General features: G+C 45.0%; 1 long non-coding RNA gene and 9 other non-coding genes across 10 annotated transcripts; all 10 read left to right on the plus strand.

The window, feature by feature from the left end:
• Window positions 1-2231: 2231 nt before the first annotated feature.
• TRNAL-AAG (transfer RNA leucine (anticodon AAG)) lies at window positions 2232-2312 on the plus strand. The gene has a single exon. It is a non-coding gene; the product is annotated as a tRNA-Leu (tRNA).
• A 610-nt stretch (window positions 2313-2922) lies between these two features.
• Window positions 2923-3003, plus strand: TRNAL-CAG (transfer RNA leucine (anticodon CAG)). Its single transcript has one exon. It is a non-coding gene; the product is annotated as a tRNA-Leu (tRNA).
• A 12559-nt stretch (window positions 3004-15562) lies between these two features.
• TRNAL-AAG (transfer RNA leucine (anticodon AAG)) lies at window positions 15563-15643 on the plus strand. The gene has a single exon. It is a non-coding gene; the product is annotated as a tRNA-Leu (tRNA).
• Window positions 15644-23778: 8135 nt separating this feature from the next.
• TRNAL-AAG (transfer RNA leucine (anticodon AAG)) lies at window positions 23779-23859 on the plus strand. Its single transcript has one exon. It is a non-coding gene; the product is annotated as a tRNA-Leu (tRNA).
• Window positions 23860-25848: 1989 nt separating this feature from the next.
• On the plus strand, window positions 25849-25929 carry TRNAL-AAG (transfer RNA leucine (anticodon AAG)). The gene has a single exon. It is a non-coding gene; the product is annotated as a tRNA-Leu (tRNA).
• Window positions 25930-30575: 4646 nt separating this feature from the next.
• On the plus strand, window positions 30576-32565 carry LOC147849818 (uncharacterized). Its single transcript, XR_015531736.1, has 3 exons — window positions 30576-31006; window positions 31240-31397; window positions 32230-32565. It is a non-coding gene; the product is annotated as an uncharacterized LOC147849818 (long non-coding RNA).
• Window positions 32566-43061: 10496 nt separating this feature from the next.
• TRNAL-AAG (transfer RNA leucine (anticodon AAG)) lies at window positions 43062-43142 on the plus strand. The gene has a single exon. It is a non-coding gene; the product is annotated as a tRNA-Leu (tRNA).
• A 16069-nt stretch (window positions 43143-59211) lies between these two features.
• Window positions 59212-59292, plus strand: TRNAL-AAG (transfer RNA leucine (anticodon AAG)). The gene has a single exon. It is a non-coding gene; the product is annotated as a tRNA-Leu (tRNA).
• Window positions 59293-61541: 2249 nt separating this feature from the next.
• TRNAL-AAG (transfer RNA leucine (anticodon AAG)) lies at window positions 61542-61622 on the plus strand. The gene has a single exon. It is a non-coding gene; the product is annotated as a tRNA-Leu (tRNA).
• Window positions 61623-70355: 8733 nt separating this feature from the next.
• Window positions 70356-70436, plus strand: TRNAL-AAG (transfer RNA leucine (anticodon AAG)). Its single transcript has one exon. It is a non-coding gene; the product is annotated as a tRNA-Leu (tRNA).
• The last annotated feature ends 1653 nt before the right edge of the window (window positions 70437-72089 follow it).

Consider the following 72089-nt stretch of genomic DNA (forward strand, 5'->3'; position numbering starts at 1 on the left):
GAATTATTTGCAGTTATACATGCGCTCAAAACATGACGCCATTATCTTTATGGAAATTGCTTTGTGGTAACTACGGACCACGAGTCCTTGAAATATTTTTGTGACCAACAAGATCTGAAAGGTCGTAAGGCACGATGGGCTGATCTCATCCATGACTTTGATTTTTCCATACGATATCGTAAAGGTTCCATGAATGTTGTCGTTGATCCACTAAGTTGCATCCGTGAAGTTAACATGCTTAGCTTCACTGAAATAACATCAGATCTTTATGATCACCTTCGAGGAAAGTATCCTGATGATAGTTATTTTGCAAAATACTGGGCAAGAGTTGAGTCTAGAACAGACACCACCACATCCTTGAAGGAATACTTCCACATTGGTAACGGTCTACTCTACCATAATGGGAAGGTTTGTGTTCCAGATTTACCTGAGGTCAAAAAGAGGATTCTTTTTTAATGCCATGATGCACCTTCAGCAGGGCACCCTAGAATACATCGTACACTTGTTCTCATATCCACTCAATTTTATTGGCCTAAGATGCGTCCTGACATACATAGCTATGTGACTAAATGTCGCCAATGTTAGGTTAACAAAGCCGAGAGACTTAAAGCCGCAGGACTTTTACATCCCTTGGACATTCCCAACAATAAGTGGGAAAGTATATCCATGGATTTTATTGTTAGCCTTCCTCGCACCCAAAAAGGCCATGATGCCATCTGGGTTGTGGTTGATAGACTAACTAAAATGGCCACATTTATTGCTACTAAAACCACGGTAACAGCTCTTGAATTGGCTTACCAATTCGTTGACGAGTTATTTCGTTTTTATGGGTTACCGATGGATATCGTGAGTGATCGAGATCCAAAACTTACTAGTGACTTTTGGATGCAAGTCTTTAAGAAGTTAGAAACTACGTTGAGCATGAGCTCCAAGGATCATCCTCAATCCGATGGACAAACAAAACGAGTAAATCAAATTATTGAGGACATGCTTCGAGCATATGTTGGTGCAAAACCAACAAAATGGGAACGTTATCTCCGAATTTTGGAGTTTGCTTATAACAGCTCCAAGCATACGTCGACGGGATATAGTCCTTTTATGTTGATGTATGGTTTTCAGCCACAAGCCCCGATTGATGTTAATATACATCATGATGAGTTGCAAATTACGCAAAACTTTCTTCGGGATATGCAAGATATGTTGCATATTGCACGAGATAATATAAAAATAGCTCAAGATAGAGCGCGTTTTTATGCTGATTATCATAGGTAACGTTGTGTATTCAACCCTGGACAGAAAGTATTTTTACGTGTACCTCAGAATTCTAAGACATTGTCTACGGGTAAGCGCGCTAAGTTAGCCCCTCGGTTTTGTGGACCATTTACAGTCCTCAAACGCATTGGGTCATCAGCCTATCGTCTCGCTCTTCCCGATGGTGTTGGAATTCATCCAATCTTTCATGTGAGTCGTCTAAAAGAACTTCTAGGTTCTGGCGACAATACAATTACAATTGAAACTCTAGTTACTTCTTTTGAAGAATGATCTTTCAAACCACATGTACCAGAAAGAATTCTCGATGTTAAAACAAAAAAATTACGTACTAAAGAAATTTGAGAATTTAAAATAAAATGGATGGATAAATCAATAAAACATGCCACATAGGAATGCGAAAATACTCTCAGAACTGACTTCCCTAAATTTCCATTGCAAGAGTGCAATGTTTTAAAGAGGGGGCGTATGTTACGGGCATGACCACATAATATCCCATGGTGAGAATTTACCGTAGCTAGAATGAGCATGTTTCATTTTGGTGACGAGTTGATTACGCAACACTATAAGTGGATGAGGTGGTCGAGTTGTTCTAAGGTGGTAGATTCAGGTTCTACTCCGGAAGGACGTGGGTTCAAAACCCACAATCATCATCGATGTAAAACGAGCATGTTTTGTTTTGGCGACATGTAGATTAGGCCACACGATAAATGGATGCGGTGGCCGAGTTGGTTTAAGGCGCTAGATTAAAGTTCTAGTTCGAAAGGGCGTGGGTTCAAATGATAAGTGGATGAGGTGGTCGAGCAACATGAATTGGATAAGTGGTTGAGGTGGCCGAGGTGGTCTAAGGCGCTAGATTAAGGGTCTAGTCTGAAAGGGCATGGGTTCAAATGCCACTATTATTATCGATGTAAAACGAAGATTCGTTTTGGTGATGAGTTGATTAGGGAACACGATAAGTGGATGCGGTGGCCGAGTTGGTCTAAGGCGCTAGACTAAGGTTCTAGTCTGAAAGGGCGTGGGTTCAAATCCCACTCTCATCATCGATGTAAAACTAGCATCTTTCGTTTTGGTGACGAGTTGATTAGGCAACACCATACGTGGATGAGGTGGCTAGGTTGTCCTAAGGCGCTAGAATCATGTTCTAGTCTGGAAGGGCATTTTGAACCCATAGTCATCATCGATGTAAAATAAGCATGTTTTGCTTTCATGACGAGTTCATTAGGCAACACGATAAGTGGATGAGCTAGCCGAGTTGGTCGAAGGTGCTATATTACGGTTCTATTTTGAAAAGGCGGGGGTTCAAATCCAACTCTCATTATCATTGTAAAATGAAGAAGCTTTGTTTTGGCGACGAGTTGATTAGGCAACAAGATAAGTGGATTAGGTCGCTGAGTTGGTCTAAGGCGATAGATTAAGGTTCTAGTCCAAAAGGGAGTGGGTTCAAATCCACTGTCATTATCGATGTAAAACAAACATGTTTCGTTTTGGCAAGGAGTTTATTAGACAACGGGATAAGTGGTTGAGGTGGTCTAATGTGCTAGATTAGAGTTCTAGTCCGAAAGGGCGTGGGTTCAAATCCCACTATTATCAACGATGTAAAATGAACATGTATTATTTTTGTAACGCGTTGATTAGGCAACACGATAAGTGGATGAGGTGGCCGAGTTGGTCTAAGGCGCTAGATTCAGGTTCTAGTCCGAAAGGGCGTGGGTTCAAATCCCACTCTCATCATCGATGTAAAATGGAGATGCTTCGTTTTCGAGACGCTTTGGTTAGGCAACAAGATAAGTAGATGAGGTAGCCGAGGTGGTCCAAGGCAGTAGATTTAGGTTACATACTCCGAAAGGGCATGGGTTCAAATCCACACTCATCATCAATGTAAAATGTACATGTTTTGTTTTTGCGACGAGTTGATTAGGCAACATCATAAGTGGATGAGGTTGCCAAGGTGGCCTAAGACACTATATTAAGGTTGTAGTCCGAAAGGGCTTGGGTACATATCCCACTCTCATCATCGATGTAAAAGAAATATATGGATTAGGCAACATGATAAGTGCATGAGGTGGCCGAGTTGGTCTAAGGTGCTAGATTAAGGTTCTAGTCCGAAAGGGCGTTGGTTCAAATCCCATTCTCATTACCGATGTAAGATGGACATGTTTTGTTTTGCTGACGAGTTGATTAGGCAATAGGATAAATGGTTGAGGCGGCCGAGGTGGTCTAAGGTGCTAGATTAAGGTTCTAGTCCGAAAGAGCGTCGGTTCAAATCCCACTGTCATGATAGATGTGAAATGAACACGATAAGTGGATGCCGTTGTCTACGGTGCTAGATTAAGGTTCTAGTCCAAAATGGCGTGGGTTCAAATCCCACTCTCATCATGGATGTAAAATGAGCATGCCTCCATTTTGGCGAGGAGTTGATTAGGAATCATGAGAAGTGGATGACGTCTAATGTGCTAGATTAAGGTTCTAGTCCGAAAGGGAGTGGGTTCAAATTCTACTCTCATCATCGATCTAAAATGAACACTGTCCGTTTTGCGGACAACTTGATTAGGTAACACGATAAGTGGATAAGGTGGTTGCGTTGGTCTAAAGCGCTACATTAAGGTTCTAGTCCGAAAGGGCATGGGTTCAAATCCCACACTTATCATTGATGTAAAACGAACATGCTTTGTTTTGGTGAGGAGTTGATTAGGGAACATGACAAGTGGATGAGGTGCCCGAGTTGGTCTAAGGCGCTAGATTAAGGTTCTATTTCGAAAGAGCGTGGGTTCAAATCCCACTCTCATCATCAATGTAAAATGAACATGGTTCGTTTTGTCGACGAGCTGATTAGGCAGCACGATAAGTGGATGAGGTGGCCGAGTTGGTCTAAGGTGGTAGAATAAGGTTCTAGTTTGGAAGGGCGTGGGTTCAAATCCCACTCTCATCATCGATGTAATAATAAACTTGTTTCGTTTTGGTGATGCGTTGATTAGGTGACACGATAAGTAGATATGTTTTGGCGACGACTTGTAAACTGAACTAGTGGCGTTTTGGCGACGAGTTGATTAGGCACCACGATAAGTGGATGAGGTGGCCGAGTTGGTCTAAGGCACTAGGTTAAGGTTCTAGTCCGAAAGGGCGTGGGTTCAAATACCACACTCAAAATCGATGTATAATAAGCATGTATCGTTTAGGCGACGAGTTAATTAGGCAACACGATATATGGGTGAGGTGGCCGAGTTGGTCTAAGGTGCTAGATTAAGGTTCTAGTCCGAAAGGGCAAGTGGTCAAATCCCACTCTCATCAGCGATGTAAAGTGAACATGCTTCCTTATGGAAACGAGTTGATTAGGCAACACGATAAGTGGATGAGGTGGTCTTCTTTGTCTAGATGGATGAATGTGGCCAAGTTCCCAAAAACCGACTGGCAATAAAATGGAACCAGTTGGTAATGGAATTGCAACCGACCGGTAAGCAACCCAGAACCGGCCGGTAATCAAATCAGAACAGGCCGGTAATGAAACAGGAAGTTGCCGATAATCAAAATGGAACTGTCTGGTAATCAAAATGGAACCGGCTGGAAATCAATTCGGAACCGGCCTGTAAGGCGGAAACCAAACCGGAATTAGCCGGCAACCAAGACGGATTGGATGGGTGGCGATCGAGACGGACAAATGATAGGATCATGTGGCTAATTAAAGTAAAGGAAAGGAAACTAAAGTAAAGGCCATGTGGACGGTCACATGCAACTAAAAGAAAAAGCCATGCAACTAAAAGTGGTGTTGAGCGGCAATCTCAACCGGAGTCCGAGCCGGTTAGCTAGATCAAGCAATAACCGGAAGCCAAGTAGCAGCTAGTCTACTAGGGAGTTAATATCTCGTAGTTACTGTTAGACGCTCGTGTGAGCATTGAAGTACACCGTACTTCTGTAAATCCATATGGACTCGTAAAAGTGTTCACTGGACACATATATGATGTATAGACTGAGTAATATTTTTGAATTGAGTTTCTGTGTGCTCTCTCCCTCTCTGTCTCTCTCTCTCTCTCTGTCTCTCCCGCGTACTGTAAAGCTCTCCATTAAACTTGTTTTTTGTTTTCTATTGCTTCTGCATGCTATTTGTTTCTACATGGTATCAAAGCGCGAGGGTTGAGAACCTCTGCAGCCGACATTCGCTTTCGCAAGAAGAAAACTTAACCTTTGTAAAGAACAGAAAAAAAAAACAAATGTATAGAGGAATGGCTAGCTCGCTCCCGGTGGAGAAGCTCGATAGATCCAACTACGCATCTTGGTCATACAAGATGCACCAGTACCTGCTTGGGCGTGGTTACTAGATCTATGTCGACGGAGCTAACGAGACAACACCTGATGCGGCACACAAGGACTTCCCGGTGTGGGAATAATTGGCAAGCAGAGTGATGTATTGCTTTGCATCCAGTGTCGGAGACCAGCTGCTGAGCCACGTCCGAGATGCCAAGACGCCAAAAGAGGCTTGGGGAAACCTCAAGAAGGTGTTCGCCGCAAGCACTATAGGCCGGAAGCTGCAACTCCGATAGGAGTTGAGCAATGTCCGACAGAAGGACATGTCGGTGGCTGATTACACAGTCTGAATCAAAGAGATCAGTGACTCGCTTGCCTCTATCAACGTTGGCGTGGCGTGGCTTGCCTAGAAGCGTAGCGTTGTGTAGATTGAAGATAACGTGAAAGTGAGGAAGCAATCACTGAGATTTTGGATGGAAGAGACGAAAGAGTAGAAATAGATAAATAGTGATCAACAAGATATGACAAGATAAGATATAGAATGATAATTGAAGCAATAAAAGAGATTTATAATTATTTGATGAAAGAGTTACAAAAGTGGTTGTAAGCATCGTTGATCATTCGAACTTGGTCTCACAAGATAATCTCTCTTCTCTTTCTTGATAGTAGACCACAACAATCTTCACTTCAATGTTTTGATGAAGATAAAGCTCGAACCACCTCCCTCTAGTTGAGAGTTGACCACCACGATCGCCAAGCTAGAGCTCCACCTTTATGTTGAGCTTCTTCCTTTCTTTCTCTATTTTATGGTATCTCTCATGTAATATATATTTGATTGATATCTCATATCTCTCTCCCTTTGATCTTCTCTTTCACTATTTAAATAGGTGTCCCCATGCATATGATGCATTGGAGGGTACAAGTCATGCATGTGATGCATGATCGCCATTTGGCGTTCATGCATTACATATGATGCATGATAGGCATCTCGCTCATTTGAGCTTTCATGTATGAAAAAATATATAGCATAAGAATAAACATGAAAATATAGTTTAAAAAATAAAGGACCTAGCCTAATGGTAGGTGTGTTGACTTTGGTATATGAGGTTGTGGGTTTGAGTCTCTCAAATATTATTGAATACAACATGTAACATCATTTTTATATCATGAAGCAAATCCTTTATTTTATATATATTATTACTATAGAGTAAATGGTAAGATTTGAAAGTCATAGGGTGGGGTTATTGGTTCAACTCCTCTCTTGTTCGCGTAATATAATATATTTATATATATATTATTTTTCTTTACATATATATAACATTATCATATCTGTTGTTAATATTATCTTTATATATAAAACATTATCAAATGTTATTTTAGTTACGTATTTATCTTATTGTAGACTTTTAATGTGAAACTTTCGTACTTCACGACAACGTCATAGTAGAGGAAGACGAGATGGTACATGTCTGTCTTGGGCGCCTAGCGTCTAAGTTCCGAGCTTTCCGGACAGCAGTATGTACGAGGGCGAATATGTTGTCATTTTTCGACTTACAGTTGATGCTCCTTGAAGAGGAGAAGCACGCCGGTGCGTCAACAAGTGCACCCACCGACAACCGGATGTTGTACACGGAGGCGGATCGGCCCTATGGGCGTGGTGGACGAGGCAGGTCCGCACGCAATGGAGGCGGCCGGCAAGGGCAAGCCCGACGACACAAAGATCGTGGCGACAGCAGTTCCAGGACCTCCACAACCAGGGGGAGTCAAGGTGGCGTCGGAGGCCGGCAAGACAAATCCACCACAGAATGCTGGTACTGTGGTAAAAAGGGCCACAGAGTGGTTCTCCTTCTTGGAGAAACCGGAACAACCAGGAGTCGTCGAAACCAGAGAAGACACTCCACACCCAATTGTGCATATCGGAGAAGTCCCTTTGAGCCATGTCGGACAGAGGGGGAAGCTAATGAATGTATTACACATTCCGACTATCACGAAGAACCTGGTGCCGGTCAGACAGATCGTCGACCATGGAATGCAGGTGCGGTTTACACACCTCGGGCCAATTCAACAGTTATCTGCAGCAAAAAGGAATTCGGAGAGAATTCAGTTGCAGATACACACCGGAGCAAAACAGTGTGGCCGAGAGAAAGAACCGGTCGATCATCGACGCAGTAAGGGCAATGCTGGAAGAGAAGAGCATGCCCCATTTCTATTGGGCGGAGGCGGTTCGGACGGACGTCTACATCAGTGACAAGGTGTCCGCGCAGGAGTTGTATTTCGGATGCAAGCCGAATTTGAGACACCTTGGGATATTCGGTAGCATTGCATATGTTCATGTACCGGATGAGAATCGAAGGAAGCTGGATGCTAAGTCGGAGAAATGCATCCTAGTCGGCTACTCGCATGAGCAAAAGGGGTACAAGTGTTATAACCCCCGGACGAAGCAGGTCCGAGTTAGCCGGGATGTAGAGTTTGATGAAACGGCATTATGGTATGCCTTACCGACTTCTGACCCCCACCCGATACCGGAGGATGAGGCTAGTGAGCTTGAACCGGTCCAATTAGAAGACGAAGGGTCTGAGACTCAAGAAGAGAGTCCGGAATTGTTTCGGTTGAGTGGGCCGAACGAGCAACTGGGTCTGCCAGACCAGTCGGATGATGAACCGGCGAGTAGTGGAGACTCTGTTGTGCTCTCCCCGCGCAAGGAACCGAGGAGACAGTTCATGCGCAAAGAGAAGGGGAAGAAGAAGATGCTGGGATACGAAACCAGCAATGACGAGTTGGATCGGAGCGGATCCAACTCCGAAAAGGAAGTTGGCGGATCTTCAGGAACGAAGACCGAACCGGCCAAGAAGGGCCTAAAACCGGGTAGTTGTGAGTTATGCCGGTCTTCCCGCCAAAAGGAACCCGTGAAGCGGTACAGATACAATGAGTACATGGCGCATCACTATGCCTACATGACCAAGGTGGTGGAGGTGCATGAGCCGGAAAGCTACGCAGAAGCAGCAAAGGACACACATTGGCGTGCCGCTATGGAAAAAGAAATACGAGCACTTGATGCAAATGACACATGGGACCTAGTTGACCATCCCCGACACTGTAAACCAATCGGATGTAAGTGGGTGTACAAAGTAAAGTACAATGTCGACGGATCGGTTAACTGGTACAAGGCCCGGTTAGTGGCAAAGGGATACGCGTAGACCCATGGAATCGACTACGATGAGACCTTCGCTCCAGTAGCAAAGATGACGATGGTTCGTGTGGTGCTGGCGGTTGCTGCGGCAAGGGAGTGGCATCTTCACCAGATGGACGTGAAGAATGCATTTCTTCAAGGAGATCTTGAAGAAGAGGTCTTTATGACCCAACCTCCCGGTTTCCAGACGGAGATGAACAAGTCAGCGGTATGCCGGCTGAAGAAGTCACTTTATGGCCTAAAGCAAGCCCCCCGAGCTTGGAGTGCGAAGATCACGCACCGGTTACGTAAGATGGGGTTTGCGGCCTCCAAGTCTGACTCTTCGTTCTTCATCCGGCAAGGTCCGGACGGTCCGGTTTGCATCCTGTTGTATGTTGATGATCTAGTCATCACCGAACCCAGACTTGATGAAATCAGCCAAGTCAAGTCCCAATTGTCGGAAGCATTTGAGATGAAGGACCTGGGGGACCTTCACTATTTCCTCGGGATCGAGGTGATCCGAACCCCCGATGGCATATTGCTCTCACAAAGACACTATGTGTTGAATATGTTGTACAAGTTCAGCATGACGGCATGCCGACCAATCTCCACACCCCTAGACCGGAACAAGAAGCATCGTCCCGACTTCGGACCGACATGCAATGAGAAGCGCTTCCGGCAAATCGTCGGAAGCCTCATATATTTGACAATCACCCTACCCGAGATCAGTTATCTGGTCGGCGTTATCAACGAATATATGCAAAAGCCGACCGTGGAGCACCTTCTGTGCGCGCATCAAATTTTGCGATATGTGAGCGGCACGAGGGACCGGGGACTGTTATACCGGCATGGTATAACCGAAGAGCTAGTCGGCTACACCGATGCCGATTGGGCCGGCGATGCATCGGATCGCCGATCCACCTTCGGCTATATGTTTTCCCTTGGTAGTGCAGCTGTTGCGGGGAGCAGCAAAAAGTACCCAACAATGGCCCTCTCGAGCACTGAGGCTGAATACTGGGGCGCTACCGTTGCCACCTGTGAAGCCATTGGGCTTCGGCGACTGTTGCAAGACCTGCGGATCGAAGTGTAGACCCCGATCCTGATCTACTGCGACAACATAAGCAGCATGCAGCTCACCAAGAACCTTGTATTCCATGCTCGCACAAAGCACATAGAAGTGCACTACCACTTCGTGCGTGAGTGTGTCTTGAGCGGTGAAGTCGAACTTCAGTATGTTCATACGGATCGGCAAGTTGCTGACATCTTCACCAGACCGCTTGGATTGGACAAGTTGCAGCACTTCACCGAAATGCTTGGTGTTCAGCATCTCGACATGCCACACTTGAGGGGGAGAATGGGCAAAGGCAAAGAAATTGTCGATTGCGCCAGTGAGGGAAGAACCGACAAAGGAGGAGACAAGAAGAAGAAAGGAGCCGAGTCGACAAAGGAAGTTGACACATCCGAACAAGTTGGAACAAGCGGCAGCGGCGGCATAGTCAAGAAGGACAGAGCCAACCGGAAGAAGAAGGTCAAGACCCAGACATGGTCCGATGTGGTGAAGGGCCTGGAAACAGAAGACGAATTGGGAGCAATCGATTCAGAAGAACCGGATCAATTCAAGACCAAGAGGACAAGATGGCAACACAAGTCGACGCCAACACGAAGGAATCGGCGGGTCGACAAGCGCCGAAGTCACAGTAGCGAGGGAGCTGATTTGGGCCTGTTGAGCAGACAAGCTGACCGAGGAGGTCGAGATGCACAGAAACAGAGGGGTCGTGGCAAACGGAACCGGACGAACGAGGAGCGCGAGCAAGGCAGAGTGATGCCAGAAGGAGCCCGGTGGATGGACCGGCTGCCATGGATACTGACACTACGATTCGACCTCAAGTTGAGCTTGAGGGGGAGTGTTGAGCGGCAAGCTCAATTGGATTTAGAAGGATGAGCCCGATAGGTGAGCCGGTGAGCTGGGGAGCCGGTTAGCTGGATCAAGCAGTAACCGAAAGCCAAGTAGCAGCTAGTCTACTAGGGAGTTAATATCTTGTAGTTACTGTTAGACGCTCGTGTGAGCATTGAGGTACACCGTACTTCTATCAGTCCATATGGACTTGTATAAAAGTGTTCACTGAACACATACGATGTACAGATTGAGTAATATTTTTCAATTGAGTTTCTATGTGCTCTCTCTCTCTCTCTCTCTCTCTCTCTCTCTCTCGCGTAATGTAAAGCTCTCCATTAAACCTGTTTTCTATTTTCTGTTTTCTATTGCTTCCGCACGCTATTTGTTTCTACAAGTGGGCATGCAAAGTAACATTGAAGGCTATGATTAATGGAGAACTGCATATAAATTCCATTTTTTATCCTACACATCCTCTCTCCATTTTTTATTTTATTTTCCTTCTTAGATTCCCTTATCTCACTGGGCCATAACACTCATAAACTCTAATTTTCCATATAGAAGCCATATCTCTCATAAAGCCTAATTTCCTTACGGAATCCAAAAACCCTAATTTTCCCTACGGAAGCCATATCTCTCAAAACCCCTAATTTTTCTTTTCTATTAATCTTAGTAAACCTAAAACTTATGAATCCCAAGATCGGGACATATTGTAATTTCTTTTCCTTTGTTAATGAAAATTATTAAATTTTCTCGTTTTCGTTAATTGTTAAAAGTATAAACACACGAATCTGATATCCTCTGGTCGGAGGCCCCGGGGTCCTGCCTCAAGTTCACGTATCCTCGTCATATTTTCGCGACATCTTTGGTGAACCCGACGTGAAACAAGGCGGCAAGAGGATATCTCATGGAGGCATATAGATACAAAGAGTCGAAGAGATGCAGCTTATACGAGTTCAACCAATGGGTATCATCATTAAAGACCCACCAAAGTGCCATGCATGCTTTCGTTGAGTTTGAGTGTCGCTTCACAGAACTCTCAGAGCGGGATCAAAGATTGGTGGGGGTGGATAAAGTCCTAATGTTCATGAAATCAATAGATTTGAAGGAAAGGAAAACCATTGGAATCCGACTTGAGGATGATGATGGTGCAAATGGCCTCACCGAGGATTGGACGAAAGTGGAAAGAGTATGTCAACTACACTATAAAAGGAAGAAAAGATTCTCATCGACAACAACACAACCCACGATGGATGGTGAAAGGAGGACAGGAAGTAACAACAAATTACCACCTAAAGAAGAGAGCTTGAAGAGGGAAGGTTCGATGTTACTCGACATAGAGGCCTTCATAAACGAGGCATATGAGAAATTAAAGGTGCAAGTGGAGGCCAAAGAGAATCTTATACTGGAACCAAAACCGATTAAAATGGTTATCAAGGAAGAAGAGACCTCCCAACAAAGATGGAGTAATGATACAGCCAATATGAAGGCCGAAGTTCGGTACAACAACACCACGAGAGAAGGTGTGGAATAAGACGCCTTCTCGTCTTGGAAAGAAACAATGATGAAGAATGAAACCAATGAATCGCGGGTGGTGAATGCCACTTCAAGAGAGGACAAATGTTTCGAAACACGCATTGTGTCTGAAACATCAAGTGATGAAGGTGAAAGCATGAGCAAAGCTTGCATGATCAAGGGAGATAAAAAGTGTGAGGTCAACATGATTGAGGAGGTAGCCACGAGAAATGACATCGAGTCAAAGGTGGCTAAGGACCAGTCAATGGCGGATTGCCGTGTTGAGACTTTCTCCACACTTGTTCTAGAGACTTGGGCAGATGCGTCAGAAAGCAAATGTGAGACCCAAGAGACGGAAGGTGGCGGCGAGGAAGTGAAGACGAAGCTAACACATGCGAAGAAGAGGGAGACGTCAAGATGAAGATGGTAGACGATGATCATGAAGAGACTTTCCCCACAAAAGTTCTTGAGACTTGGGCATTAACCGATGTAAGACCCAAGAGATGGAAGGTGGCGGCGACGAAACAAAGGCCAAAACCAATGCGGACAACCATAAGGTGGAAGTGGCTAAGGGTAGCTCGACAAAGACAAACTATGAAAACGTATGGATCCCTCCACACTCGTTCGAGAGACTTGGGCATTAACCGATGTAAGACCCAAGAGAAGGAAGGTGGCGGCGAGGAATTGAAGGCCAAAGCTAACACATGCAAAGAAGAGGGAGACGTCAAGATGAAGAGGGTGGACGATGATCATGAACAGACTTTCCCAACAAAAGTTCTTGAGACTTGGGCATTAACCGATGTAAGACCCAAGAGATGGAAGGTGACGGCGAAGAAACAAAGGCCAAAGCCAATGCGGACAACCATAAGGTGGAAGTGGCTAAGGGTAGCTCGACAAAGACAAACTATGAAAATGTATGGATCCCTCCACACTCGTTCGAGAGACTTGGGCATTAACTGATGTAAGACCCAAGAGAAGGACGATGGCAGCGAGGAAGCAAGGGTTGAAGCTAATGCGTGCAATAAGGAAGTCATGGTCAACTCCAAAGTATACCACAAAAGTAGAAAAAGTGAGAAGCATGAAAAGTGTTCACTTAAGGACCTTGACATGTGCATGCAGTTGCAGAATGAACCACTAACAGTACTCAACAATAGTACTTCGATAAGGCCTTTGAAAGGCATGCATGGAACAAGAAAGGATGATAAAAGAAAGTTAGATGACCAAGGAGATGGCCGAGATGAAGGTGGCACGTGCACTAGGCGTGCAACATTATGCTCCAGAGGAGCAAAGAGAGCCATGACAACCAGTCATGGAAATGCAAAGACTGAACGAAGAATATGGTGGATCAGATGGCAACGACGGTTCGGGTATAAAGAAGAAACATCGATGAAGTAGAACAATCAAAAGAGGAACCTCACTACAATTGGCACATACCGGTGGATGTGTAGGTTTGGTGGGGGTGAATGTCGTGTGGTTTTTCACACACGATATGAAAACTATGTAAAAATAATAATAAAATAAAATGGACAACTACATATCAAGATAGGTGGACATGAAGTTTGAGAAGATAGGGAAAATAGAACTATGATTTATCCCACATAGATAGGAAACTTAAGGCCCTGACTATATAAGCACATTGAGATCCCTTAGTTTTCATTTGTGTTAAAAGCACTTTGGCCACTTTGTCTAGATGGATAAATGTGGCCAAGTTCCCAAAAACCGACTAGCAATAAAATGGAACCGGTTGGTAATGGAACTGAAATTGGCCGATAAGCAAACCGGAACCGGCCGGTAAGCAAACTGGAATCGGTCGGTAATCAAATCGGAACCGGCCGGTAAGCAAACTGGAACCGGTCAGTAAGCAAACCGGAACCTGTCGGTAATCAAAATGGAACCGACCGGTAAGCAAACTGGAACTGGCCGGTAATCAAAATGGTACCGGTCGGTAAGCGAATTGAAATCGGATGGAAATCAATTCAAAACCGGCCGGTAAGCCGGAAACCAAACTGAAATCGGCTGGGGAGCAAATTGGAATCCGCTTGTAAGCGAAACCGGAACCGGCCGGCAATCAAATCAGAACCGGACTAGACAGACGCAGACCGAACAGATTGGCTGGGCGGCCATCGAGACAAATAGATGATAGGATAATGTGGCTAAGTAAAGGCCATGTGGACGGTCGCATGCAACTAAAAGAAAAAGCCATGGAACTAAAAATGGATGCAAAGTAGAGGCCATGTAACTAAAAGTGGGCATGCAAAGTAACATTGAAGGCTATGATTAATTTTAGTAGAGGCCACTTTTAGTTCCATGGCCTCTACTAAAAGTAGAGGCAATGGAACTAAAAGTGGGCATGCAAAGTAACATTGAAGGCTATGATTAACAGAGAACTGCATATAAATTCCATTTTTTTTCCTACACATCCTCTCTATATTTTTTATTTTCTTTTCCTTCTTAGCTCCCTTATCTTATGGAAGCCATAACACTCAAAAACCCTAATTTTCCCTACGAAAGCCATATCTCTCAAAACCCCTAATTTTTCTTTTCTATTAATCTCAATAAACCTAAAACTTCTGAATCCCAATCTTGGGACATATTGTAATTTCTTTTCCTTTATTAATGAAAATTATTAAATTTTCTCCTTTCTCTTAATTATTAAAAGTATAAACGCACGAATCTGATATCCTCTGGTAAGAGGCCCCGAGGTCCTGCCTCAAGTTCACGTCTCCTCGTTGTATTTTCGCGATAACGGGTTGATTAGGGAACACGATAGGTGGATGAGGTGGTCGAGTTGGTCTAAGCCGCTAATTTAAGGTTCTAGTTCGAAAGGGCATGTGGTCAAATCCCACTCTCATCATCGATGTAAAGTGAACATGCTTCGTTTTGGCGACGAGTAGATTAGGCAACACGATAAATGGATGAGGTGGCCAAGTTGGTCTAAGTTTAGAACCTCGATTAAGGTTCTAGTCCGAAATTGTGTGGGTTCAAATCGCACTGTCATCATCAGTGTAAAATGAAAATGCTTCGTTTTGGCGACGGGTTGATTATGTAACACGATAAGTGGATGAAGTGGATGAGGTTGTCAAAGCCGATAGATTAAGCTTCTAGTCCCAAAGGGCATGGGTTCAAATCATTATCGATGTAAAATGAACATGCGTTGTTCTAGTAACAGTTGATTAGGCAACACGATAAGTGCATAAGGTGGTCGTGTTCGTCTAAGGCGCTAGATTAAGCTTCTATGCCGAAAGGGCGTGGGTTCAAATTCCACTCTCATCATTGGTGTAAAATGAACATCCTTCCTTTTGGCGACGGGTTGAGTAAGCAACACAATAAATGGATGACGTAGCTGAGGTTGTCAAAGTCGATAGATTAAGCTTCAAGTCCAAAAGGACATGGGTTCAAATCCCACTCTTATTATCGATGTAAAATGAACATGCATTATTCTAGTAATGGTTGATTACGCAACACGATAAGCGGATGAGGTGACCGAGTTGGTTTAAGGCGCTAGATTAAGGTTCTAGTCCGAAAGGGCGTGGGTTCAAATCCCACTCTCATCATCGGTGTAGAATGAACACGCTTCGTTTTGGCGACGGATTGATTAGGCATCACGCTAAGTGGATGAGGTGGCCAAGGTTATCAAAGGCAATAGATTACGCTTCTAGTCTGAAAGGGCATGGGTTCAAATCCCAATCTTATCATCAATGTAAAATGAACATACCTCGTTTTGGTGATAGGGGTATTACGCAACACGGTAAGAAGTTGAGGTGGCTCAGTTGGTGTAAGCCGCTAGTAAAAAAGGGTGTGGGTTGAAATCCCATTGTTATACCTAATGTAAAGTGAACATCCGTCGTTATAGGGACGATTGATTAGAAAACACAATTAGTGGATGAGGCGCTAGATTAAGGTTCTAGTCTGAAGGTGCGTGGGTTCAAATCCCCCTCTCATCATCGATGTATAATAAGGATACATTGTTTTGGTGACGGGTTAATTAGGCAACACGATATATGGATGACGTGGCCGAGTTGGTCTAAGGTGCTAGATTAAGGTTCTAGTCCGAAAGGACATGTGTTCAAATCCCACTCTCATCATCGATGTAAAGTGAACATGCTTCGTTTTGGCGATGAGTTGATTAGGTAAGTGGATGAGGTGGTTGATTGGGTCTAAGGTTAGAACCTAGATTAAGGTTCTAGTCCGAAAGGGCGTGGGTTCAAATTCCACTCTCATCATCGATGTATAATAAGGATACATCGTTTTGGCGATGAGTTAATTTGGCAACACAATATATGGATGAGGTGGCCGAGTTGGTCTAAGGTGCTTGATTAAGGTTCTAGACGGAAAGGACATGTGATCAAATCCCACTCTCATCATCGATGTAAAGTGAATATGCTTCGTTTTGGCGACGAGTTGATTAGGTACCATGATAAGTGGATGCAGTGGCCGAGTTGGTCTAAGGTTAGAACCTAGATTAAGGTTCTAGTTCAAAAGGGCGTGGGTTTAAATCCCACTATCATGATTGGTGTAAAATGAACATGCTTCGTTTTCGTGACGGGTTGATTAGGCAACACGATAAGTGGATGAGGTGGCCGAGTTGTTTTAAGGTCCTAGATTAAGGTGCTAGTCCGAAAGGGCGTGTGTTCAAATCACACTCTCATCATTGATGTAAAATGAACATGTGTCGTTCTAGTGACAGTTGATTAGGCAACATGATAAGTGGATTAGGTGGCCGAGTTGGTCTAACGCGCTAGATTAAGGTTCTAGTCCGAAAGGGGGTGGGTTCAAATCCCACTCTCCTCATCGGTGTAAAATGAACATGCTTCGTTTTGGCGATGGGTTGATTAGGCAAGACACTAAGTGGATGAGGTGGCCGAGGTTGTCAAAGGGAATAGTTTAAGCTTATAGTCCGAAAGGGCATGGGTTCAAATGCCACTCTTATCATTGAAGTAAAATGAACATGCGTCGTTTTGGTGATGGGGGTATTAGGTAACAGGGTAAGAGCCTAAAGTGGCTCAGTTGGTGTAAGGGGCTAGATTAAGTATGTACTAAAAAAGGTCATGGGTTGAAATCCCACTGTCATAATTGATGTAAAATGAACTATTGTTTTAGGGACGGTTGATTAGGCAACACGATAAGTGGATGATGTGGCCGAGTGGGTCTAAGGTGCTAGCTAGATTAAGGTTCTAGTCGTAAAGGGCGTCGGTTCAAATCCCACTCTCATCATCGATGTATAATAAGGATACATTGTTTTGGTGATGAGTTAATTAGGCCACACAATATATGGATGAGGTGGCCGAGTTGGTCTAAGGCGCTAGATTAAGGTTCTAGTCCGAAAGGACAGGTGGTCAAATCCCCCTCTCATCATCGATGTAAAGTGAACATGCTTTGTTTTGGCGCTGAATTGATTAGGCAACATGATAAGTGGATGAGGTGGCCGAGTTGGTCTATGGCTAGAACCTAGATTAAGGTTTTAGTCCGAAAATGCATGGGTTCAAATTCCACTCTTATCATTAGTGTAAAATGAACATGCTTCGTTTTCACGATGGTTTGATTTTGTTGATGAGGTGGGCGAGTTGTTTTAAGGTGCTAAATTAAGGTTTTAGTCCGAAAGGGCTCGGTTCAAATCCCACACTCATCATCCAATGAAGACGAACATGCTTCGTTTTGGCGTCGAGTTGATTAGGCAACACGAGAAGTGAATGAGGTTGTCTACCTTGCTAGATTAAGGTTCTGCTCCAGGAGGGCATGGATTCAAATCCCACTCTCATCATCCATATAAAACGAAGATGTTTCATTTTGGCGATGAGTTGATGAGGCAACACAATAAGTGGATGAGGTGGCCGAATTGTTCTAAGGCGCTAGATTAATATTCTAGTACGAAATGGCGTGGGTTCAAATCCCACTGTCATCATCGATGTAAAATGACCATGTTTCATTTTGACGACGAGTTGATTAGGCAACACAATAAGTGGATTAGGTGGCCGATTTTTTCTAAGGCGCTAAATTCAGGTTCGAGCCCGGAAGGGAGTGGGTTCAAAACCCACAGTCATCATCGATGTAAAACGAGCATTTTTTGTTTTAGCGATGAGTTGATTAGGAAACGTGATAAGTGGATGGGGTGGCTGAGTTGGTCAAAGGTGCTACATTAACCTTCTAGTCCGAAAGGGCATCTGTTCAAATCCCACTCTCATTATCGATATAAAATGAACAAGCTTTGTTTTGGCGACGAGTTGATTAGGTAACACGATAAGTGCATGAGGCCTAGTTGGTTGAAGGTGGTAGATTAAGCTTTGGGGCTGGGTTTAAATCCCATTCTCATCATCGATGTAAAAGGAACATGCTTTGTTTTGGCAACGAGTTGATTTGGCAACATGAGAAGTGAATCATGTTGTCTCAGGCCCTTGATTAAGGTTCTAGTACGAAAGGGCGTGGATTAAAATCCCACTCTCATCATCGATGTAAAAATGAACATGCTTTGTTTTGGGGATGACTTGATTAGGGAACACGATAATTTGATGAGGTGGTTGAGTTGGTCTAAGGCTCTAGATTAAGGTTCTAGTCTGAAAGGGTGTGGGTTCAAATTGCAGTCTCATCATCTATATAAAATGAATATGCTTGTTTTTGAGGACGAGTTGATTAGGTAACATGATAAGTGGTTGAGGTGGCCGAGGTGGTCTCAGTCACTAGATTAAAGTCCTAGTTGAAATGGGTTTGGGTTCAAATCCCACTGTCATCATTGATGTGGAATACGCGGATTAATCTCTGGCCACAACCGAAGCGTAGATCACTTGATGACAATCAAAACACAGACGAAATGGTAATGGAGGTAAGTACACAAAACAGAAAGAGAATACACAGGATATTAGCGTGGAAAACTTTGAGAGGGAAAAACCACGGGAGTCCACAGACTCCAAACTATCACTCTGTAAAGTAATACAACAGGGAGCACAAAGGCAACGACCTCTTGCTCACAATCTTCGCCTAGCGGCGGTTACAACAGAGACTAAATCTCTATATTTCGCTCTCTCTCTCTCTCTCTTACGCACTGTACAGAAGTTACACCAATAACTCTATCATAATAACTATTAAGTTTGCCCTAGGTCATATTTACAAATATAGCCCTAGTGGGCTCTCTGGAACATATTTACATATATGTCCCTTCCATCCGATAAGAGGTTCTCACTGGGCCTGCAACATCTGGTTCTCACTGGGTCTTCCTTGTCAGGTACTCGTCATCCGGTTCTCAATGGGTCTTCCGTTGCCGGGTACTGCACATCCGGTTCTCACCGAGTCTTCTGTTGCCGGGTACTCTACATACGGATTGCTCATCAACACTATTCTTCTCACTTCCCATCCAGAGGAACTTGTTTCCTAACAATTATTGATGTAAAACGAGCATGTTTCATTTTGGTGAAGAGATGATTAGGCAACACGATAAGCAGATCAGGTGGCCGAGTTGGTGTAATCCCACTCTCATCATCGATGTAAAATGAAAAAGCTTCATTTTGGGGATGACTTGATTATGCAACACGATACTTGGATGAGATGGTCTAGTTAGTCTAAGGCGCTCGATTAAGGTTCTAGTCCGAAAGGGTGTGGGTTCAAATCGCACTGTCATCATCGATATAAAATGAATATGCTTGTTTTGGCAACTAGTTGAATAAGCGGATGTGGTGGCCGAGTTGTTCTAAAGTGCTAGATTAGGGCTCGTGTTCATTTCCCACTCTGCTCGTTTTGGCGAGGAGTTGATTAGACAACGGGATAGGTGGTCGAGATTTGGCGACGAGTTGTAAAATGAAGAAACTTCGTTTTGGCGATGAGTTGATTAGGCAACACGATATGTGGATGAGGAGGTGGAGGTGGTCTTAGGCGCTAGATTAAGGTTCTAGTCCAAAAGGGTACGGTTCAAATCCCACTGTAATCATCGATGTAAGATGAACATGCTTTGTTTTGGAGACGAGTTGATTAGGTAACACGAGAAGTGGATGAGTTTGTCTAAGGTGCTCGATTAAGGTTCTTCTCCAAGAGGGCATGTGTTCAAATCTCAGTCTCATCATCGATGTAAACCAAAGATGTTTCATTTTTGCGATGAGTTGATGAGGCAACACGATAAGTGGATGAGGTGGCCGAGTTGTTCTAAGGTGCTAGAAGGTTCTAGTCTGAATGGGCGGGGATTCAAATCTCATTATCGATGAAAAATGAACAAGCTTTGTTTTGGCGACGAGTTGATTAGGGAACATGATAAGTGGATGAGGTTGTCGGGTTTCTCTAAGGCGGTAGATTAAGGTTCTAGTTCAAAAGGGCGTAGGTTCACATCCCACTCTCATCATCAATGTAAAAATAATTTTTTTTCGTTTTGTCAATGAGTTGTAAAATGAACAAGTTTCGTTTTGGTGACAAATTGATTAGGCACCACGATAAGTTGATGAGTTGGCGGAGTTGGTCTAAGGCGCTACATTAAGGTTCTAGTCCAAAATGGTTGTGTTCAAATACCACTCTCATCATCGATGTAAGATGACAATGCTTCGTTTTGGCAACGAGTTGACTAGGCAACATGACATGTGGATGAGGTTATCTAAGGTGCTATATTAAGGCTCTACTGTAGGAGGGCATGGGTTCAAATCCAACTCTCATCATCCATGTAAAACGAAGATGTTTCGTTTTGGCGATGAGTTGATGACGCAACACAATAAGTGGATGAGGTGGCCCAGTCGTTCTAAAGCGCTAGATTAACATTCTAGTACGAAATGGCGTGGGTTCAAATCCCACTGTCATAATCGATGTAAAATGACCATGTTTTATTTTGGCGACGAGTTGATAAGAAAACACCATAAGTGGATGAGGTGGTCGATTTGTTCTAAGGCGCTAGATTCAGGTTCTAGTCCGGAAGGGCAGGGTTTCAAAACCCATAGTCATCATCGATGTAAAACGAGCATGTTTTGTTTTGGTGATGAGTTGATTAGGCAACACGATAAGTAGATGAGGTGGGTGAGTTGGTTGAAGACACTAAATTAACGTTCTAGTTCGAAAGGGCGTGGGTTCAAATCACAATGTAATTATCGAAAGGGCGTGGGTTTATTAGGCAACACGATAAGTGCATGACATGGCCGAGTTGGTGTAAGGTGGTAGAATAAGGTTCGGGGTTGGGTTCAAATCCCACTCTCATCATCAATGTAAAATGAAGATGCTTCATTTTGGGGACGATTTGATTAGGAAACATGAGAAGTGGATGAGGTTGTCTAAAGCGCTAGTAAGAAAGGGCGTGGATTCAACTCCCACTCTCATCATCGATGTAAAATGAACATGCTTCATTTTGGGGAAAACTTGATTAGGCAACACGATACTTGGATGAGATGGCCTAGTTAGTCTAAGGCGCTCGATTAAGGTTCTAGTCCGAAAGGGTGTGGGTTCAAGTCGCACTGTCATCATCGATATAAAATGAATATGCTTGTTTTTGGGGACGAGTTGATTAGGCAACATGATAAGTGGTTGAGGTGGTCTAAGGCGCTAGATTAAGGTTCTAGTCCAAATGGGCATGGGTTTAAATTCCACTCTCATCATTGATGTAAAATGAGCATGTTTCGTTTTGCCAACGAGTTGATTAGGCAACACAATAAACGGATGAGGTGGCTGAGTTGGTCTAATCCCACTCTCATCATTGATGTAAAATGAACATGTTTCCTTCCAGAGACGATTTGATTACGCAACAAGATAATTTGATGAGGTGGTCGAGTTGGTCTAAGTTGCTAGATTAAGGTTCTAGTCCGATAGGGCGTGGTTTCAAATCCCACTCTCATCATTGATATAAAATAAATATGCTTGTTTTGGCAACTAGTTGATTACGCAACAAGATAAGTGGTTGAGGTGGTCTAAGGTGCTAGATTTAGGTTCTAGTCCGGAAGGGCGTGGGTTCAATTCCCACTGTTTTGTTTAGCCAATGAATTGATTAGGCAACACAATAAGCGGATGAGGTGCCCGAGTTGTTATAAGGCACTAGATTAAGATTCTAGTCCGGAAGGGCTCATGTGCATTTCCCACTCTGCACATCGATATTAAATGAACATGCTTCATGTTAATGACAAGTTGATTACACAACAGACTAAGTGGATGAGGTGGCCAAGTTGGTCTAAGGTGGTAGATTAAGGTTCTAGTCTAAAAGGGCATGGGTTCAAATCCCACTCTCATCATCGATGTAACATGAACATGTTTTGTTTTGCCGATGAGTTGATTAGGAAATAGGGAAGTGGTTGAGGTGACCGAGGTGGTCTAATGCAGTAGGTTAAGGTTCTACTCCGAAAGAGCGTCGGTCCAAATCCCATTGTCATGATAGATGTGAAATGAACATGCTTCGTTTTGCGACGCGTTGATTAGGCAACATGATAAGTGGATGTCGTTCTCTACGACGCTAGATTAAGGTTCTAGTCCGAAATGGCGTGGGTTCAAATCCCACTCTCATCATCCATGTAAAATGAACATGCCTCATTTTGGCGAGGAGTTGATTAGGAATCACGAGAAGTGGATGACTTGTCTAAGCGCTAGATTAAGGATCTAGTCCGAAAGGGAGTGGGTTCAAATTACACTCTAATCATCGATCTAAAATGAGCATGGTTCGTTTTGCGGACGACTTGATTAGGAAACACGATATGTGGATGAGGCGCTAGATTAAGGTTCTAGTCTGAAAGAGTGTGGGTCCAAATCCCGCTCTCATCATCGATGTAAAACGAACAAGCTTCGTTTTGGTTACGAGTGCTCATGATAAGGGACCATCAGAAGTGGATGATGTGGCTGAGTTGGTCTAAGCCCCTAGATTAAGGTTCTAGTTTGAAAGGGCATGGGTTCAAATCCCACTATCAACATCGATGTAAAATGAACATGCTTCGTTTTGGCTATGGGTTGAATTGGGAACAAGATAAGTGGATGAGGTGGCCTGAATTGGGAACAAGATGAGTTGGTCTAAGCCGCTTTTGTGATGTGGGTAAAATGAACATGTGTTTTGTTTCGTCGGCGATTTGATTAGGCAAGATAAGTGGATGAGGTGTCCGAGTTGGTGTAAGGCAGTAGATTAAGGTTCTAGTTCGAAAGGTCGGGGGTTCAAATCCGCCTCTTATCATCGATGTAAAATGAACATGCTTCATTTCGAGGATGAGTTGATTAGGAAATAGGAGAAGTGAATGAGGTTGTCTAAGGCGCTAAATTGAGGTTCTCGTACGAAAGGGCGTGGATTAAAATCCCAGTATCATCATCGATGTAAAATGAATATGCTTCATTTTGGGGACAACTTGTGAGGTTGTCGAGTTGGTCTAAGGTGCTCGATTAAGGTTCTAGTCTAAAAGGGCGTGGGTTTAAATCGCAGTCTCATCATCGATATAAAATGAATATGCTTGTTTTGGTAACTTGTTGATTAGCCGGCTAAGTGGTTGAGGTGGCCGAAGTGGTCAAAGGCGCTAGATTAAGGTTCTAGTCCGAAAGGGTGTGGGTTCAATTCCCACAGTCATTATTGATGTAAAATGAGCATGTTTCGTTTTGGCAACGAATTGATTAGGCAACCGAATAAGCGGATGAGATGCCTGCGTTGTTCTAAGGCACTAGATTAAGGTTCTAGTTCGAAAGGGCTCGTGTGCATTTCCCACTCTCGTCATCGATATTAAGTAAACATGCTTCGTTTTAGGGACGTGTTGATTAGGAAACACAATAAGTGGATGAGATGCCCGAGTTGGTCCAAGGTGTTAGATTAAGGTTCTAGTCCGAAAGAGTGTGGGTTCAAATCCCACTCTCATCATCGATGTAACATGAACATGTTTTGTTTTGTTGACGAGTTGATTAGGCAATAGGATAAGTGGTTGAGGTGGCCGAGGTGATCTAAGGCACTAGATTAAGGATTAAGGTTCTAGTTCGAAAGAGCGTTGGTTCAAATCCCATTGTCATGATAGATGTGAAATGAACATGCTTCGTTTTGGCTACGGTTGATTAGGCAACACGATAAGTGGATGACGTTGTCTACGGCACTACCTTAAGGTTCTAGTCCGAAACGGTGTGGGTTCAAATCCCACTCTCAACATAAATGTAAAATGAACATGGTTTGTTTTGTTGACAAGTTGATTAGGCAACACGATAAGAGGTTCTAGTTCGAAAGGGCATGGGTTCAAATCCCACTCTCATCATCGATGTAATAATAAACATGTTTCGTTTTGGTGAGGGGTTTATTAGGCGACACGATAAGTGGATGAGTTTTGGCGGCGACTTGTAAAATGAACTAGTGGCGTTTTAGCGACGGGTTGATTAGGCACCACGATAAGGCGCTAGATTAAGGTTCTAGTCCGAAAGGGCGTGGTTTCAAATCGCACACTCAAAATCGATGTATAATAAGCATGCATTGTTTAAGCGACGAGTTAATTAGGCAACACGATATATGGATAAGGTGGCCAAGTTGGTCAAATCCCACTCTCATCATCGATATTAAATGAACATGCTTCATTTTAAGGACGAGTTGAGTAGGCAACACGATAAGTGGATGAGGGGGCCGAATTGGTCTATGGTTAGAACCTCAATTATGGTTCTAGTTCGAAATTGCATTGGTTCAAATCACACTGTCATCATCGGTGTAAAATGAAAATGCTTCGTTTGTGTGATGGGTTGATAAGGCAACACGATAAGTGGATGAAGTGGTCGAGGTTGTCAAAGCCGATAGGTTAAGTTTCTAGTCTGAAAGGGCATGGGTTCAAATCCCACTCTTATTATCGATGTAAAATGAACATGCGTCATACTAGTAATGGTTGATTCGGCAATATGATAGGTGGATGAGGTGGTTGAGTTGGTCTACGGTGCGAGATTAAGGTTCGTGTCCGAAAGGGCATGGTTTTAAATCCCACCCTCATCATCGGTGTAAAATTAACATGCTTCGTTTTGGCGACGGGTTAATTAGGCAACACACTAAGTGGATAAGGTGGCCGAGGTTGTCAAAGGAAATAGATTAAACTTCTAGTTTGGAAGGGCATGGGTTCAAATCCCACTGTTATCATCAATGTAAAATGAACATACGTCGTTCTGGTGACGGGGGTAGTACACAACACGGTAAGACGTTGAGGTGGCTCAGTTGGTGTAAGCCGCTAGATTAAGGTTCTAGTAAAAAAGGGTGTTATAACTTATGTAAAATGAATAAACGTCGTTGTAGGGATGCTTGATTAGGAAACACGATTAGTGGATGAGGTGGCCTACTTGGTCTAAGGCGCTAGATTAAGGTTCTAGTCCGAAGGTGCATGGAATCAAATCCCACCCTCATCATCGATGTATAATAAGGATACATCGTTTTGGCGACGAGTTAATTAGGCAACACGATATATGGAGGACGTGGCCGAGTTGGTCTAAGGTGCTAGATTAAGGTTCTAACCCAAAAGGACACGTGGTCAAATCCCACTTTCATCATCGATGTAAAGTGAACATGCTTCGTTTTGGCAACGAGCTGATAAGGCAACATGATAAGTGGATGAGGTGGCGGAGTTAGTCTAAGGTTAGAACCTAGATTAAGCTTCTAGTTCGAAAACGCATGGGTTCAAATCCCACTCTCATCATCGGTGTAAAATGAACATGCTTCGTTTTGGCGACGGGTTGATTAAGCAACACGCTAAGTTAATGAGGTGGCTGAGTTGTTCTAAGGTTCTAGATTAAGGTTCTAGTTCGGAAGGGCGCGTGTTCAAATCCCACTCTCATCATCGATGTAAAATGAACATGTGTCGTGCTAGTGATGGTTGACTAGGCAACACGATAACTGGATGAGGTGGCCGAGTTGGTCTAAGGCGCTAGATTAAGGTTCTAGTCCGAAAGGGTGTGGGTTCAAATCCCACTCTCATCATCGGTGTAGAATGAACATGCTTTGTTTTGGCGACGGATTGATTAGGCAACACGCTAAGTGGATGAGGTGGCCGAGGTTGTCAAAGCCAATAGATTACGCTTCTAGTCTGAAAGGGCATGGGTTCAAATCCCACTCTTATCATCAATGTAAAATGAACATACATCGTTTTGGTGATAGGGGTATTACGCAACACGGTAAGCAGTTGAGGTGGCTCAGTTGGTGTAAGGCGCGAGATTAAGGTTCTAGTACAAAAGGGTGTGGCGTTGAAATCCCACTGTTATAACTGATGTAAAATGAACATCCATCGTTATAGGGACGATTGATTAGGAAACACGATTAGTGGATGAGGTGGCCTGCTTTGTCTAAGGCGCTAGATTAAGGTTCTAGTCCAAAGGTGCGTGGGTTCAAATCCCACTCTCATTATCGATGTATAATAAGGATACATCGTTTTGGCAACGAGTTAATTAGGCAACACGATATATGGATGACGTGGCCGAGTTGGTCTAAGGTGCTAGATTAAGGTTCTAGTACGAAAGGATATGTGGTCAAATCCCACTCTCATCATCGATGTAAAGGGAACATGCTTCATTTTGTTGATGAGTTGATTAGGCAACATGATATGTGGATGAGGTGGCTGAGTTGGTTTAAGGTTAGAACCTAAATTAAGAGTTGGTTTAAGGTTAGAACCTAAATTAAGATTCTAGTCCGGAAACGCGTGGGTTCAAATCCCACTCTCATCATCGGTGTAAAATGAACAAACTTCGTTTTGGCGACGGGTTGATTAGCCAACACGATAAGTGCATGAGGTGGCCGAGTTGTTCTAAGGTTCTAGATTAAGGTTCTAGTCCGAAAGGGTGTGTGTTCAAATCCCATTCTCATCATCGATGTAAGATGAACATGATTCGTTTTGGGGACGAGTTGATTAGGCAACACGAGAAGTGAATGAGGATGTCTAAGCTGCTAGATTAAAGTTCTGTTGCAGGAGGGCATTGGTTCAAATCCCATTGTCATCATCCATGTAAAACGAAGATGTTTCATTTTGACGATGAGTTGATGAGACAACACAATAAGTGGATGAGGTGGCCGAGTTGTTCTATGGCACTAGATTAATATTCTAGAACGAAATGGCGTGTGTTAAAATCCCACTGTCATCATCGATGTAAAATGACCATGTTTCATTTTGGCAATGAGTTAATTAGGCAACACGATATATGGATGACGTGGCCGAGTTGGTCTAAGGTGCTAGATTAAGGTTCTAGCCCGAAAGGACATCGGGTCAAATCCCACTCTCATGATCGATGTAAAGTGAACATGCTTCGTTTTGGCGACGAGTTGATTAGGCAACATGATAAGTGGATGCGGTGGATGAGTTGGTCTAAGGTTAGAACCTAGATTAAGGTTCTAGTTCGAAAACGCATGGGTTCAAATCCCAGTCTCATCATCGGTGTAAAATGAACATGCTTCGTTTTGGCGACGGGTTGATTAAGCAACAGAATAAGTGGATGAGGTGGGCGAGTTGTTCTAAGGTGCTAGATTAAGGCTCGGGGGCTTCACTATGAAAACTTGTATGATAGCATGTGAGTTCATCAAAAGGGGTTTAAATTAACCATTGAGATATAGAATGTATATATATAAGGGTATTAACAAATGCATAAAAAATATATTTACATAAGGGTATTATCAATTATGCAATAGAAAAAAATTACATAAGCCCATCAAATATTAGATATTTCAATGAGATAATAAAGAATATATTGTACAAACAATAGTCAAATTTGGAGTGGCATGCATACATACATACATACATACATATACATGCATATATGTACCTACATTTAAACATTACATCCATAAATATGTATATACATACATTACACCCATTTATACATGCATACTGACTAAACATGAATATATATTATCATATGTAGATATGTACATACACATACATAAATACAAATATGTAAATGCATACATGCATAAAAATTACATATTACATATCATATAATCCATTCATATTACACAATATACAAATTGACATACACATACATACACTACATTACATATATATATATATTACATATGTACATACATATTCCACATATCGCAATATATATATATATAGGTTATATGGAACCATACAACCTACAATACTTACATACACACACACACACACACACACATCGGATATATGATTGCATCTTACGTACATATTGAAAATATAAATCCATATATGATCCATACACATACTAGACATGAAAATATCCCAAAAATATACATACATAAATACATTACATATATACACATACGTACATTATTATATTCATTCATAGATTGCTACACATATATACGTACATACATACACACACATCAGATATATGACTGCATATTACGTACATATTGAAAACATAAATCTATATACTATCCATACACATACTAGACATGAAAATATCCCAAAAATATACATACATAAATACATTACATATATACACATATGTACATTCATACATGTGCATACATATATTCATTCATAGATTGCTACACATATATACCTACTTACATACACACACATCGGATATATGACTGCATATTACGTACATATTGAAAACATAAATCCATATACGATCCATACACATTCTAGACATGAAAATATCCCAAAAATAATACATTACATATATACACATACGTACATTCATACATGTACATACATATCTTCATTCATAGATTGCTACACATATATGCGTACATATGCCTACAATGTTACATATACAAATTTTACAAACATACATGCATTACATATGTACATACATATCACCACATACACAAACATAGACACACACATGGTCAACACACTATAATAGTACATATATGCATACACATACATACATTAGATATAACCATACATATTATGCAGATATTATAAACACACATCCAGACACATTAAATCATGTGCATTGACACATGCATATATGCATCCAGGTACATACATACATATTCCACATATCACTATATATATAGGTCATACAGGGTCATAAAAGTTACAATACTTTCATATACACACATATTAGATATATGTATGCTTACACATACATTGGATATATGCATGCATATTATGTGATATTGCAAACATACATCCATATATGAGCCATAAACATACTAAACACGATAAATACACCGAAAATATACATACATAAATACATTACATATTACATGTATACACATATATGCATTCGTACATGGACATACATATATTCATTCATACACTGCTACACGTGTATAGGTACCCATGCCGACAATGATACTTGTATAAATGTTACCAACTTACATCCATACATGTACATACATACGATACAATATGTACATACATACACACATACATACGTGCATATGTGTATATATGTATGTGGTGTGTGTTGTATGTGTGTATGTATATATTATATTGTATGCATGAATAGACACACATAACACATACACACGTGCCATACATACGATACATACAAATGGACATGTAAAGAATATATATACACACACATGCCATACATATATACACATGCAATACAATACATACATGCATATTTACATCGATACATACACACAACACATACATATATATACATAGTCACATGCCATACATAAAACACAATACAATATGTATGTCATACATACACGTGCACACATGCCATACATACACTGCATATATACAATAATGCAAAAACAAAATGATACAATGCAATACAACATGTACATACATACATATACGTATCAATACATACACGCAACATATACATACATAAACATCCATATACGCATCAATACATACACACAACACATATATATGCATGCAATACAATACATATGCACATATATAGAATATACACATACATGCTATACATATAATACATACAATATAAAACATATACATACATACACACATGCAATACAATGCACATACATAGAACATACAATACATATGCACATACATAGAACATACGCATAAGCATATAACACATACCCTACATACTCACATGCCATACACACAATACATACAATATAATGTGTAATACACTCATATGCCATACATACAATATATACAATACAATATTGTATATACAATAAAATTATACAATATGTACCTACATACATACACACAACACATGCACATATATACAACATACACACACTATTTTTAAAACACTAATATTTTGAAAAAATGGGGAAGAAAGGGGGGGAGATTAGATAGATATGTGTTGTTAGCAAAAAGTGGGGGGGAAAAGAAGAAAGGGGGGGGAGAGAGAGAGAGAGAGAGAGAGATTCATCTTTGTTAACTGTTGAATCTCTTCCTTTTTCTCACAGGAGGAACGAGATAGAGAGAGACAAGGTTTACTTGTATCTATGGCCGTCTTCACCTTCATGGGCAGAAGCGGCGGCGACTCTTGGAGTGCTAAGCAACACCTTGCTTTTGAGGATGGAGGTTTCCTTGAGGGATCGGTTGATTCTTCCTTCAATCTTTAGCACTTGCTTATGAAGCTTTCTCTCTCTCTCTCTCTCTCTTGGCGCTTTTGGATTGGTCTTCTAGGTAATCATTGGCGGTGGAGGAGGGGCGGCTTTGTGTCTAGTCGAGCAATAACATTGGTTGGGGGTGGGGGAGGGGTTAATGGTGGTGGTGGTGCTCCTATTGTAGAAGAGAAAGAAGAAGTAAAAGAGAAAGAAGAAGAAATCGATGATGATATGGGATTCTCATTGTTTGATTAAAATTAATTAATTCAACTATCTGAGTAGAAGTAGTGTCTTTTTGTTTGCATTTTTTATCGGCCTTTTCCACTTTATTGATTCTAGTTGCTTAGTAAAAGTAGCTATTGGGAATTTATTTGTAAGGGGTTTTTCTTCATGACATGGATGTATGTATGTTTACATTTTGGAGTTGTCAATAGTAAGTGAGTTGCTTTGGTTTGAGCGAGAGAGAAGAAAAGAAAGCAAAGAGAGCAAGAGAGAAGGACCCATGAGTGTGATCGACCTCTTCGAAGTGGCCTCCTTTCGCAAGCAAGGATGTGTAGGATGAGCTACAAGAAGGTGAGAATTTGTGGCCATTAGGATCCAAACCACTTTTCGAGGGTTATTGGTTTAGTACCATATCGATATGTGTGCATGTGTATTTGCATATGCATGGTTGTGTTTGTATGTGTCTATTTGTATGTGTCTATTTGTATGCATGTATGAATGCATGCACACATGCATTGGTAGCATTCCATCTCATGTTCTTTTTTTCCATGTTAATTTGTGTATTTTCTATTGTCATTTCACAAGCAAGAAGAGTTCTTTTGGTCTTGAGAAGCCTCATGGGGAGCTCATGATGTCGGTGCTTTCTCTAGGAAGGACCATACCAAGTTCGATTCGAGTAATGCTACATTGTGAGGCAAGTTGTGAAGGGTATTGTTGCAGCAATAAGACTTGCTCGTCGTTGCATTGTTCCGGTATGTATTCTTCTTGTGACCTTGGTGGATGTTGAGTGTTGTTCTTTACTCATTGTGGCACGTTTTGTCCTTTTTCATGCAAATAAAGTCATGAGAAAAGATTGAACACCATTCTTTCTTAGGAGCTTAGTAGAAACCAAGCTTGGTTGTGCATATTGGTCAAGGAATGTATAATAGTTTAGGAAAATGTATTCATTGTGTTTCCTTTCTATTCTTGAAATTGAAACAAAATGATGAAAATTTTGTTTACTTCAAGAAACCCTAATCCCAATGTTTTTCGACCTTAGATGATGGCTATCCACCTCGACCTTTGCAGAGGTAGAAACAAACATTACCATAAGACCTTAGATGATGGTTATTGTCAAAGTGAAACAAAAAGCCGACAAAATTTACTATTATGTCTAAGGGTTTTGCTTATGATCTACGCCTTTCTTTCTATTAGAGAAGTATGCAAAAATAAGAATGAAATGGTTGGAAAGGAAAGTATAGAGGGAGATGATATTTTGCTTATTCCAAATTTTTTCTCTTAAAACTCGTTTTTAACTAATATGGGAGTTTTGTCCCATTTGTTTGAAGTTTTTTCTTCAAATATTTGTTTTCTTTTCATTATCTCAAATGGAAGAAAAATAATGGGCTATTTATAAGAGAGCTCAACAACAAATATTCATGTACTATGTGTGGTGATGGAGATGTTGAGTTAATTGGATATTTTCATCAAAGACTCGTTGTACTTAATTGCTTTTCTATATGATATATTTGTATTTAAGGATATGGAGCTTTCAATACTTGAGACTAGGCTTCAAATCTAACTAGTTTTTATTTTGGTGTCCAGTTATGCAAAGAATGCACCATCAAGGCTCTCATACCATGAGTTTGTTTTGAGGCTAGCTATCAAGGGAGGTCAAAGCATGCATTTCTTCCTATGATTGCCTTTTGTTCTATAAGTATGGATGGTCTTCATTCCTTTCATGTCTTTTTGGATTTGGAGGTTGACATTTATTAGGAACATTTCTAAAGCCAAGGGGGTGTTTATTCATTGAATCCCACCCACTTTAATCTTCACTGACCGTGTGTCTGTGGATTTTTATTATCACCTAACATTGTATTCATCTTTCTTGGTGCTACATCATTAGGAGAATGCAAGGTCCTCATTTCTACTTGTTGTAAAGGAAGGAGATTGATAAATAAATCATTGCATGAGTTGTAATATATTAGTTTCCTCTCATCTAATGAATCATTGTTTGTTTGAAACATTATTTGAATCGTAGGTATTTCATTATTATAGCAAGTTGGTTTTGCATGTGTTTGTTTGTTGCAAACTATATAATCTAAGGAAAAGGTGTATTAGAAAGAGATGTTGCATTGCTAATAGTGTGATTGATATGTATGTCAAATGTGGCTTGATCCATGTAGCACATACATATATGCTTGATAAGCTTCACATATTGAATTAATCATAAATTAATCTCTTCCTCGTTAAATAATGTTGTGATGTGAGAAGTTATTGAGCATTTGAAGGAACTTCTAGTAGTGATGGGGTATTCATGATGAAATTTCATGAAGTTTAAAGATAGAAGAGCATCAACCCAAATAATGAACTCTTGAGTCTTTATTAGTAAAAGAATATCTATGATTTTGGTGCAAATAGACACGAGCCCCTACACACATACACACATGTCATACAACTAAGATATACCACACATACAATATAATACATACATAAATAAACATGGTATACAATACATACATACACACATGTATAAAACATACATGTGTCTTCTATGTAAGGGCATTTAAAATGAGTTGTTGTCAAAATATATATTGGCACTAAGGGTTATTTTTATTAACCGTGTTTTTATAGAAGGGTATCTAAAATAGTAAAAAACATACGTATAAGGGGTTTATAAAAGGTGTTACGAACGCACGCGATATAACCTTTTTATATATAGTGGAGCCCCCGGGGATTAAGGTTCTAGTTCGAAAGGGCACGTTGTCGTGAAGAAAACCGTCCCTTAGCGCAATCGGTGCATAGCGCGCGTGAACCGGCTCTTCACGCGTGCGCGCCCCTTTAATGTATATAATAGGGAATTAGGTACATAGGCATATCCGGGGTAGTTAGATTCGGTAGGTAGGAAGTAAATGAGGGAGACGGCTCCCTTCTTGAAGCTATAAAAGAGAGGGGGACGCGGGGAAAAGGGGATCGCGCATTGAGGAGGACGAAGTGTGGTCGGACCGTAACTGAACGCTTCTCCTCTGTTCATTCTCCATCGCTCTTCTTTGCAGGATTTCGGGAGGCTCACGCTGCTTCGAGGAATGCCCCTGTGCTTCCAGCAGCACCTCCATCCTATCCCCTTTCGCGCGCAGACGAGCAGGCATCGGCATTTGTTCGCCGGCCTGTTCGGTTGTAACCGCTCGTGTGCTCTGTTGTTTTGTGTCATTTGTTAATATACAAACATTCGTGTCTCTCTGTCTCTGTGTCCACTCGCGTGTTCTGTGTTGACAGGGCCGTGTCCCTGTGTTTCTTCGCTCATACGTTACCGGTCGTCTCTCTCTTTCTCTTTCCCCTCCTATCACCTAACCTTCGGTTCAAGACCCCGGTGGTCCCGCCTCGTTTCTCCACGCACGCGCGTAGCAACGCGACATCTTTGGTGAACCCGACGTGAAAAAGGCGGCAGAGGAGCAGAAGATGAGGGGGTCGGATCTTGCAGAGGCCATGGCTTCGGCCGTGGACCGGATAGTGAGCGCGCGTGAGGGCACCGGCGCCCTTGACAGGGCTATTGAGGCGATCGTCGATATGATCGGCCGGTTTAGTGGAAAGGATGCCACGAGTTATTTGGCGTCCTACCGGGCGGAGATGTTGATGAGGGATATTCCGGAAGAGAGGCGTCTTGCCGGATTCCCTCAAGTGGCGATGCCGGGCATCCATGCGGAGGTGCTTGAGGTCCGGGCGGAGAGCCGGACCTGGGAGGAGTTCGAAGGACGGCTCCTGGAGAAATACGGGCTGGATGACGCGCTTCGACTTTCGAAGCGGGGCTTCATGGAGTGGGTGGAGTCCCCCGACAAAGGAAGAAATGTGTCGGCACTCCTCCGGGAGTTTGAGGATCGCTTTGCGCGCCTTTTGGCGCTCGATCGGACCGTTCTGGACACAAGTCGTGTCCTACTGTTTGTCAAATCGGTTGACGCACGGGATCGGGAGCAAGTGGGCTCCTTACTGGAAACCGAAGACGGGCTGACGGCCGACTGGGCTGCGGTAAAAAGAGTCTACGGCCGTTTTGACAAACGATGGGAGTGGGCTGATACAGGGGCGACCGGGGCGGGTCATGTCGCAGCAAGGAAGCTCAAACCGATACCGCAGGCGCAACGGGAAGAGACCCAGGAGTGGCTCGAAACCGGTTCGACTTCGACTGGCGTGGTCAGAGGCCCATCCGGGGGGACAACTTTCGAGGAGTTGACATGTGCGGTAAAGGATCTCCAGATCGCCCAGGCTCGGAGGGAAGGCGACGATCAGGCTCGTGACCGACGGCCTCCGGCAGGAAATAGGTGCATGTGGTGCGACGAGGTCGGCCACATCTGGAAAGACGGCGGGGACTTTGTGGAGGCTTTGAGAAGCCGGGTAGTGTACCTGTGGGAAGGTCGGGTGCACGCCAGCGATACCCGGAGGGCCCTAAACCGAAACGACAGGCGAGGAGGAATGAAAAGGCTGATGGAAGAGGCGGCGGCCCGGCACGCGGAGACCGTCCACTACTCAGTGTCAACCGGCATTCGGGTCGGAGGCAGCGAGGCCCGGAAGGAGAGCAAAGCCGGGTTCTGGCCGACGGTGCTGGAAGGCCTCGCCGGTGCCCGACTAAAGAAAGACGAGGCAGACCGCGCGGAGAAGCGGGTCCAGGAGGTAAACCGGGTGGAGTGACCCGGTCGAAGAAAAGACGGGGTTCGTCAAAGCAGCTTGCCAAAACTACGAGGCTCTGGTTGAAGACAAACGGGTAGGTAAAACCGGAGGGGCCGGACCCTCAGAGAGATATGAAACCCGATTCGGGCCGAAACGGAACGAGGCCAGTGAGTCCAATGCCCGGGATAACCACAAGAAGGGCGGATGTTGTATGTATGGCATTGCTTTCCCATTTGCCTTCTCTGACCGGCCAACAGCGGATACCGTTTGGGCATGGAGATCGAAAGGACCACGGACCTACGAAAGGTCCTAGAAGAACGAATCCTCGACAGCAAGGTGGAACTGTCGTTGCGGGAGGTGCTCAGAATCGCCAAGAAGGAGTTCCACGACTCCATCGTAGACTTGGTGAAGAGGAAGAGGCTGTCGACGGAGGCAGAACCGGAAAGGCCGGTGGAGGTGCGGACGACGCACATGGAGGACATGACGATGGAAGACGAGTGGGCAGAGAGCCACTATTCGAGGCCACATTGGGCCCGAGCGACCACGGAAACCCCGGTGAAGATCGGAGATGTTCAGGAACCGGTGGTGGCACTGGTGGACCACGGTTCGGAAATAAACCTGATGTCCATGGACTTCTACAAGAAGGGGAAATGGCCGATCAACACCAAGCACGGGTGGAAGATACGGGCGGCGACGCGTGCCACCGAGGAACTACACGGGGCCTGTCCAAACGTGCGAGTCAAGATTGGCGACGTCGAGATAGACCAGCACTTCTTTGTGCAGGAGACGTCCTCGCACCCGGTCATACTGGGAGAACCGTACATTACGACAGCGCGGATGGAGACCAAGGTGCTGGACAATAGGTCGGCTTACGCGAGGGTCAAGAGTCAGGACAGGCGTCATTCGGTCCAGTTCCTGACGGTGCGACCGAACCACGAGCGTAACTGCGAGTCCCTGGGTGGCGAGAACTGAGAGGATTTTTAGAGAGGGCTGTCAAGGTGTGGGGCCGCGACAGTCCGAACAGTCCGGGAAAACCCCACAAATGTACGATAGAGGCGAAACCGAAGAAACCTTGTACCGTAAGTAGGAAGTTTTGTTTCTCCGACAACGGAGGGTGTACGATAGTCGGCGTCGTTGGCCGAGAAAAGACAAGGGCGGAAGAGCGACTTCGGGCGTGCGGAGTTCTTGGGCCCAACGAGGAAATCAACGGAGCCGTGGAGGCGGTCTCCTTCGACGATACCTTGGGAATACTGCGAGAGGTGGTCGGAGAAGGCCTTAAAGAGGACTGGACGATACCGGTTTGTTCAGAAGAGATGTACGAAGTCATCGCGGATCGGACGGCCCGGGTTAACACGAAGTATAAGACTATGGACCGGAAGGTAAGGCCAGTCGCGGCACCCTTACCGGAGGGCAGCGAGTTGCGAATCAAGGGGGTTGCGTCGGACCCCAGTTTACGAGATCCGGCATGCATAGGACACACCTTCACCGACAAAACGCTACGGGAGCTCAAAATCGGTGGGGGCGGGTTCCTACTGCCGGCGGAAGAAGACCGGTTTCGGAGAATGCTTGGAAGGCACGGGAAAGCCTTCGCATTCTCACCGGGAGAGATTGGGTGCATAGACCCGACAGTTGTGAAGCCGATGGTGATATTCACGGTACCGCATGTGCCGTGGAATCTCAAACCAATTCCGGTACCGAGAGCTCACATCCCGGAGCTGATGGAGGTGTTGAGGCAAAAAGTCGATATGGGCATCCTCGAACCGTCGAGTGCCCCGTACTCGAACCGGTGGTTTACTGTACCGAAGAAGAACGGGACGTTGCACTTCATTCAAGACCTGCAACCGGTCAACAAAGTGACCATTCGGAACGCAGGAATCGGACCAACGATAGACGAGTTCGTAGAGGCCTTCGCCGGAAGGTCGATCTACTTGGTCGGTGATCTGTACTAGCCGTAGAGAGCAGAGACATTACGACGATGCGGACTCCTCTCGGCCTAGTGCGGATGTGTACCCTGCCGCAAGGAGGGACGAACTCGGTGGCCCACATGGTGAATGCGATGAACAAGGTGCTGAGGGATTGTATCCTGGACATCACCATGCCATTCTTGGGCGACATCCCGATCAAGGGATGTCCGGTGGAGGAAAAGGACGAAACGATCGGACCGGACGGATGCCGGAAATTCGTGGCGACACACATTGGCGACTGCGAGAAGGTGCTGCAGAGGGTAGAGGACGCGAGGCTCACCTTCTCCGGAGAGAAATCGGCCTTCGGGCAATCGGAGATCATGGTCGTCGGACATCTATGCGGACCGTATGGCCGGAAACCGTCTCCGGCTAAGGTAGAAGCCATCTCCGCAATGAAGCCCGACTGTAACTCGGTCACGGAGGTACGGAGGTTCTTGGGAGCTTGCGCTTTCTACCACATATGGATCCCGCATTACGCCCACGTTGCCGAGCCGCTATATGGGTTGCTAAAAAAGGGGCGAAAATTCGAGTGGTGGGACGAGCATACGGAGTCGGTCCGAAAGATGAAGGAGGCTCTTGCTGCAGCTCCGGCACTCCGGAAGGCTGACTAAGAGAAAGGCACTCCCATCTACATAACGGTAGATACAAGTTCGACCAGGATCGGATGGGTTGTCAACCAAGAAGATCAGGACGGCATTCGGTTCCCAATCCGGTTCGGCGCGAAGGTCCTCAGCGAGCGACAGCGAGGATACGCCCAGGTTAAACGTGAACTCTGGGGTATCGTTTTGGCGGTAAAGGCCGATAAAGACTATCTGATCGGGATAGAGGTGATTATTGAGACGGACTACCTGCCGATTCTCGGCATGGTTTCCGGATGCGCAACCTCAGACCTGGCAATGCTCAGGTGGATAGCATACATCAAGTCCCTGGATCCGGAAATACGACACATTTCCGGGAAAGACAATGCCATGGCCGACATGCTTTCGAGGACGCGATTCGACGACGAGGGCGGCATGGTTTCAGAGGACGAGGAAGTCGGCGTGGACTTCTTCGAGGCGGCTTACGTAACAACTGAGGGGGGGAGCACTCCGGCGCTTAACGATTTTAACGAGAGCAAGTACGATGGGGAGTGGCTGCAGATTGGAGGATTCTTAAGGACGATGACGCCGGACGCGTCATGGACAAAGGACGAGGCCAACCGGATCTGGAAGAAATCATACCGATTCTTTCTCCGGGACGGATACTTGTGGAAGCACCCGAAGAAGAGAAACAACATCCCGCTCCGAGTAATGGCGATGAAGGAGGAACAGGAGGAGTTACTGAAGGACTACCACGACAGCCCCTAGGCTGGACACCGTGGAACGTGGGCCACGTTCGATAAACTAAAGGGGAAGTACTGGTGGCCGAGACTGTACCGGGACGTGCATCGGTTCATGACGACTTGTGAGAGCTGTCAGATACACTCCATAGTCCGACATCAGGACGAGCTTCACCCTACATACCCTCCGGCCGTCCAGTTCAAATGGATGGTAGATTTGGTGACGATGCCGATGGGCGTAGCGCAGATGCGATATCTGGTGCTGGCCCGGGAGGACCTGACGAACCAGGTGGAAGGCCGAGTCCTGCAGAACAAAATGACTGCGGCCGTGTGTCGGTTCCTAATCGAGGACGTGATATGCCGGTACGGGTGCGTCGGGAAGATCGTGGCTGACCGCGGGGAGTTGGACGCCGAAGAGGCCAAGGAGCTGTTCAACCGGTTAGGAGTCAAGCTCTCGCTCACCACAGCGTACAATCCGGAGGCGAACGGGAAAGTGGAGCGCGGACACGGACCGATCGTCAAAGTGTTAGTTCGGGCATGTGGAGGCCAGGTCGGGAACTGGCCACGACTGTTACCTTATGCCTTGTGGGCGGATAGGACAACACACAGTTCGGTAACCGGGTTCATGCCGTCAGAGCTCATGTTCGGACAAAAGCCGATCATGCCGATGGAACGGACGATCTCCTCTTGGGCGACAGTGGACTGGAGAGACGAGATGAGCTGGGAAGAACTGCTAGCAGCGCGTATATGGCAGCTCGAGCGGAGGCCAGAGGACGTGGAACGAGCGGCGGAGAGACTTCGGACGGTGAGGATGAGGAACAAAGCCCGGTTCGACCGAACCCACCGGCTCCGACCAAAGAAAATCGAGGAAGGTGACTGGGTGCTAGTCTACGATAGCAGCCTCGACAACCAGCACCGGGCAACACGGAAGTTTGCAAAGCGGTGGTTCGGGCCTTACGTGGTAACGAGCGCCAACGACAACGGGACGTATGATCTGGCGGAAGTCGACGGTACGAGGATGGCGATACCGGTAGTAGGGAAGCGGATCAAAGCGTTCAAAAAGCGCCACGACGGCGAACTGGATCTAAGAGGCCTTGACAGCGACGACGAACAGTCCGAAACGGAGGACGAAACGATGGATGAAGAACCGGAACTCGGACCGGTTTTCTCCAACCAGAGCACAATTTTGGCGCATACCGGTGGATGGGCGGTTAGGTGGGGGCGGATGTCGTGAAGAAAACCGTCCCTTAGCGCAATCGGTGCATAGCGCGTGTGAACCGGCTCTTCACGCGTGCACGCCCCTTTAATGTATATAATAGGGAATTAGGTACATAGGCATATCCGGGGTAGTTAGATTCGGTAGGTAGGAAGTAAATGAGGGAGACGGCTCCCTTCCTGAAGCTATAAAAGAGAGGGGGACGCGGGGAAAAGGGGATCGCGCATTGAGGAGGACGAAGTGCTGTCGGACCGTAACTGAACACTTCTCCTCTGTTCATTCTCCATCACTCTTCTTTGCAGGATTTCGGGAGGCTCGCGCTGCTTCGAGGAACGCCCGTGTGCTTCCGGCAGCACCTCCATCCTATCCCCTTTCGCGCACAGACGAGCAGGCATCGGCATCTGTTCGCCGGCCTGTTCGGTTGTAACCGCTTGTGTGCTCTGTTGTTTTGTGTCATTTGTTAATATACAAACATTCGTGTCTCTCTGTCTCTGTGTCCACTCGCGTGTTCTGTGTTGACAGGGCCGTGTCCCTGTGTTTCTTCGCTCATACGTTACCGGTCGTCTCTCTCTTTCTCTTTCCCCTCCTATCACCTAACCTTCGATTCAAGACCCCGGTGGTCCCGCCTCGTTTCTCCACGCACGCGCGTAGCAACGCGACAACGTGTTCAAATCCCACTATCATCATCAATGTAAAATGAACATGCATTGGTCTAGTGACGGTTGATAAGACAACACGATAAGTGGATGATGTGGCAGATTTGGTCTAAGGCGCTAGATTAAGGTTCTAGTCCGAAAGGGCGTGGGTTCAAATCCCACTCTCATTATCAGTGTAGAATGAACATGTTTCGTTTTGGTGATAGATTGATTAGGCAAGACGCTAAGTGGATGAGGTGGCCGAGGTTGTCAAAGGCAATAGATTAAGCTTCTAGTCCAAAAGGGCATGGGTTCAAATCCCACTCTTATCATCAATGTAAAATGAACATACGTTGTTTTGGTGACAAGGGTATTATGGAACACGGTAAGAAGCTAAGGTGGCTCAGTTTGTGTAAGGCACTAGATTAAGGTTCTAGCACAAAAGGGTGTGGGTTGAAATCCCATTGTTATAACTAATGTAAAATGAACAGGCGTCGTTGTCAGGACAATTGGTTAGGAAACACGATTAGTGGATGAGTTGGCCTAGTTTGTGTAAGGCGCTAGATTAAGGTTCTAGTCCGAAGGTGCATGGGTTCAAATCCCACTCTCATCATTGATGTATATTAAGGATACATCGTTTTGGCGACGAGTTAATTAGGCAACATGATATATGGATGACGTGGTCAAGTTGGTCTAAGGTGTTAGATTAAGGTTCTAGTACGAAAGGACCTGTGGTCAAATCGCACTCTCATTATTGATGTAATGTGAACATGCTTCGTTTTGGTTCTACTCCGAAATGTGTAGGTTCAAATCCCCTCTCATCATCGGTGTAAAATGAACAAACTTCGTTTTGGTGACGGGTTGATTAGCCAACACGATAAGTGCATGAGGTGGCCGAGTTGTCCTAAGGTTCTAGATTAAGGTTCTAGTCCGAGAGGGCGTGGCGTGTGTTCAAATCCCACTGTCATCATCGATATAAGATGAACATGCTTCGTTTTGGGGACGAGTTGATTCCCAACATGAGAAGTGAATGAGGTTGTCTAAGGTGCTAGATTAAGGTTCTGTTACAGGAGGGCATGGCTTCAAATCCCACTCTCATCATCCATGTAAAACGAAGATGTTTCATTTTGGCGATGAGTTGATGAGGCAACACAATAAGTGGATGAGGTGGCCAAGTTGTTCTATGGTACTAGATTAACATTCTAGTACGAAATGTCATGTGTTCAAATCCCACTGTCATCATCGATGTAAAATGACCATGTTTCATTTTGGCGACGAGTTGATTAGGACCCACCATAAGTGGATGAGGTGGCTGATTTGTTCTAACACACTTGATTCAGGTTCGAGTCCGGAAGAAAGTGGGTTCAAAATCCACAGTCATCATCGATGTAAAACGAACATGTTTTGTTTTAGTGATGAGTTGATTAGGCAACACGATAACTTTAGGAGGAGGCCGAGTTGGTCGAAGGCAGTATATTTACGTCTTATTCCGAAACGACGTGTGTTCAAATCCCACTCTCATTATTGATGTAAAATGAACAAGCTTTGTTTTGGCGACGAGTTGATTAGCCGACACGATAAGTGCATGAGGAGGTGTAGTTGGTCGAAAGTGGTAGATTAAGCTTTGGGGCTGGGTTCAAATCCCACTCTCATCATCGATGTAAAATGAACATGCTTGGTTTCGGCAACAAGTAGATTAGATAACATAGGAAATGGATCAGGTTGCGCTAGATTAAGGTTGTAGTCCGAAAGGGTGTGGGTTCAAATCACACTCTCATCATCTATTTAAAATGAATATCCTAGATTAAGGGACGAGTTGATTAGGCAACAGGAGAAGTGGTTAAGGTGGCCCAGGTGGTCTCACCCGCTAGATTAAGGTTCTAGTCCAAATGAGCGTGGGTTCAAATCACAATATCATTATTGATGTAAAACGAGCATGCTTCGTTTTGGTGAGAAGGTGATTAGGCAACATGATAAGCGGATCACGCGGCCGAGTTGGTGTAATCCCACTCTCATCATCAATGTAAAATGAACATGTTTTGTTTTGGGGACGAGTTGATTAGGCAACACGAGAAGTGAATGCGGATGTCTAAGGTGCTAGATTAAAGATCCGTATTCTAGTACGAAATGGCGTGCGTTCAAATTCCACTGTCATTCTCGATGTAAAATGACCATGTTTCATTTTGGCAACGAGTTAATTAGGCAACACGATATATGGATGACGTGGCCGAGTTGGTCTAAGGTGTTAGATTAAGGATCTAGGCCGAAAGGACATGGGGTCGAATCCCACTCTCATCATCGATGTAAAGTTAACATGCTTCGTTTTGGCGACAAGTTGATTAGGCAACATGATAAGTGGATGAGGTGGCTGAGTTGGTCTAAGGTTAGAACCTAGATTAAGCTTCTAGTTCGAAAACGCATGGGTTCAAATCCCAGTCTCATCATCGGTGTAAAATGAACATGGTTTGTTTTGGCGATAGGTTGATTAAGCAACACAATAAGTGGATGAGGTGGCTGAGTTGTTCTAAGATGCTAAATTAAGGTTTTAGTTCGAAAGGGCGCGTGTTCAAATTCCACTCTCATAATCGATGTAAAATAAACATGCGTTGTTCTAGTGATGGTTGATTTCCACAACACAATAAGTGGATGAGGTGGCCGAGTTGGTCTAAGGCGCTAGATTAAGGTTCTAGTCCGAAAGGGCGTGGGTTCAAATCCCACTCTCATCATTGGTGTAGAATGAACATGCTTCGTTTTGGCGACGGACTAATTAGGCAACACGCTAAGTGGATGAGGTGGCCGAGGTTGTCAAAGGAAATAGATTAAGCTTCTAGTCCGAAAGGGTATGGGTTCAAATCCCACTCTTATTGTCAATGTAAAATGAACATACGTCGTTTTGGTGACAGGGGTATTACGCAACACGGTACGAAGCTGAGGTGGCTAAGTTGGTGTAAGGCACTAGATTAAGGTTCTAGTAAAAAAGGGTGTGGGTTGAAATCCCACTGTTATAACTGATGTAAAATGAACATCCGTCGTTGTAGGGACGATTGATTAGGAAACACGATTAGTGGATGAGGTGGCCTAGTTGGTCTAAGCCACTAGATTAAGGTTCTAGTCTAAAGGTGTGTGGGTTCAAGTCCCACTCTCATCATCGATGTATAATAAGGATACATACATGATATATGGATGACGTGGCCGAGTTGGTCTAAGGTGTTAGATTAAGGTTTTAGTCCGAGAGGGCGTGTGGTCAAATCCCACTCTCATCATCGATGTAAAGTGAACATGCTTCGTTTTGGATCTAGTCCGAAAACTGTTACCCCGTACGAGTTGTACGGAGAGTCAAGTGTGATGAGCGAGGGTCGAATATTATCATGATGATGTTGTATATGTGTAGGGAACATAAATGTAATTGTGAGTTGATATGTATGTGAACACATGCACACGTGTGTGCATGTGGAGGGATACGATGAGGTGTGAGTGAGTGTCCAGTATGAATGCTCTATGGGGCTTACACCCCTTTGTAACTACCCCCTCTTGTACTATTTAACCCCTTATGGGGAATGAATGAAGAATGAACCATTTTCTCTCCTAATCTCTCTCTTGTCATCCCTCTTTCTCTCTCTCTCTCCCCCTCAACGTTGAATCCCCTTGGGAGGGGGGTGGAGCCATTCTAGGCACCACCCCCCACCCCGCAATGCTTCTCTATGCTTCTCTATACGATCTCTCATCATCATGCCCGTCATCTCCACCATTACACAATGTCTATCTTCATCATCAATCATCTTTATCATGATTATCATCCTTGACCCTAACCCTAAAACGTACAACACCTTTTGGCGACCACTACGGCGACCCCCCTTTGGAAACGGAGTCAAAGAATGATACGCGGTGATGAAGGCCATAGCGAAGGCCATAGCGACATATTTGTGTGAGTGCAGGAAATGACAATGCGATGAAAGAATTCATGAATGGAAACGATGTTTGTGCAAGGTTGCGATTGGTGTCCATGTACGTGTTTCCGAATGCGGTTAGTGACAATGTGCGTGTTCGAATGCGTGGTGCAAGATGCACGGCTGGAAAAACAGCGACGCAGAGGGAACCGGTGCCAGCACGACCGGTAAGAGAAGCCCACCTGAAGACTGCGGTGGAAGACGCAGTGTGTGGAGCGGAGGCCGGCAGGATGTGCTGCGAATGCATGGGCTATGGTTCCAGAAGAAACAACGCAAAGAGAGTGGAACCGGAATCGGAACAAGAACCAAAGTTGGTTATCACCGAAGGGGCATCAAAGACAGAGAAGAAGATGCAGACGTGGACCAAACATCGACAACCAGAAAAAGGGACATCACAACAAACACACACATGCAAAGACAGCAGGACCAACGAGGGTGACTCGACAACAACATTGACGGACAAAAGGCTCAGGGCGCCAGACGAAGACAACGAGAGATGAAAACGGTTTCTGTCGGAGATACAGCCGGACAGAGACGGAAAGGGCCAGAGACCCCAAAAGCCATGAGCAAACCCTAGGTCGAACAGCGGGACAAATGGCCGAACGACGACGACGCTATACGGCAGAGGCCGGACAGCGGCGGCGAATGGCAACCCGAAACCCTACACAACAGTCAAAGAGTGGCCGAAGAGCAGCGGCCAGATTGTGTGCAGAGCGGGCAAGCGACGGACGAGGTTGGACTATGACGAACCGGCAGAGACGACAACAGAAACGGAAACAGGGCTGGATGGAAAGGCGCCGGACAAGACCGAACAACTCGAGTGAAGGACGAATGGCGATAGAAACGACCGGAAAGCCAACGACCGAACGGAGAACGGTGATGAAGACGGAAGATGACGGGACGGTTGCAGAGATGGAGAGACAACCAGAGTGGTAACGGTCGGCACAGTGACAAAGCAATGACCAGAACGGACCGGACAACCGGACAAACGACAAAAACGACCGGAAAGACGAAGGGACGACCGACCACAACAGTGAGGGAGACAGGGACGAAGCGGCCGAACAACGATAGTTGGAGCAGTGCCCCGATTGCGGCCGAACAGTGGCGGCCAACAAACGAACATACAATCGACAATGATGAAAGAGAAGAAGAAGATGAAGAAGAGAAGAAGGAAGGGAAGGAAAAGAAGAAGCACAAGAGGTGTTGGCGGCCAGACAACCGATGGTCGTAAAGAATAGAGACATCTGGACAGAGATGGCAGACCATAGAATGGCCGGACAGGGCCGACAGAGACGGCAATGACGCCAAACGATGGCAGAACAGGAACGGAAAGCGGCGGCTGGACAGCCAAGTCCGAGCATCGGAGGACACCGATGGCAACGGCGATGGACCCAGAGACGGAAACAAAAAAAAAAAAAAACAGAGACCGAGACGGAGATGAACAGAGAAGGCCGTACAAACACACAACGACACACAAAAGCAGAGCGTGACAGCCACGGACAATGGACATAGCATAGCGGTGGTGAAAGAAGGAAGAAAAACGAGAAGAGAGGATGAAGATAAAAAGAAGAGAAAGATGAAACAGAATCAGAAAAGAAGAAGAAGAAACAGACAACGATAAGAGAGAGAAAACGCAAACAGAAAACAAGAATAAGAAGAAACAAGAGAGGAAGAAGAAAAAGCAAGAAAGAAAACACAAAAAGAGAGGGGGGGGGCATGTAACAAATATTGAAACCCTGAGGGTACTGAATGAAATTGTCAAAATTCGAGGGTATGTAATAAAAATTTTAAAACTTGAGGGCACCGACGAAATTGTAAAAACTCATCCACATAGAGAAATGGATGTGATCAACAACGACAACTCACACAAAATTAAAGGAAGATACACATACACACAACATTTTTGGACCCATGACGAAGTTCGTAAGTCGACAGAACGAGAATGTTCGTGTCGCGGAAGATTTGCTGACCAACAAAGATGGTCGAGTCAAGCACTCCGATCGAGGGAGTCGATCGTTGAAAGGACCGATGGAAGTTCCGGTCGAAGAAATATCATCATCAAGGCATGTGGGATCGACGTGCAACGCACTTTCCCACGGGCGTGCCATATGTGTTACCCCGTACGAGTTGTACGGAGAGTCAAGTGTGATGAGCGAGGGTCGAATATTATCATGATGATGTTGTATATGTGTAGGGAACATAAATGTAATTGTGAGTTGATATGTATGTGAACACATGCACACGTGTGTGCATGTGGAGGGATACGATGAGGTGTGAGTGAGTGTCCAGTATGAATGCTCTATGGGGCTTACACCCCTTTGTAACTACCCCCTCTTGTACTATTTAACCCCTTATGGGGAATGAATGAAGAATGAACCATTTTCTCTCCTAATCTCTCTCTTGTCATCCCTCTTTCTCTCTCTCTCTCCCCCTCAACGTTGAATCCCCTTGGGAGGGGGGTGGAGCCATTCTAGGCACCACCCCCCACCCCGCAATGCTTCTCTATGCTTCTCTATACGATCTCTCATCATCATGCCCGTCATCTCCACCATTACACAATGTCTATCTTCATCATCAATCATCTTTATCATGATTATCATCCTTGACCCTAACCCTAAAACGTACAACAAAAACCCGTGGGTTCAAATCCCACTCTCATCATTGTGGTAAAATGAACTTCGTTTGGCAACGGGTTCATTAGCCAGCACGATAAGTGCATGAGGTGGCCGAGTTGTTCTAAGGTTCTAGTCCGAGAGGGCGTGTGTTCAAATCCCACTGTCATCATCGCTGTAAGATGAACATGCTTCGTTTTGGGGACAAGTTGATTCGGCAACATGAGAAGTGAATGAGGTTGTCTAAGGTGCTAGATTAAGGTTCTGTTACAGGAGGGTATGGCTTCAAATCCCACTCTCATCATCCATGTAAAACGAAGATGTTTCATTTTGGGGATGAGTTGATGAGGCAACACAATAAGTGGATGAGGTGGCCGAGTAGTTCTATGGCACTAGATTAACATTCTAGTACGAAATGGCGTGCGTTCAAATCCCACTGTCATCATCGATGTAAAATGACCATGTTTCATTTTGGCGACGAGTTGATAAGGACCCAGCATAAGTGGATGAGGTGGTCGATTTGTTCTAACACGCTTGATTCAGGTTCGAGTCCGGAAGAGAGTGGGTTCAAAACCCACATTCATCATCGATGTAAAACGAGCATGTTTTGTTTTAGCGATGAGTTGATTAGGCAACACGATAAGTGGAGGAGGTTGCCGAGTTGGTCAAAGGCGGTATATTTACTTTCTAGTCCGAAAGGACGTGTGTTCAAATCCCACTCTCATTATTGATGTAAAATGAACAAGCTTTCTTTTGGCGACAAGTTGATTAGCCAACACGATAAGTGCATGAGGAGGTGTAGTTGGTCGAAAGTGGCAGATTAAGCTTCGGACTGGGTTCAAATCCCACTCTCATCATCAATGTAAAATGAACATGCTTCGTTTCGGCAACGAGTAGATTAGGCAACACGAGAAGTGGATCAGGTTGTCTGAGGTGCTAGATTAAGGTTGTAGTCCGAAAGGGCGTGGGAGTGCTTGAGGTGGCGGAGGTGGTCTCAGGCACTAGATTAAGGTTCTATTACAAATGAGCATTGGTTCAAATCCCACTGTCATTATTGATGTAAAACGAGCATGTTTCGTTTTGGTGACAAGATGATTAGGCAACATGATAAGCGGATCAGGTGGCCGAGTTGGTGTAATCTCACTCTCATCATTGATGTAAAATGTGCATGCTTCGTTTTGGGGACGACTTGATTAAGCAACATGATAAGTGGATGAGGTGGCCAAGTTGGTCTAACTTGCTCGATTAATGTTCTAGTCCAATAGGGCGTGGTTTCAAATGCCACTCTCAGCATAGATATAAAATGAATATGCTTGTTTCGGCAACTAGTGGATTAGGCAACAAGATAACTGGTTGAGGTGGCCAAGGTGGTCTAAGGCGCTAGATTAAGGTTCTAGTACGAAATGGCGTGCCTTCAAATCCCACTGTCATTATTGATGTAAAACGAGTATGTTTCGTTTTGGGGATGAATTGATTAGGCAATAGGATAAGTGGTTGAGGTGGCCGAGGTAGTCTAAGGTGCTAGATTAAGGTCCTAGTCCAAAAGAGCGTCGGTTAAATTACCACTCGCATCATAGATGTGAAATGAACACGTGTTTTTTTGGCGACGCGTTGATTAGGCAACACATTAAGTGGATGACGTTGTCTACGGGGCTAGATTAAGGTTCTATTCCGAAACGGTGTGGGTTGAAATGCCACTCTAATCATTGTTGTAAAATGAACATACTTCATTTTGGCGAGGATGATTAGGAATGACGAGAAGTCGATGACGTTGTTTAAGGTGCTAGATTAAGGTTCTAGTCCGGAAGGGAGTGGGTTCAAATTCCACTCTCATCATCGATCTAAAATGACCACAGTTCGTTTTGTGGATCAGTTGATTAGGCAACACGATAAGTGGGTGAGGTGGCCGAGTTGTTCTAAGGCGCTAGGTTAAGGTTCTAGTCCGAAAAGGCTTGGGTTTAAATCTCATTCTCCTCATCAATGTAAAATGAACAAGCTTCGTGTTGGCTATGAGTTGATTAGGCATCATGATAAGTGGATGAGGTGGTCGAGTTGGTCTAAGGCGCTATATTAAGGTTTCAGTCCGAAAGGGCGTGGATCCAAAGCCCACTCTCCACATCGATGTAAAAGGAACATGTTTTGTTTTGTTGATGAGTTGCTTAGGCAACACGATAAATGAATGACGTGGCAGAGTTGGTCCTAAGTGCTAGATTAAAGTTCTAGTCCGAAAGGATGTGGGTTCAAATACGACTCTCATCATCGATATAAAAATAAACATGTTTCGTTTTGGCGAGGAATTGATTAGACAACGGGATAGGTGGCCGAGCTTTGGTGACGAGTTGTAAAATGAAGAAGCTTCGTTTTGGCAACGAGTTGATTAGGCAGCACGATAAGTAGATGAGGTGGCGACGGGTTGATTAGCCAACACGATAAGTGCATGAGGTGGCCGAGTTGTTCTAAGGTTCTAGCTTAAGGTTCTAGTCCAAAAGGGTTGAGTTCAAATCCCACTCTCATCACCGATGTAAGATGAACATGCTTTGTTTTGGCGACGAGTTGATTAGGTAACACGAGAAGTGGATGAGGTTGTCTAAGGTGCTAGATTAAGGTTCTTGTCGAAGAGGGCATGGGTTCAAATCTCACTCTCATCATCGATGTAAAACGAAGATGTTTCATTTTGGTGATGAGTTGATGAGGCAACATGATAAGTGGATGAGGTGGCCGAGTTGTTCTAAGGTGCTAGAAGGTTCTAGTCTGAATGGGCGGGGGTTCAAATACAACTCTCATGATTGATGAAAAATAAACAAGCTTTGTTTTGGTGACAACTTGATTAGGCAACAAGATAAGTGGATGAGGTCTCCGGGTTGGTTTAAGGCGATAGATTAAGGTTCTAGTCCAAAAGGGTGTGGGTTCCAATCTATTCTCAATATCGATATAAAACGTACATTTTTCATTTTGGCAAGGAGTTGATTAGACACCAGGATAAGTGGTCGAGGTGGTGTAATGTGCTAGATTGAAGTTCTAGTCTGAAAGGGTCTGGGTTCAAATCCCACTCTTATCATCGATGTAAAATGAACATGTGTCATTTTTGTGATGCGTTCATTAGCCAACATGATTAGTGGATGAGGTAGTCGAGTTGGTTGAAGGCGGTAGAGTTCGGTTCTAGTAAGAAAGGTTGTGGATTCAAATCCCACTCTCATCATCAATGTAAAAAAAGCATGTTTCATTTTGGTGACGAATTGTTAGGCAACATCATATGTGGATGAGGTTGCCGAGGTGGCCTAGGACAATAGATTAAGGCTCTAGTTTGAAAACGCGTGGGTTCAAATCCCACTCTCATCATTGGTGTAAAACGAACATGCTTCGTTTTGGCGACGGGTTTATTAGGCAACACGATAGGTGGATGAGGTGGCCGAGGTTGTCAAAGGCGATTAAGGTTCTGGTCCGAAAGAGCGTGGGTTCAAATCCCACTCTCAGCATCAATGTATAATAAACCTGCATCGTTTTGGAGACGAGTTATTAGGCAATACAATATCTGCATGAGGTGGCCGAATTGGTCTAAGGATCTAGATTAAGCTTCTAGTCCGAAAGGGCATGTGGTCAAATCCCACTCTCATCATCGATGTAAACTGAAGATGCTTCGTTTTGGCGACGTGTTGATTAGGGAACACAATAAGTGGATGAGGTGGCCGAGTTGGTGTAAGGTTAGACCCTAGATTAAGGTTCTAGTTCGAAAACGTGTGGGTTGAAATCCCACTGTCATCATCGGTGTATAATGAACATGCTTTCGATTTTGCGACGGGTTGATTAGCCAACACGATAAGTGGATGAGGTGGCCGAGTTGTTATAAGACGCTAGATTAAGGTTCTACTCCGAAAGGGCCTCTGTCCAAATCCCACTCTCAACATCGATGTAAAATGAACAAGCGTCGTGTTGGTAACAGTTAAGTGGATGAGGTGGCGGAGTTGGTCTAAGGCGCTAGATTAAGGTTCTAGTCCGAAGGGGCGAGGGTTCTAATCCCACTCTCATCATCGATGTAAAATGAACATGCTTTGTTTTGGCGACGGGTTCATTTGGGAAGACGATAAGTGGATGAGGAGGCCGAGTTGGTCTAAGCTGCTACTTTAAGGTTCTACTCCGAAAGGGCATGTGGTGAAATCCTACACTCACTTCACTTCTTTTACCCGATCCTTCAAAACCTTGAGGTGGAAACCGATGCAAGAGATTATGCTATAGGTGTTGTCTTATATCAAGATGGTAAACCAATAGCATTCGAGAGTAAGAAACTTGATTCTGTTCAATCTCGGTCTACCGGTCAAGAAAAGGAATTATTTGCAGTTATACATGTGCTCAAAACATGGCGTCATTATCTTTATGGAAATCTTTTTATGGTAACTACAGACCACGAGTCCTTGAAATATTTTTGTGACCAACAAGACCTGAAAGGTCGTAAGGCACGATGAGCTAATCTCATCCAAGACTTTGAGTTTTCCATACGATATCATAAAGGTTCCATGAACACTGTCGCTGATGCACTAAGTCGCATCTGTGAAGTTAACATACTTAGCTTCACTGAAATGACATCATATTTTTATGATCACCTTCGAGGAAAGTATCATGATGACAGTTATTTCGCAAAATATTGGGCAAGAGTTGAGTCTGAAACAAACACCACCACATCCTCGAAGGAATACTTCCACATTGCTAACGGTCTACTCTACCGTAATGGGAAGGTTTGTGTTCCAGATTTACCCGAGGTCAAAAAGAGGATTCTTTTTTAATGCCATGATACACCCTCAACAGGGCACCCTAGAATACATCGTACACTCGTTCTCATCTCCACACAATTTTATTAGCCTAAGATGCGTCCTGACATACATAGTTATGTGACTAAATGTCACCAATGTCAGGTTAACAAAGCCGAGCGACTTAAAGCCGCAGGACTTTTACATCCCTTGGACATTTTGAATAATAAGTGGGAAAGTATATCCATGGATTTTATTGTTAGCCTTCCTCGCACCCAAAAAGGTCATGATGCAATCTGGGTTGTGGTTGATAGACTAACTAAAATTGCCCAATTTATTGCTACTAAAACCACGGTAACAACTCCTGAATTGGCTTACCAATTCCTTGATGAGTTATTTCATTTTTATGGGTTACCGATGGATATTGTGAGTGATCGAGATGCAAAATTTACTACTGACTTTTGGACACAAGTCTTCAAGAAGTTAGAAATGATGTTGAGCATGAGCTCCACGTATCATCCTCAATCGGATAGATAGATAGAACGAGTAAATCAAATTATTGAGGACATGCTTCGAGCATACGTTGGGTGCAAAACCAACAAAATGGGAAAACGTTATCTCCCAATTTTTGAGTTTGCTTATAACAGCTCTAAGCATATGTCGACGGGATATAGTCCTTTTATGTTGATGTATGGTTCTCAGCCATGAGCCCCAATTTGATGTTAATATACATCATAATGAGTTGCGAAGTACGCAAAACTTTCTTCGGGATATGCAAGATATGTTGCATATTGCACGAGGTAATATAAAAACAGCTCAAGATAGAGTGCGTTTTTATGCCGATCATCATAGGAAACCTCGTGTATTCAACCCTGGATAGAAGGTATTTTTACATGTACCTCACAATTCTAAGACATTGTCTAAGGGTAAGTGCGCTCCACGGTTTTGTGGATCTTTTATAGTCCTCAAACGCATTGGATCATCGGCCTATCGTCTCGCTCTTCCCGATGGCATTGAAATTCATCCAGTTTTTGATGTCAGTCCTTCTGGGGACGGTTGATTAGGCAACATGATAAGTGGATGACGTGGTTGAGTTGGTCTAAGGCGCTTGTCAACGATTACTTGCGGAAGCGTTAGAAAGCAGAGAAAATAGGGAATACACAAAGTACACGGGAGAGACAGAGAGAGCAGAACCTCAAAGCTATATTCAAAAATATATAAAACACTCTATCACATACAACTGTGCTCAGTAGCACTATTTATACAAGTCCTTGTGGGATTGACACAAGTACCGCATACTTCAATGCTCACACGAGCTTCTGACACTTACTACGAGACTATAATTGCCTAGTAGTTTAAACTAATACTAGGCTTCCAGTTACCAATTGGATCCGGCTAACCGGCTCCCTAGCTCACCGGCTCTATTGCTTGCCGGCTCAGTTGCTCACGGCTTACCAATCCGTCTGGCTTGCCGGCTCAGGCTTATCTAGTCGATCTGGCTCCAGTTGAGCTTGCCGCTCAACACTCCCCCTCAAGCTCAACCTGAGGTTGGATCCTAGTGCCAGCCTCTGTGGCATTCGGTTCTTCCAACCGACTTCTTCTGGCGTCACTCCGCCTTGCTCGCGCTCCTCGTCCGGTTCGGTTCTGTTTGCCGCGACCCCTCTTGTTCTGCACCCCTCGACCTTCTCGGTCGTTATGTCTGCTCAGTAGGCCCCTCTCAGCTCCTTCGCTGCTATGACTACGACGCTTATCGATCCGTTGGTTCCTCTGCGATGGCATCGACTTTCGCTGCATCCGTGTCTGCTTGGCCTTGAATTGATCCGGTTCTTCCGAATCTGTCTTTTGAACTAAATCTATTGTCTCTGATTCGTTCCAGCTCTTGTCCAAATTGGTTGCTCCCGATTCATCTTCTGGTTCCAGGCCCATTACCACATCGAACCATCCGGGTCTTGGCCTTCTTCCTTCGGTCGGCTCTGTCCTTCTTGACTCTACCGCCTTCTGTTCTTCCCTCACCGGCGCTATCGGCAGTCTCTTTGCCTTTGCCGGTTCTCCCCCTCAAGTGTGGCACGTCGAGATGCTGAACACCAAGCATGTCGGTAAAGTGTTGCAACTTTTCCGATCCGAGCGGCTTGGTGAAGATGTTGGCAACTTGTCGATCCATGTGAACATACCGTAGGTCAACTTCACCGCTTAGGACCCGCTCACGCACAAAGTGATAATGCACTTCTATGTGCTTCGTGCGAGCATGGAACACAGGGTTCTTGGCGAGCTGCATGTTGCTGATGTTATCACAATAAATTGGGATCGGGGTTGGTACCTCGATCCGCAAGTCTCGCAGCAGTCGCCAAAGCCAAATGGCTTCGCAGGTGGCAATGGTAGTGCCCCGGTACTCAGCCTTAGTGCTTGATAGAGCCACATTTTTTTCATTGTGTCATCGTACAAAAGATCAATATTCACCAACAATAAATGGCCCTCCTTCCGGGCGAAGTCTGGTCTGATCTTACGACCTTCTAAGCTAAGCGTTAGATTTTACTAGCCTCTGTTCGGCTGCTTTTTGCTACTCCACGCAACAGCTGCGCTCCCTAGGGAAAACATATAACCGGAAGTAGATCTGCGATCCGACGTATCGCCGGCCCAGTCGGCATCTGTGTAACTGACTAGCTCAGCGGTTATACCTCGTCGGTATAACAGTCCCTGGTCCTTCGTGCCGCTTACATATCGCAGTATTCGTTGCGCGCACCGAAGGTGCTCCACGGTCGGCTTCTGCATGAACTGACTTATCATTCCAACCGGATAGCTGATGTCAGGTCGTGTGATAGTCAAGTAAATAAGGCTTCCGACAATCTGTCGGAACCGTTGCTCGTTGTAGGCCGGTCTAGAGTTGGGACGAAGCTTCTGGTTCCGGTCCAAGGGTGTGGAGACAGGTCGGCATTCTGTCATGCCGAACTTGTACAACATATTCAAGACGTAATGTTGTTGTGAGAGTAATATGCCGTCGGGGGTTCGGATCACCTCGATCCCAAGAAAATAATTAAGGTCCCCTAGGTCCTTCATCTCAAATGCGTCCGACAACTGGGACTTGACGCGGTTGACTTCTGGAACACCCAGTCTAGTGATGACTAAATCATCAACATACAATAGGATACATACCGGACTGGCTGAGCCTTGCCGGATGAACAACGAAGAGTCCGATTTGGAGGCCACAAACCCCATCTGACGCAACCGGTGCGTGATCTTCGCATTCCAAGCTCGAGGGGCTTGCTTTAGGCCGTACAACGACTTCTTCAGCCGGCATACCGCCGACTTGTTTATCTCCGATTGAAAGCCGGGGGTTGAGTCATAAAGACTTCTTCTTCCAGATCACCCTGAAGAAACGCATTCTTCACATCCATCTGGTGAAGATGCCACCCCCTTGCTGCAGCAACCGCCCGCACCACACGAACCGTCGTCATCTTCGCTACCGGAGCGAAGGTCTCGTCGTAGTCGATTCCGTGCGTCTACGCATATCCCTTCGCCACTAACCGGGCCTTGTACCAGTTAACTGAACCATTGGCGTTGTACTTTATCTAGTACACCCACTTGCATCCGATTGGTTTACAGTGACGGGGAGGGTCAACTAGGTCCCATGTCTCATTGACATCAAGTGCCTGCATTTCTTCCTCCATAGCGGCACGCCAATTTGCATCCTTGGCCACTTCTGTATAGCTCTCCGGCTCACGCACTTCCGCCACCTTAGTCATGTACGCATAGTGATGCACCATGTACTCATTGTACCCGTACTGCTTGACGGGATCCTTCTGGCAGGTGGACCAGCGTAACTCACCGTTACCTGGTTTAAGGCCTTTCTTGGCCGGTTCGGTCTTCGTTGCCGAAGATCCGCCTTTGTCCTTGCCGGAGTCGAATGCACACCGATCCGACTCATCGTTGCTGGTTTCGAATTCCGACATCTTCTTCTTCCCCTTCTCTTTGCGCGTGAACCGTCTCCTTGGTTCCTTGCGCGGGGAGGGCACGACAGAGTCTCCACTACTCGTCGGTTCTTGATCGGACTGGTCAGATTGACTCAGTCTCTAGTTCGGCCCGCTCAACCGGAACGATTCCGGACTCTCATCCTAAGTCCACGCTTTATCATCCTCTACCTGGGCCGCTTCGGGCTCACTAGCCTCATCCTCTGGCACCAGGTCAGATTCGGAAGTCGGAGTCGGTAAGGAGTACCACGATGCCGATTCATTAAACTCGACATCTCGACTAACTCGGACCTGCCTTGTCCAGGGGTTATAACACTTATAACCCTTTTGCTCTTGAGCATAGCCGACTAGGATGCATTTTTCCGATTTTGCATCCAGCTTCCTCCGCTTCTCATCCGGTAAATGCACATATGCAATGCTACCGAGGATCTTAAGGTGTCTCAAATTCGGCTTCCGCCCGAAATACAGCTCGTGAGCTGACACCTTGTCACCGATCTGGTTCTGGATGTAGACAGCCGTTCAGACTGCCTCCGCCCAGTAGAATTTGGGCATGCCCAGCATTGCCCTTGCCGCATCGATAAGCGACCGGTTCTTCCTCTCGGCAACACTGTTCTGTTGTGGTGTGTATCTGCAGTTGAACTCTCGCCGAATTCCCGTTTGTTGTAGATAACTGTTGAATTGGCCGGAAAAGTACTCTTTCCCGCCATCCAACCGCAGGCATTTCATCTTCCTCTTTGATTCCTGTTCCACCATGCTTTGAAGACTCCGGAAACACTCGAAGACTTCACTCTTCCGCTCAATGAGGTAGATCCATGTGTGCTGCGTATAATCGTCGATGAAGGAGACAAAATATCGACTCCCGCCAATACTAACATTTTGTGCCGGTTCCCACTCATCCGAATGGATTAGGTCGAGCTTGTTACAGCTCCGGTTATGTTCGGTAGGGAATGGAAGCCGGTGTTGCTTCCCGAGTTGGCAGGCTTCACATACTTGGGCCTTCTGGCCGCTGAACTTCGGCAAACCGAAAACAACTTTTTTCGTTTGCAGGTCTTGAAGCCTCCGGTAATTGACGTGGCCTATCCGCTTGTGCCACAGGTTGATGTCTGATTCTACCTTCTGTCCTTTTGCAAACATAGCGGTGCCGACATCGTTGGTATCGAGGATAAACATCCTCCCGTCTCTGCGCCCTTGCACAATAATCTGGCCATCTTCCTCGATGAAGCACCCGAGCTGCGTAAACCGCACCTGCATCCCTTGGTCGATGATTTGTCCAACCGACACTAGGTTCTTCGTGATTGTCGGAACGTGTAGTACGTTCATCAGCTTCCCCTTCTGTCCAACGTGGCTCAAAGGGACTTCTCCGACGTGCACGATTGGGTGAGGAGTGTCATCTCCGGTTTCGACTACTCCTGGTTGATCCGGTTTCTCCAAGAAGGAGAACCACTCTTTGTGGCTCGTCATGTGGTTCGACACATCTCGTCTTCCTCTACGGTAACATTGATAGAGGCAAGCGAGTCACAGATCTCTTTGATCCGGGCCGTGTAATCCGCCACCGACATGTCCTTCTGTCGGACATTACTCAACTCTTGTCGGAGTTGCAACTTCCGGGCCATGGTGCTCACAGCGAAGACCTTCTTCAGGTTTCCCCAAGCCTCCTTCGGCGTCTTGGCGTCTCGGATGTGGCTCAACAGCTGGTCTCCGACACTGGACGCAAAGTAGTACATTACTCTGCTTGCCGATTGTTCCCACACTGGGAAATCCTTATGTGCCGCATCAGGTGCTATTTCGTTGGCTCCTTCGACGAAGCTCCAGTAGCCATGCCCATGCAGGTACTGGTGCATCTTGTACGACCAAGATGCGTAGTTGGATCTGTCGAGTTTCTCCACAGGGAGCAAGCTAGTCATCCCTCTATCCATCACTTCTCTGTTTGTTGTTCTTACGACCTGTTAGGGTTTACTTTCAAGCGTTTGTCGGCTGCAAAGGTTCTCAACCCTCGCGCTCTGATACCATGTCAACGATTACTTGCGGAAGCGTTAGAAAACAGAGAAATTAGGGAATACCCAAAGTACACGGGAGAGACAAAGAGAGCAAAACCTCAAAGCTATATTCAAAAATATATAAAACACTCTATCACATACAATTGTGCTCAGTAGCACTATTTATACAAGTCCTCATGGGACTGACACAAATGCCGCGTACTTCAAGGCTCACACGAGCTTCTGACACTTACTACGAGACTATAATTTCCTGGTAGTCTAAACTAATACTAGGCTTCTAGTTACCAATTGGATACGGCTAACCGGCTCCCCAGCTCATTGGCTCTGTTGATTGCCGGCTCAGTTGCTCACGGCTTACCCATCCGTCTCGCTTGCCGGCTCAGGCTTATCTAGCCGATCTGGCTCCAGTTGAGTGAACATCATTCGTTTTGGCAACGAGTTGATTAGGGAACACGATAAGTAGATGAGGTGGCCGAGTTGGTCTAACGTTAGAACCTAGATTAAGGTTCTAGTCCGAAAACGCGTGGGTTCAAATCCCACTCTCATCATCGGTGTAAAATGAACATGCTTCAATTTGGCAACGGATTCATTAGCCAACACGATAAGTGGATGAGGTGGTCGAGGTGGTCTAAGGCGCTAGATGAAGGTTCTAGTCCGAAACGGCGTGGGTTCAAATCCCACTCTCATTATCAATGTAAAATGAACAAGCTTTGTTTTGGCGACGGGATGATTAAGCCAGACGATAAGTCTATGAGGTGCCCGAGTTGGTCTAAGGTAGTAAATTAAGGTTCAGGGCTGGGTTCAAATCCGACTCTCATCATCAAAGTAAAATGAATATGCTTCGTTTTGGCGACGAGTTGATTCGGCAACATGAGAAGTGGATGAGGTTGTGTAAGGCGCTAGTCCGAAAAGGCGTGGGTTCAAATCCCATTGTCATCATCGATGTTAAAAGAACCAACTTTGTTTTGGGGACGACTTGATTAGGAAACACTATAATTGGATGAGGTGGCCGAGTTGGTCTAAGGCGCAAGATGAAGGTTCTAGTCCGAAAGGGCGTGGGTTCAAATCCCACTGTCATCATCATCGAAAGGGCGACGAGTTTATTAGGCAACAGGATAAGTGGTTGAGGTGGTCTAAGGCTTAAACCTAGATTAAGGTTCTAGTCCGAATGGGCGTGGGTTGAAATCCCGCTATCATTATTATTGTAAACGGAACATGTTTCGTTTTGGCGACGAGTTGATTAGGCAAGATGATATGTGGATGAGGTTACTGAGTTGGTCTAAGGCGGTGAATTAAGGTTCTAGTCCGAAAGGGCGTGGGTTCAAATCTCATTCTCATCATCGATGTAAAACGAACACGTTTCATTTTGGCAAGGACTTGATTAAACATTAGGATAAGTGGTCGAGGTGGTCTAAACTGCTAGATTAAAGTTCTAGTCCGAAAGGGCGTGGGTTCAAATCCCACTCTTATCATATATGTAAAATGAACATGTTTCATTTTTGTGACGTGTTGATTAGGCAACACGATAAGTGGATGAGGTGGCCGAGTTGGTCTAAGGCGCTAGATTAAGGTTCTAGTCCGAAAGGGCGTGGGTTCAAATCCGACTCTCATCATCGATGTAAAATGAATATGCTTCATTTAGGCAAAGAGTTGATTACGCAACATCATCTATGGATCAAGTTGTCAAGGTAGCCGAAAACACTAAATTAAGGTTCTAGTCCGAAAGGGCTTGGGTTCAAATCCGACTCTCATCATCGATGTAAAATGAACATGCTTCGTTTTGGCAAGGAGTTGATTAGGCAACATCATATGTGGATCAGGTTGTCAAGGTGGCCGAAAACACTAGATTAAGGTTCTAGTCTGAAAGGGCGTGGGTTAAATCCCACTCTCATCATCGATGTAAAATGAACATGCTTCGTTTTGGCAAGGAGTTGATTAGGCAACATCATATGTGCATCAGGTTGTCAAGGTGGCCGAAAACACTAGATTAAGGTTCTAGTCCGAAAGGGTGTGGGTTCAAATCCCACTCTCATCATCGATGTAAAATGAACATGCTTTGTTTTGGTGACACGTTAATGAGGAGGCCGAGTTTGTATAATCCGCGAGTTTAAAGTTCTAGTCCGAAAGGGCATGTCGTGAAATCCCACTCTCATCATCGATGTAATGTGAACATGGTTCGTTTTGGCGACGAGTTGATTAGGCAACACGATAAGTCGATGACATGGCTGAGTTCAAGTCCGAAAACACGTGGGTTCAAATCCCACTCTTATCATCGTTGTAAAATGAACATACTTCATTTTGGTGACGGATTGATTAGCCAATACGATAAGTGGATAAGGTGGTCGAGTTCTTCTAAGGTGTTAGAATAAGGTTCTACTCCGAAAGGCCGTGGGTCGAAATCTCACTCTCATCATCGGTATAGAATAAACAAGCGTCATTTTGGTAACGGTTGATTAGGCAAAACGATAAGTAGATGAGGTAGCCGAGTGTGTCTAAGGCGATAGAGTAAGGTTCTACTCCGGAAGGGCATGGGTTCAAATCCCACTCGCATCACTGATGTAAAATGAACATGCGTCGTTTTGGTGGCGGGGGTATTAGGCAACAGGGTAACAAAGGTGGTGGAGTTGGTGTAAGGCGCTACATTAAGGCTCTAGGGAGAAAGGGCATGGGTTCCAATCCCACTATCAAAATTGATGTAAAATGGACAGCCGTCGTTCTGGGGACTGTTAATTAGGCAACACGATAAGTGGATGAGGTGGTTAAATTGTTGTAAGGCGCTATATTAAGGGTCTAGTTCGACAGGGTGTGGGTTCAACTCCCACTCTCATCATCGATGTATAATAAGCATGTATCATTTTGGCAAGGAGTTATTAGGCAACACGATATATGCATGAGGTGGCTGAGTGGGTCTAAGGTGCTATGTTAAGGTTCTAGTACGAAAGGACATGTGGTCAAATCCCACTCTCATCATCGATAGGGACGTGGGGATTAGGGAACACGATAAGTGGATGAGGTGGCCGAGTTGGTCTAAGGTTACAACCTAGATTAAGGTTCTAGTCCGAAAACGTGTGGGTTCATATCCCACTGTCATGATCGGTGTAAAATGAACATGCTTCGTTTTGGCGACGATTTGATTAACCAACACGATGAGTGGATGAGGTGGCCGAGTTATTCTAAGGTGCTAGATTAAGGTTCTAGTCCGAAAGGGCGTGTGTTCAAATCCCACTCTTATCATCGATGTAAAATGAACATGTTTTGTTTTGGCGATGAGTTGATAAGGCAACACGATAAGTGGATGAGGTGGCCGAGTTGGTATAAGGTTAGATCCTAGATTAAGGTTCTAGTCTGAAAACACATGGATTCAAATCCCACTCTCATCATCAGTGTAAAATGAACATGCTTCGATGTGGTGACGGGTTGATTAGCCAACACAAAAAGTGGATGAGGTGGCCGAGTTATTGTAACCGCTAGATTTAGGTTTTACTACAAAAGGGCGTAGTTCTATTCCGAAAGGGCGTGGGTTCAAATCCATGCTCATTATTGATGCAAAACAAACCTGTTTCATTTTGGTAGGGAGTTGATTAGACAATAGGATAAGTGGTCGAGGTGGTCTAATGTGCTTGATTAAAGTTCTAGTTGGAAAGGGTGTGTGTTCAAATCCCACGCTTATGATCGATGTAAAATGAACATGTGTCATTTTTGTAATGCGTTGATTAGGCAATATGAGGTGGCCAAGTTGGTCTAAGGTGCTAGATTAAGGTTCTAGTCTGAAAGGGCATGGGTTCAAATCCCATTGTTATCATCGATGTAAAATGAACATGTGTCATTTTTGTGACGCGTTGATTAGGCAACACAGTAAGTGGATGAGGTGGCCGAGTTGGTCTAAGGCGCTAGATTAAGGTTCTAGTCCGAAAGGGCGTGGGTTCAAATCTCACTCTCATCATCGATGTAAAATGAACATGCTTCGTTTTCGAGACCCGTTGATTTGGCAAAAAGATAAGAGGATGAGGTAGCCGCGTTGCTCGAAGGTGGTAGTTTTAGGTTCTAGTCTAAAAGGGCGTGTATTCAAATCTCACTCTCATCATCAATGTAAAATAAACATGTTTCGTTTTCGCGATGAGATGATTAAGCAATATCATATGTGGATGAGGTTGCCGAATTGGCCTAGGATGCTAGATTAAGGTTCTAGTCCGTAAGTGTTAGGATCTCGGTCTCTCCGGATGGGATACGAAGGCCCAACATTGGAAGACCTGGTGAGAACTGGATGACGAGTATCCGGCAAGGAAGACCTGGTGAGAACTGGATGATACAGACCCAGTGAGAACCAGATGACGAGTACCCGGCAAGGAAGACCGGGTGAGAACTGGATGTTGCAGGCCCGGTGAGAACCTCTCATCGTATGGAAGGGTCATATATGTAAATATGTTCCATAGAGCCCACTAGGGCTATATTTGTAAATAGCCCGAAAGTCCTATTAGTATAAATATGAATTAGGGCAAACTCAATAGATACGATGATAGAGTTATTGGTGTAACTTCTGTACAGTGCGTAAGAGAGAGAGAGAGAGAGAGAGAGAGAGAGAGAGAGAGCAATATACAGAGTGCGAAGATTGTGAGCAAGAGGTCGTTGCCTCTAGGCTCCCTTTTGTATTACTTGACATAGTGATAGTTGGGAGTCTGTGGACTCCCGTGGTTTTTCCCTCTGAGGGTTTTCCACGTAAAATCTGTGTATTCTCTTTCTGTTTTGTGTACTTACCTCCATTCCCATTTCTTCTGTGTTTGATTGGCATCAAGTGATCTACGCTTCGGTTGTGGCCGGAGATTATTCCAGATATTTCACGTGAAATTGGTATTCAGAGCGAAACGACACAGAAAAATGGACGATTCGTTGGGAGGCATGTTCAAGCTCACCAGCTCCAACTACTCAGTGTGGAAGTCGAAGATGAGGGACATGTTCGTGGTTAAAGATCTTTGGTTGCCGGTTCAGGTCGGGGACAAGAGATCAGACAAGATCGATGCCTCGATATGGGAGGTGATGCACATGAAGACAACAGTGTACATACGGTGCTTCATCGACATGAGCCTATACAACAACTTCAATGAAGAGAGTAAGGCTCATGAGATCTGGGAGAATATCGGCATTATGTTTCAAAACAAAAATGTTGTTAATGAGGTTTCGGTATTTCGGAAGCTAGTAAGACTCTGGTACCAAGATGGCTCCAGCATGGCGGAGCACATGAATGCCTTCCAGGAGCTGATCCACCAGGCAACATCATTGGAAGTACCTCTCGCTGATGAGGTACTAGCACTACTCCTACTCGGTTCCCTCCCCGATAGCTGGGAGACATTGGTTGTCACTTTCGGCAACGCCGGGCCGGAAGGGAAACAGTTATCCCTAGCAAGAGTGAAGTTGAGCTTGCTAGATTAGGAGGCGCGTCAGATAGACAAGGATACGAGCTCCGACTCCAAAGTGCTCCTTACTGAATTGGAACGCGGAAGGCAAAGGAACCGTAGTCCCCAGAACCAGGAAAAGTCAGGGACACGGTCAAAGTCAAGGGGGAGGCCTACTTGCTTTTATTGCGGCAAGTCGGGACACTTCCAGAAGAACTGTCGGCACTTCCGAAAAGACAAGGAAACCGACGGTACCGATTCGAAGTGGACACCGGACCGGAACAGTAAAGACCGGAGGGGACCTAACCGGAAGGGAACGACGGCAATCGCGGCAAGTGAAGAAGAGTTGATTCTCATCAACGAGGAGAGTGAGTTGAACCTTGCCGGCGACGAGACAACGTGGGTTGTCGATTCCGGAGCGTCGTTCCACCTTACCCCGGACCGGAAATGCTTCTTATCCTACACAGTCGGTGATCACGGCTGTGTCCGGATGGGGAATGAAGGTACATGCCGAATTGTTGGCATAGGAGACGTGTGGTTGACAACACCAACCGGATGCAAGCTGCTGCTAAAGGATGTCTGACACGTTCTGGAGGTTTGACTAAACCTGATATCAGCCGGTCGGATAGATGATGAAGGCTACACGGGTAGCATCTAGAACGGAGTCATGAAATTTAGCAAAGGGAGCTTGATAGTGGCTCGGGTCAGAAAGGTCAACACGTTGTACCTGATGAATGCCCGTTTATGCCCGGAAGAAGTGAACATTGCATCCAACACTGCCGGTGGGCTGTGGCACAAGAGACTGTGTCACATGAGCGTGAAGGGGATGAAGAGGCTTGCTGATGACAACCTCTTTCCGGTGGAGAACGTGTATCTTGAAAGGTGCACCGACTGTCTAGCCGGGAAGCAAAACCGGACCTCCTTCTGATCAAGGCCACCGATGAGACCTAATGCACCATTGGAGTTGGTGCATACCGATGTGTGTCAAGTGGACATGAGGTCCCATGCCGGAGTGCAGTACTTCGTGACGTTCATAGATGACCACAGCAGGAGGCTGTGGGCCACACCGTTGAAGACGAAGAATCAGGTGTTATCCGTCTTCAAGGAGCTCCACGCAAGAGTGGAAAGAGAATCCGGACGGAAGTTGAAGCGGTTCGAGCAGATAACGGAGGAGAATACCGGGGGCAGTTCGAGGAGTACTGCCGCTCGAAGGGAATCCGGCTCCAATTTACTGTGCCGAAGACACCGAAACTAAACGGGCTGGCCGAGAGGATGAACCGGACCATAATGGAGAGGGTCCAGAGTATGCTAGCACATGCTAAGCTACCCAAGACGTTTTAGGTTGAGGCATTGTTGACAGTGACGTATGTAATAAACAAATCACCCTCAATGCCCTTGGATGGAGACACGCCACAAAAGGTGTGGACCGGTAAGGAAGTGTCCTACCGGCATCTGAAGGTATTTGGGTGTCTCGCGTACGTGCATGTTGCTAAGGACCGGAGAGGAAAGTTGGAATCAAAGACCGGGCCATGCATATTCCTCGGATACGGTGATGATGAGTTCGGCTACAGAGTGTGGGATCCGGTTTACAAGAAGGTTTTCCGGAGCCAAGATATTATCTTCATGGAGGACAAGACTCTTGCCGACTGGGAGTCAGAGAAGAAGAAAATGAACTCCGATGAGATTCAGACCCACCCGGCTAAGAGCCGGTTGACACTCGAGGAACCAACCGGTTACGAGGATACCGAACCAGCAGAAGAAGAAGTGGAGGAAGCCGAAACCGGAACCGGCCAAGAACCCGAATCGGATTCGGATGAAGAACAAACAAATAGAGGAGCCGGTTGCCGAAAGCCAAAGACGGAGATATCCTCTCAGAGAGAGAAGTGCCCCCCGGATATTTCCGGATGCAGAGCATGTGGTGCTGACTGATGAGGGAGAGCCGGAAAGCTTCGAAGAAGCAAAGGATGACACCCATAGCCGCAAGTGGTTGAGTGCCATGCAGGACGAGATGGATGCCCTGCATGAGAACCACACGTATGAATTGGTGGAGTTGCCGAAAGGAAAGAGCGCACTCCGAAACAAGTGGGTGTACAAGTTGAAACCGGGAGATGCCCGGAACCCTCCAAGGTACAAAGACAGGATCGTGGTGAAGGGGTTCCAGCAAAAGAAGGGTGTGGACTTCAACGAGATATTTGCCCCAGTAGTAAAGATGACTTACATCCGGACGGTGCTAAGCATAGCGGCAAGCATGGACCTCGAGGTAGAGTAGTTAGACGTGAAGACGACGTTCCTCCACGGCAACCTCGAAGAGGAGATCTACATGCAACAACTGGAGGGATTTGTGAAGAAAGGGAAGGAGCACTTGGTTTTCCGGTTGAAGAAGAGCCTCTACGGGTTGAAGCAGGCTCCCCAGCAATGGTACCGGAAGTTCGACTCCTTCATGACCGATCAAGGGTACCCCAAGACGCAAGCCGATCACTGCGTATTTGTGAAGAAGTTCGAAGGTGGAGACTTCCTGATACTCCTCTTGTATGTGGACGACATGTTGATCGTCAGACGAGACCAAGTCAAGAAAAGGACACTAAAGAAGGCCCTGAACCGGACCTTCTCAATGAAAGACTTGGGTACGGCAAGACATATGTTAGGTATGCATATCATTCGGGACCGGCCAACGAAGCAATTGTGGCTGTCACAGGAGAAGTACGTGACAAAGGTGCTTCAGCAGTTCAACATGTCAGATGCGAAACCGGTCGAATCGACACTTCCGGCAAACTACAAGTTATCCGGTAAGCAAAGCCCAAAGATGAAGGCAGAGAAGGAGGATATGATGAAGATACCATATGCCTCTGCCGTCGGGAGCCTAATGTACGCAATGGTGTGTACCCGACCGGATATCGGATATGCAGTCGAAGTGGTGAGCCGGTTTATGAGCAATCCCGACAATGAGCTCTGGAATGCGGTAAAATGGATACTCCGATACTTGAAAGGCACCTCAAGTATGTGTCTCCGATTCGGCTCTAGTAAACCCCAACATAACGGTTTCACCGATTCGGATATGTCGGCTGATGCAGAAACCAACCAGTCAACATCCAAATACGTCATGACATATGTGGGGCGAGCTGTTTCGTGGCAATCAAGGCTGCAGAAGACGGTTGCGTTGTCAACCACGGAAGTGGAGTACATGGCGGTTGTGCAAGCCGGCAAGGAAATACTATGGATGAAGGACTTCATCGAAGAGTTAGGGATCTAGCAAGAGGAATATCGGCTCTATTGCGACGGTCAAAGTGCCATCCACCTTGCGAAGAACGCAACATATCACTCCAAGACGAAGCACATCCAGCGAAGGTACCACTGCATTCGGGAGCGAATAGAAGACCGAGAGTTTGTGCTGACGAAGATCCACACGGAGGAGAACGGGTCGGATATGCTGGCCAAGGTGTTGACGCTCGACAAGCTAGACGCAAGCCGAAAGCAGATTGGACTGTCGAGGTATCCCATGCCGGAGTGAAGGGGGAGTTTATTAGGATCTTGGTCCCTCCGGATGGGATACAAAGGCCCGGCATCAGAAGACTCGGTGAGAACCAGATAACAAGTACTCGGCAAGGAAGATCCGGTGAGAATCGGATGATACAGACCCAGTGAGAACCGGATGACAAGTACCCGGCAAGGAAGACCCAGTGAGAACCAGATGTTGTAAGCCCGGTGAGACCTCTCATCGGATGGAAGGGACATACATGTAAATATGTTCCAGAGAGCCCACTGGGGCTATATCTATAAATAGCCTGAAAGTCATATTAGTATAAATATGACTTTGGGCAAACTCAATAGATACGATGATAGAGTTATTGGTGTAACTTCTGTACAGTGCGTAAGAGAGAGAGAGAGAGAGAGAGAGCGATATACAGAGATTGTGTCTCTTTTGTAACCGCCGCTAGGCGAAGATTGTGAGTAAGACGTCGTTGCCTTTGGGCTCCCTGTTTTATTACTTGACATAGTGATAGTTTGGAGTCTGTGGACTCCCGTGGTTTTTCCCTCTCAGGCTTTTCCACGTTAATATCTTGTGTATTCTCTTTTTGTTTTGTGTACTTACCTCCATTCCCATTTCTTCTGTGTTTGATTGGCATCAAGTGATCTACGCTTCGGTTGTGGCCGGAGATTATTCCGCATATTTCGCGTGAGTCTGAAAGGGCGTGTGTTCAAATCTCACTCTCATCATCAATGTAAAATAAAAATGTTTCGTTTTGGCAACGAGTTGATTAGGCAATATCAGATGTGGATGAGGTTGCCGAATTGGCCTAAGACGCTAGATTAAGGTTCTAGTCTGGCAAGGCATGGGTTCAAATCCCACTCTCATCATCGATGTAAAATGAACATGCTTTGTTTTGGCGACAGGTTCATGAGGAGGCCGAGTTGGTCTAAGCCGCTAGTTTAAGGTTCTAGTCTAAAAGGGGATGTCGTGAAATCCCACTCTCATCATCGATGTAAAGTGAACATGGTTCGTTTTGTCGATGAGTTGATTAGGCAACATCATATGTGGATCAGGTGGCCAAGCTGGCCGAAAATGCTAGATTAAGGTTCTAGTCTGAAAGGGCATGCGTTCAAATCCCACTCTCATCATCGATGTAAAATGAACATGCTTAGTTATGGCGACGCGTTAATGAGGAGGTCGAGTTCGTATAAACCGCTAGTTTAAGATTCTAGTCCGAAAGGGCATGTGGTGAAATTCCACTCTCATCATCGATGTAATGCGAACAATCTTCGTTATGGCGACGAGTTGATTAGGCAACACGATAAGTGAATGACGTGGCCGACTTGGTTTAAGGTTAGAACCTAGATTAAAGTTCTAGTCCGAAAACGCGTGGATTCAAATCCCACTCTCATCATCGATGTAAAATGAACATACTTCATTTTGGTGACGGGTTGTTTAGCCAACACGATAAGTGGAAAAGGTAGCCGACTTCTTCTAAGGTGCTAGAATAAGGTTCAAGTCCGAAAGGCTGTGGGTCGAAATCTCACTCTCATCATCGGTATAGAATAAACAAGCGTTGTTTTGGTAATGGTTGATTAGGCAACACGATAAGCGGATGAGGTAACCAAGTTGGTCTGAGGCGCTAGATTAAGGTTCTTCTCCGAAAGGGCACGGGTTCAAAGGCCACGCTCATCATCGATGCATAATAAGGATATATCGTTTTGCCGATGAGTTAATTAGGCCACATGATATATGGATGAGGTGGCCGAGTTGGTCTAAGGTGCTAGATTAAGGTTCTAGTCCGAAAGGACACGTGATCATATCCCACTCTAATCATCATTGTAAAGTGAACATGCTTCGTTTTGGCGACGAGTTCATTAGGCAATATGATAAGTGGATGAGGTGGCCGAGTTTTTCCAAGGTGCGGTGCTAAATTAAGGTTCTAGTTTGGAAGGGCGTGTGTTCAAATCCCACTCTCATCATCGATGTAAAATGAACATCGTCGTTCTAGTGACGATTGATTACGCAACACAATAAGTGGATGAGGTGGCCAAGTTGGTCTCAGACTCTAGATTAAGGTTCTAGTCCGAAAGGCATCCCACTCTCATCATCGATGTAAAATGAACATGTGTCGTTTTGGTGGCGGGCGTATTAAGCAACAAGGTAACACACCGAGGCGGTAGCTGTAGGTTCTAGTCTGAAAGGGCATGGGTACAAATCTCACTCTCATCATCAATGTAAAATAAACATGTTTCGTTTTGACGATGAGTTGATTAGACAATATCATATGAGGATGACGTTGCCGAATTGGCCTAAGACGCTAGATTAAGGTTCTAGTCCGGAAGGGCGTAGGTTCAAATCCCACTCTTATCATTGATGTAAAATGAACATGCTTTGTTTTTTACGGCAGGTTCATGAGGAGGCCGAGTTTTTCTAAGCCGCTAGTTCAAGGTTCTAGTCTGAAAGGGGATGTGGTGAAATCCCACTCTCATCATCGATGTAAAGTGAACATGGTTTGTTTTGGCAATGATTTAATTACGCAACATCATATGTGGATCAGGTGGCAAAGGTGGCCGAAAATGCTAGATTAAGGTTCTAGTCCGAAAGGGCGTGGGATCAAATCCCACTGTCATTATCGATTCAAAATGAACATGCTTTGTTTTGGCGACGTGTTAATGAAGAGGCCGAGTTTGTATAAGCCATTGGTTTAAGGTTCTAGTCTGGAAGGGCATGCGGTGAAATCCCACTCTCATCATCGATGTAATATGAACATGGTTCGTTTTTGTGATGAGTTGATTAGACAACACGATAAGTGGATAACGTAGCCGAGTTGGTTTAAGGTTAGAACCTAGATTAAAGTTCAAGTCCGAAAATGCGTGGGTTCAAATCCCACTCTCATCATCGCTATAAAATGACCATACTTCGTTTTGGTGACGGGTTGATTAGCCAACACAATAAGTAGATAAGGTGGCCGAGTTCTTTTATGCTGCTAGAATAGGGTTCTACTCCGAAAGGCCGTGGGTCAAAATCTCACTCTCATCATCGGTATAGAATAAAGAAGTGTCGTTTTGGTAACGAGTGATTAGGCAACATGATAAGTGGATGAGGTGGCTGAGTTGGTCTAAGGCGCTAGATTTAGGTTCTAGTCCGATAGGGCGTGGGTTCAAATCCCAGTCTCATGATCAATGTAAAATAAACATGCGTCGTTTTCGTGGTGGGGGTTTTAGGCAACAGGGTAGACTGAGGTGGTGGAGTTGGTGTAAGGCGCTAAATTAAGGTTCTAGGCAAAAAGGCCATGGGTTGCAATCCCACTATCATAATTGATGTAAAATAGGTTGTATGTAAAATGGACAACCATCGTTCTAGGCACTGTTGACTAGGCAACACGATAAGTGGATGAGGTGGTTACATTGGTCTAAGGCGCTATATTACGGGTCAAGTCCGACTGGGCGTGGGTTCAACTCCCACTCTCATCATCGATGTATGATAAGCTTGTATCATTTTGGCGATGAGTTATTACGTAACACGATATATGCATGAGGTAGCTGAGTTGGTCTAAGGTGCTATGTTAAGGTTCTAGTACGAAGGGGCATGTGGTCAAATCCCACTCTCGTCATTATTGTAAACTGAACATGCTTAGTTTGGGCGACGTGTTCGTTAGGCAACACGATAACTGGATAAGGTGGCCGAGTTGGTCTAAGGCGCTAGATTAAGGTTCTAGTCCGAAAGGGCATGGGTGCAAATCCGACTCTTATCATTGATGTAAAATGAACATGTGTCATTTTTGTGACGCGTTGACTAGGCAACACAATAAGTGGATGAGGTGGCCGAGTTGGTCTAAGGCGCTAGATTAAGGTTCTAGTCCGAAAAGGCGTGGGTTCAAATCCCACTCTCATGATTGATGTAAATTGGACATGCTTCGTTTTCGAGACCCGTTGATTAGGCAACAAGATAAGAGGATGAGGTAGCCACGTTCATCAAAGGCGGTAGGTTTAGCTTGTAGTTTGAAAGGGGGTGGGTACAAATCTCACTCTCATCATCAATGTAAAATAAACATGTTTCGTTTTGGTGATTAGTTGATTAGGCAATATCATATGTGGATGACGTTGCCAAATTGGCCTAAGACGCTAGATTAAGGTTCTAGTCCGGCAGGTCGTGGGTTCAAATCCCACTCTCATCATCGATGTAAAATGAACATGCTTTGTTTTGACCGAGTTTTTCTAAGCCGCTAGTTTAAGGTTCTAGTCCGAAAGGGGATGTGGTGAAATCCCACTCTCATCATCGATGTAAAGTGAACATGGTTTGTTTTGGCGATGAGTTGATTATGTAACATCATATGTGGATCAGGTGGCAAAGGTAGCCAAAAATGCTAGATTAAGGTTCTAGTCCAAAAGGGCGTGGGATCAAATCCCACTCTCATCATCGATTCAAAATGAAAATGCTTTGTTTTGGCGACGTGTTAATGAGGAGGCCGAGTTTGTAGAAGCCGCTGGTTTAAGGTTCTAGTCCGGAAGGGCATGTGGTCAAATCCCACTCTCATCATCGATGTAATGTGAACATGCTTCGTTTTTGCGACGACTTGATTAGACAACACGATAAGTGGATGATGTAGCCGAGTTGGTTTAAGGTTAGAACCTAGATTAAAGTTCAAGTCCGAAAACGCGTGCGTTCAAATCCCACTCTCATCATCGATGTAAAATGAACATGCTTCGTTTTGGTGGCGAGTTTATTGGGCAACAGGATAAGTGGATGAGGTAGCCGACTTGGTCAAAGGCGCCAGATTAAGGTTCTAGTCCAAAAGGGCATGGGTTTAAATCCCACTCTCATCATCGATGTAAAATGAACATATCTTCGTTTTGGTGACGAGTTGATTCCAGAACACGATAAGTGGATGAGGTGGCCGAGTTGGTCTAAGGTGCTAGATTATGGTTCTAGTCCAGAAGGGCGTGGGTTCAAATCCATTGTCATTATCAATGTAAAATGAACATTATTCGTTTTAGTGATAGGTTTAATAGACCACATGACAAGCAGATGAGGTGGCCGAGTTGGTATAAGGCGCTAGATTAATGTTCTAGTCCAGAAAGGTGTAGGTTCAAATCCCACTCTCATTATCGATGTAAAATGAACATGCTTCCTTTTTGTGATGGGTTTAGTAGGCAATATGATAATCGGATGAGGTGGCTGAGTTGGTCTAATGCGCTAGATTAAGGTTATAGTCCTAAAGGGCGTCGGTTCGAATCCCACTCTCATCATCGATGTAAAATTCACATGGCTTCGTTTTGGAGATGAGTTGATTAGGCAACAGGATAAAAGGATGAGGTGACCGATTTGGTCTAAAGCGCTAGATTAAGGTTCTAATCCGAAATGGCGTGGGTTCAAATCCCACTCTCATCACCGACGTAAAATGAACATTCTTCATTTTAGTGACAGGTTTAATAAAGAACAAGTCAGAAAGGGAAAGGGCGTGGGTTCAAATCCCACTCTCATCATCGATGTAAAATGAACATGCTTCATTTTGGTGACGAGTTTATTAGGCAACACGATAAGTGGA

Source organism: Azolla caroliniana, unplaced genomic scaffold (genome assembly GCF_043228905.1).
Source record: "Azolla caroliniana isolate FFs.n. ecotype wild unplaced genomic scaffold, voAzoCaro1.0.p SCAF_22, whole genome shotgun sequence".
Classification (NCBI taxonomy): Eukaryota; Viridiplantae; Streptophyta; class Polypodiopsida; order Salviniales; family Salviniaceae; genus Azolla; species Azolla caroliniana.